Source organism: Falco rusticolus, chromosome 3 (assembly GCF_015220075.1).
Source record: "Falco rusticolus isolate bFalRus1 chromosome 3, bFalRus1.pri, whole genome shotgun sequence".
In the NCBI taxonomy this organism is placed as follows: Eukaryota; Metazoa; Chordata; class Aves; order Falconiformes; family Falconidae; genus Falco; species Falco rusticolus.
The window spans coordinates 1,357,340-1,429,428 of NC_051189.1; positions in this window are offsets into that span (position 1 = coordinate 1,357,340).

Here is a 72,089-nt window from a genome sequence, read left to right on the forward strand (position 1 = left end):
ATTGCCCCTGGGTAACTCCATCCAGAACAGCTCTGGGCCGTTAGGATTTGAGATGTGTTGCAAAGCCATTGGAGCTTGCCAAAGTCTGTGCTGACCGCGTAGAGCTTGTTCTGATCTCAGTGTCTCACTGAGCTTTGTCTCAGTAAGGAGATGTGCTTTGTTAGGAAATGTTGGCCTGTAATAATATATTTGAGTCAGATTGTGTATGAGGGGCAATCTGTATCACTCTGGGTTGAGGGAGTCACTTTGGGAATGGACTTTCCCCTGGTCTAACGCAAGCTCATACTGCTGTCCCAGACTCCTTGGCGAGGTTGCAGCTATTTGGCAGTGTGAACAGTAAGGAGTAACATTTTCTTCACAGACATTTTGGGAGCCTGTGGTTGAAAGGCCAGGTCTGCTGATCTGTTCCACTTGTCACCTTGCTTCGCACTGTACTACCAATCCATGGAGTTTCTCCATACTTGTGCCTGTGTAACACTTGCTTATCTCCCTTGCTTTCATGGCTGTGATTGTTGATGTACATACACTTCTTCAAAACATCTGTTTCAATTGCCATCGCTTGACAATTACAAGGGCATCTGTTTTCCAGAGGAAATAGCCAAACTGCCCTAAGTGTTTGCTCTGATCTTTTGCCTTCTGATAAATCTGTCAGTCATCTATCTAAAGCATAAGTTGGTTCAGCATCTTTTTCATCTTTTGTTAAAAAGTAATATTTTACTCAAATCGTTACTGCATTGTCTGTTTCTGAACATTTACATCCTTAGTGCCAGATGATGAAATTTCCAGAGCTTCCTCTATTACTTCCTTAATAAGAAAAGAAAATTTTCAAGATAGAAAATGTGACTTTTTAAGCTTTTTGAAGGATGTTTGTCTCTCCCAGGGAATTTGGGGTGGTTTCTCTGCTGCTGGAAGGCAAAACTCACTTTCTATATCTGCAGTCAGACAAATGAGGATAAATCACCCCACCAACAGGCAGTGTGAACTTGGGGAAGGAAGAAAACACACACAAAGGCCATACAGCTAAACCACAATGGAGCCAGGACTGTGTGCATGGGACAATTTCATTAGAGGTTTTTCATCTGTTGTGGCACAGGAAAAGAAAATTGGGATTCTGGAACTCTGCTACTGACTTTGCCAGAAAATCACACTGAGATGCCAGGAAAAAAACTTCAGCCCAATTGCAAAGAAGCTGTGTCTCATATAGGTTTTTTTGCTGTGTTTTTCTTCCGAGCAACTGTTACTGTGATGTACTAACATGATTGCTGCATTCAGTGTGACTACAGCTTCAACAGCTTCTCATGTGAGTAAGCGTGAGTAGGAGCAATGTTTAATTTCTCTGTGACCATACAACATCTAACAACCTTCTAGCGCAGTGAGCAGAACAGTGAGCTTTGCCTGGTGTTCTGAGATATTTTGGTGCAGGATGCTGTGCTGCAGAGGGTAGATTTCTGGTGTGCACCCTTTCTAAGAAGATGTGATTATCTACCTGCTGGTTTTAAAAAGACACCCATTAGAAATAGCATGCGGGCAACTGTAATGTCAGATTCTCATAATTTCTAGTACCTGTCGTTGTTAATCAAAAGATAAAAGATAGTTTGAGAGTCCTACAGCCACTGGAGTCTATCTCTTCTTCCCCATCCCTGCCTCTCACCCCCTTGCTTCTTTATTTACAATGCAAAGAAGGAAGTATTTGGCGACATTAGAGCAGGTATGAAGGTAGGGTGGAACTGACAGCTCTCAGCAGTGAAGTACCTCCATTGGTGGGGATTACGGGAGAGTGGGGACAGCAGGAAAGGGAAAGATGAAGCGATCCTATTTATAAATGTATTCCCCCACTCCCTGTCTGTACCATGCAGATATCTCAGCAGCGCAGATGGATCTGCATACTGATGAAGACATGGGGCATCTATGAAAAATGCTGGATCTGGCTGAGCTCCCTGCAGGCACAGGGTCTGCTTTCTCTTCTATTAGAGCCCAACACACTGGCATTTTTCAAAGCCTGGACATGCATGCCAGGTTCTGGTGTTGCTGTTGCAGCTTTGCTTCTGCCTAAAAGCAAAGCCCAGTTTCCACTCCAGCAATCAGATAAAAGAGTGCAAAGTGACTGAGCAAGAGGCTGAACCTACAAGCAAGAGGTAACTTCAACTCAGCTCATCAGTAGGCATTGTGAATAGGGGAAAATTAGTATCACTACAAAAAGGCCACATAGGATTACCATCCAGAATGCCTGGAGAAAGCCAGGTCTGTCAAATATGAGATCAGCTTGCTGAGGTGCCTGGAGGATTGTAGAGGAAAATCTGGGCAATGCCTCAAAGCCTAGGCCTGGTGCTACACCAGCACTGTGAGAACCATAGTGGAGTTTCTGCAGCTTCTTTCACAGTGTGTAATTCGCACTGAACTGTCAGCAAAGCAGAGCAATACACCTTGGAGGTAGGTATGAGGAATCACATCTTTTTGTCACAGACATTAAAGAGTCAAGATGGTCAAGATTCTTTGGTTGCAATGTACCGAACAGACAATGCTTCCTCTGGAGTCAGTGGGAGATGTGGGTGCCCAGTGTGCCCCCGCACCAGGCCCTCAGTAACTGGCCTGAGATCACACTGCAAACTGCTGACAGATCTGTTCAGAGCTCAGGACTTGTGACTGTCAGGTCACTTGCTCTTCCTCTAAGATAATCCTATCCTACAGTCTTAAGAAAAAGTGTTTGGAGAAGGAAAATGACTGGAAAGGGTAAAGTCTGTGCCACTTGAAGTTTTGGGGAACTGGGCTGAAAACTATTAGTGTCTGAAAAATGCTAACCCCTCAAAGGCCCCTCTTTAATGTGGTGGCACAGATGGAGTGGTCTTCTATAGGCCAGAGCAACTGTGATCCTTGATGAGCTCCTTGCATATGTAAGCTTCCCTTAATTCTCTTATCTCTGATGGCCTTAGTGTCCTTTCCAAAATGGGTCTCATGCCATTCCCGGTGAACAGATTTCTGTGCTGCAAGAAACGTTGTCACAGCTGTCTGCAGTGAGCCAGACAGAAGCCAAAGACCTGGAGATTCAGAAATCTCTTAGGAAATCTTCCTGGAAAGGAGAAAAAAGTTATATTAGAGCCCAAGTAGAACATCTGGTCTGCCTGGCTCATCTGCTGACCCCAGCTGTCAGAGTTGCAAGCTCCTTTCAACTCCAAATGTAAGGAAGGACAGTGGCTAGAGCAGGGGAGCACCGCGCACCTGAGGTCCCTCTTTTCCATCCCTGATGCTGGCTCACTTCCAGCCGCCCTCTCAGGGCAGACACATGGCTAACACAGCGATATTCCCATCCTGAGTGGCTCCCAGGAGCCACAAGAGCAAATCTACCTTTGTTTGTAAAGCAAGCTGCTTGAAATACCATGCAGCGAGATCTTAAGGAAGGTTTTGATCTTTCCCTCCAAGTGTGGACCAGACATTGCTGCCAGCACAGCCTGTTCAGCCTGATCAGCATGATAGATACTCCTGCAAGGAATACAATTTTAGCTGTTTTAGTATGTATCTGCCATCACCATCTGCTATTTGTTGGCACGAGTGTGTACTACAGGGCCTCACCAACCTTTTAGAGTTTCAAGTTCAGTCTAGGATTTGTTTTTTGTTTTGTTTTAAACATCACATATTCTCACACAAAGCACAGTGTGTATTGTGTGCTTATGTTCTTTTCTTTTTTTTTTTTTTTTTTTTCCTCTGAGCATTTCTATTGCTAAAGATCTTCAGACTGTCCTTTACAATAAGCACTTAGAAACTCAGTTAACGTGGTAGGATAGTCCATACAAGGTGTAAAAGACCTTCTCTAAGGTAAGTAGGAGAGTTTTCAGATGATGTGCTTCAAAGAGTCTCACTGTATTCTTGACCAGGACTTTAGATTTTCTCCTCTCACTGAGATTTTCTGTCCCAGTTAACCTGAGACAACCAAAGAGGGACCTGAACAGAAAACCATCCACAGGAATATGAGAGATATCAAATAGCCTCATCCATCCCAGAAAGTAATAACGCAGAAGTTTGGTGTGTGGTATTAGTGAGAAATATTTGTACAGTGCTTTGAAGTTAGGAAGTGCTATATAAATGCTAAGCATTATTAACTACATGAATCAGTCATCTTCAGAGAAATCTAACACCGTTAAAGACGCGAGAGCAGTCTCTTCCTTTCTTAATGATAACCAACCCTCAAAGTTATTAATAAAAAAAAATACTTTTAAAAATAGATCAAATGATTTCCCCATCCCGTGATAATCCCTCTGATTGCCCCCATGTTTCAGTTCACTGTATCATCTAAGAGATCAAAGGATGTGTCTGAAGCTGGCAAACCAATCCTACAAAGAAGAAAACCTTCTGCTGTAGATAAACAAAATACAATTTCCAGATAACATCATGGTGCTGATCAAAATAGCTGCCTTTCCAATTAGATTTCAAAGAATTCTTAATTGTTATTGATTTAATCTGGAGATGTTCAGATTTTTCCAGTCAGGAACCTGTTTCAAAGGGAGCTTATTACCCCAGGGATTTCAGTTACAGACAGGTTTTAGTAAGCAACAACAGCCTGGCTGTCAGGCAGGTGACAATAAAAAGGGAATCTGTCCAGATACAGGAGACAGTGCTATTTGTGTTTCTATTTCCTGCAAGAATTTAGAGCACGTAGCCTTCTGTGTTCTGAACTGACAGCAGCCCTTACATCTGCATAAAGGTACTTGCCTTTAAATTGTAACAGGTGGAGTACTTAAATAAAAAAACCCTATCTTATCTACCTAGTTATCACCTCAGTCTTTCTTTCTGGTTTTATACTTATTAATTCACACCACGGGGGTCTGCCCTGAAACAACTTCTTGCTATTCCCAGATCAAATGCCCATGTTCAGCAGATAGATAGATAGATAGATTTGTAGTTTGCTGTAAAAAAAAAAAAAAAAAAAAAAAAAAAGAGGATTCTATAATGTCTGCTGAGCTGCCATTTCAAAGTCAGGTAAAACATCAGGGTACGGGAGATCGGAGGAAGGGAGGGAAATGGGGACTGCTGCTCCACAGACAGGTGACATTCTGGAGGAGAACAGCATGAGATGGTTTCCTGTCAAGCAGCAATAAGAGGAGGAAGAATGAAAAATACCCCTTCAAAGAAAATTGTTCCGTCCCAAGCAAATGATGGTGGAAAGATTTCTAATCCTTTACCATAGTGACAGTGGGGTGTTTAACACTGTCAGGTAGGTATGACAGTGTCACGAAGAGTGACTCAGGAAAGGTGAGTCAGACCCAGCTGCCGTGGGTAAAATAAGTGCCTGACCCATGAGCAACATCCGTTTCTTGGTGCCTTCTTGCAAGGCAGCTGCACTACAACTTGTCAGCAAAGCACAGCTATCTGTGCATACTGTGTCCTGCATGGGCCAGGATGGGATGCTCGGCCAGGTGGGGATGAACATAGAGGGCCTGAGTGAGAGTCACTAGTGGCACTGGCAAAAAAGGTTAAGCTTGGTGCCATCGGTGAAAAAATGAAGGGCTTGAAGAAACCTGGAAAACAGTGAATGATGTGGAGAGCGATGATAGACACACCTTCTAGTATGTTTTAAAGCACTGCACTGGCCTCAGGACACGTGGGCTCCTCTGCATCTGGATTTACTGCCTCCAGGCACCATGGAGGCAAGGGGCTGATCAGCTAATCCTAAAACAAAGGACCAAAAGGAATGTAGATCTTCTCCACTGGGACAAAAGCCAGCCTTTAACTTGATGAGTTATTTCCAGTGATGCTGCGTTTCTAGGACTGACACAGGAACACGTGTGCCTGGATGGCTATACAAACAAACCTTCTACACTCTACAGTAGTATGAAAGGTGAATTTTATGTATGGGGCTGATATGAAAAACCTTGGAATAAGGGACAGCCCCATTGCTAAGAGGTTGAAAGCACTAGAAACTTGTGGGAGATCCTTTCCATTTTGGAGTTCTATTTCCCAGAGCCCCTGAGAAGCACCAGAACCGTGAGCAGAATCTATTACTTCCAGATGCTGTACATTCAGGCTGAACATTTTCAGAAAAAAGACAGTTATGAACTAATTCCCAGCTCCGTCTTCCAACCAACTCCATCTAACTACAACAGGCTTTTTCTGCAAAACCAAGGTTTCCAAACAGCGTTATTAAACATTCAGCTGTCTATTTGATGATGTAGAAAGTAACTAACAACGTAGGCAACCAAGCCAAAACCCAACCTGCTAAAGTCAAGGTTACATTTAGGTTAAGTTTAGCCTAATCTCAAGAGCGATCATTTTTTCTCCATCGTCTTACAGGGAAATGCTGTTTCATTAATAAAAAAAAAAATGTAAAGGACATTTACATTAGATGACAACATTAGGGGGCAGTACTCAGCTAGCAACCACTCCTATCAATTCATTGAACAGCTGTGTTTATATGGGGTTGTTTGTAAAATTTATGTTTGAGTTTGTTTTAACCTTACTTTATCGCTACTGGAGAAACAATAGATCTTTTTCCATTACAAGTCATCAACTACCACATTAAAATCCAGCAGGAGGGGTGAAACTTCCCATGCCCCTTCTCTCCACAAATCTCTGATTATATAGATATATATTTTTTGTAAAGAAAAAATCCCTGCACAGTCTGAAATGCCACCTTCTCAGTGAGCTGACAGAACTTTATTGCATCTGTCCAGGTTCTTATTTTGCTTTTTCCCTGTGACTGCATGCCTTTTCTTTCCAGGAGAATGGGTGCCCCATTCTCCCCTGGCTAGGTCGGGCACATCATGACCCACTTGTAACAGGCAAACAAAAGCCACATGGTTCTGTAGGGTGGGCACCTTAGGCCTTTCCTTGTATCCCTTCGGTGGGCAGGTAGATCAAACATTCTTTCAAGCATCTGCTCCCTCTTCTGGGCTTTGTCTCACCCAGTCCATCCTTCTTTTTATGACTTCTTTCTGCCTCCCTGCAAGGGATTATCACCTCCTCCTCTACAGTTTGTTTTTCTGCCACGCTCTTGAGTCCACTGCAGAAATCAAATCTGCCGTTTAGGAGAAGAACCTGGTGTGACCTTTCCCAATTCTGTTCTGGAAGCTTAATCTGAGACTGACCTGGGTTCCAGCTCTTCCATATCCTCCCAGTAATCCAAGCCTTTCTTTCCTTGGTGTTGTGGTTTAACCCCGGCTGGCAACCAAGCACCATGCGCTCGCTCGCTCGCTCCCCCTCCACCCCCAGAGGGGTGGAAAGGAGAATCGGGAAGGAATGCAAAGCTCAAGGGTTTATATAAGAACAATTTAATAATTTAAACAGAATAAAAGGAAAGAACAACAACAAGAATATCAATAACAACAACAGTTATAACAGAAAGGCGGGGGAAAGGATAAAATCCAAAGGAAAAGGGAGAAAGGAAAACAAGTGATGCTCAGTACAGCTGCTCACCACCCACTGACCGATGCCCAGCCAGTGCCCTAGCAACCATCCCCAGGTCCCACCTCACCCCCCAAATTTATATATGACATGACGTCCCATGGTATGGAATATGTCTTTGGCTGGTTCAGGTCAGCTGACCTGGCTGTGTCCCCTCCCAGTTTCCTGTGCCCCTCCAGCCCTCTGGCTGGCAAAGCCCAAGAAACCAAAAAGTCCTTGATTTAGTATAAACATCACTCAGCAACAACTAAAAACATCAGTGTGTTATCAACAATGTTCTCACATCAGAGCCAAAACAGCACTGTACTAGCTACTAAGAAGAAACTTAACTCCAACCCAGCCGAAACCAGGACACCTGGTCATTTTATGCCTGACAGAAACATCTTATGTTGCAGCAACCATGTTCTTGGGTATGGTACTGTGGGAGTCTTGCCTTGTCCTCCATGTGAAGCTCAGTGCTCTGAGCTCTTCTTGACTCTGTCACTAACATTGGACATCACAGCTGTATCTCAGCACCCTCAGCATTACTTTCTGTGGAATACCTAGCTTCCATGCTCTGATTTTCCATGTGCATCCTACCCTGAGAATCAGGAGTCCCAGCACATTTCAGATGCCCTGGCCTGCTGTCAACAGATTCACTGTTACTACACATCACCTCCTGGATCGATGCCCTCCTAAGAAATACAGCCATTCTTGGCATGAACTTTTACAGGCTGAATGCCAAGGTATAATGCTCTCAGTCCTGCCACTGTGTTATCCTTGCTTCTCCCTGGTCCTGTCCTGCACCTCTGGAAAACGGTCATCTTCACAGATGTGCTCCATTTGACCTTCCTTTAGATTCTGTTTGTTTTCCTCTGTTTACCACCATCCCAAATTGAGATTCCTTCATCCTGCCTGCCTCTCTGATACTCTGTGAGGCAGGTCACAAAGTATTGAGGATGAAAATGGGGAGAAAAAGCCAATGGAAAACAAGTGTTCTCCCTTGCCTCATGGTATGGTGGCGTGTTGTATCTATGACCCCTTGCTTGTCCATTTACATACATACATATATGACCAGGAGTTTCCATTTACAACGAGAGAAATGGAAGCCAAAAAGCTGGCTTGATCTACCAGATGTCAAAAGCATGTGTAGAAATAGGCGCGATTCCTCCAATGCTCTATCTGATCCATATACATTCCATCTTGGAGCTGGCCACTTTAATTTAATTTAATTTAAATTAATTTAATAGCTGTGTATTTTTTTCTTTTTTCTTTTTCTTTTTCTTTTTCTTTTTCTTTTTCTTTTTCTTTTTCTTTTTCTTTTTCTTTTTCTTTTTCTTTTTCTTTTTCTTTTTCTTTTTCTTTTTCTTTTTCTTTTTATTTTTATTTTTCTTTTTCTCTTTCTCTTTCTTTTTATTTTTATTTTTATTTTTATTTTTATTTTATTTTTTTTTTTTTCTTTCCAGCCACTGATGACAACTATTTCCTCACGCAGAGTGTAATCATCCTGCATCTGCCACAAGAGGTCAAAGAGTCAGACACCAGAGCTGGATTTTAAATACAAATTTTAACAACGCTGCCAGCCCCAAACCAGCTGTGATTATGCTAAAATTGCCTCAAGCCTCTAGCTACGAGCGCAGCAGCAATGGGCTGAGGAAGAGCCGTCCTCGCCCTCCCCAGCCTTGCCTTCTGCGGCAGCTATTTAGCGCTGCAGGAAGGACACCAGGCGTGATGGACTGGAGCTGGAAGCCTTTACAGCAAATTCTGTCTCCCAAATGCTTCCTCAGCTCGTTGCATCTCTGCGACCATGGCAGGTACATTGATCTAGCTGACAGACTAAGGTCCTATAGCTCACTTTTATATAGATGAACTGTAATTTTAGTAATAGGATGTTTAAATAATATTGTGTCACTTTTACATCTCACCTCCCTTTCCTTTGAATGAAAGTGCCTGTCTCCTTTTGACAGGTGGAGATTTTTTTTTCTTTGCCTTTTCCCCACAAAGACTTTGCCTGAAGGACATCAGGAGTCATAATAATGGTTGATGCTTTCATGAGATCTTTACAGATTACGGCTAAATGGAACGGCGCTGTAATGTGATTACCTCCCCACTCTTACTCCTGCTGTGCCATGTAATGGCATGGCGAGGCTCTCCGCTGGGATTAAAGCCAGTCAGACTGAAAATTGACTTGCCTTGGGGGCCATCAAGCAAATTTAAATGGCTACTTCAAGATTCTGCCTGCCAGTGAGCCATTTCTTCAGCGGATTAGGAAAATGAATGAAATACAGAGACGGGAAGGCAGTAAAAACTGTGCCATTAGGCATACACACTCTCTCTCTCCCCTTCTTTCTGATTTTGCTCTAAACACTAATTCTAGTTCCTTGTAATTTCTCTCTGTGTCCTGCTTTGTGTGAGAAATTGGAAGGTCGCTCAGCACAGAAAAAAAGCTGTGACCTAGCCTTCACTGGGCTTCAGGTGGGCTGGGGGGGCAGGGAGGAGGGTTTGTCCTTCTCTTTCATGCATTTTCTCTGGGGATAGAGGCTCTTCTAGGGAGAATTCAGAATATATAAACTTATTTTCTGCTTGGAGTCACTCTTGGGTGTAATTCTGCCTGCAAACTGAGCAGTGGGAAGGAACGACTGTCCCCTGTTGCTCTTGTGATCAGGCTTTTCTTTGCTGTCACTGCCACAGGGAACATCTGCTCCCTCCCTCCCGTGCTCACATTGCACTGGGTCAGGGGCTCAATTCCCTTTATACTGTGACCTCCTGGTTGTCACGAGACTATAAAAGTCTCAACTGTATGACGGCAGTCTGAGTAGAAACAGGTTCTCGGGCTCTACAAGCATCTTATTCAAGGTGAAGTCTCATCGCAGCAGATTCTCTCTAGTTGTCTTGTACTGGGAACAGCACTGGTGTCTGAGGAGGTTTTACATCTACGCCCAGTGCCCTTCGGTAGCTCCAGCTCTGCTTAAATCCTGGTTTTTTCAGTTTATGTGTATGGGATTTAAACATGTTTAGGTACTCCCATGAATAGGAATGTTTTCCCATCTCAGATGCCAAGAATGCTGAGAATAGGACTAGTGTGTTCTTACTCTATTTACAGAGAGGCATTCATGAGATGTGACTTTGAATACAGCAGTTACAACACCTCTTCGCTTGGCAGCTCAGCCTAGTCTTTTTTCCAGCTATTTTCTTAATATTCTGTCGAAAAATTTCCCTGATGCAGCTGAATTTTAATTGCGTCTTTCTCATCATTGCTGACTAATGATAATAATTGCTTCCTGTCCTCTGGTGCAACATTCTTTTCTTTATCTGCAGACAGTTATTGTGTCTCCCCTTGGCATTATTTCCTCTACTTTGAATTTGCCCAGAAGCACAGTCCCATTTCTTGTCTAGCTGCTAAATAAAACCCAGAAATATAGCAGCGAGAGTGAAACCTGGAGGGTGGCAGGGGACAGACAGGTGGGATGACCCAGGAAACCAGCACTGGCAGGGAGTTTTGCTCTGCAGGAGGTTGCTTTGACAGATCTTTGACAACTTACACAAAAGGAGCTGATGGTACAGCTCAGGTACTAATGGGCTAAATTCTACATCACAGGTACTGGTAGTTACGGACTATTACAGGTAGTTTTGTAACAGAAGTTCAGGCTTAACTGGCTATGGAGATTGACACACTTTCTTCTAGAAAGTCTCTTTCCAGAGATGGAAGGAATGAGCCACTGGTTCCATTTTTAAAGATGCAGAGCCAAGAGATGCAGTGAATTGCCTGAGGTCACAGAGTCAGGAGGAAGAAATACATCTAACTCCCAAGTCCCAGGCAGCATCCCTATATCATGTTGTTTAAGTATTCACAATTTCCTTCAGCATAATAAAACTCTCATTATCTTCAGAGGTGCAGGATGAGAACTCCAAGGCTTAGACAAGACTATTCACATGATTAAAGCTCCAAATGTGGTTTTAAGCATTTTGCTGGCTTGAGGTCTTCTTTTCCCAGGTAAATCTGCAGTCAAAATCAGCATCCACAGAGAAACTCATCCAGTGTGTTAAACTTCTGTCTCTGATTAGACTCTACACACTATTTTTCCCAATTCATTTTTGTGAACCAACTTTTCCAAATGCAAAGAGTTTTCTGCTTCAGGGAAAAAAAAGTATTACAGCTCCATGGGAAGAAAGAGACAGATTTTGTTATCAGCTAATAGTGTGCATGGGGCTTCTTGAAAATATCAGTAGGTAAGTCTTCATTTACCTAGCAAGGCTGGCTACAGATAAAACTCCTCAAAGATTCTTTTAAACATAGTGTCTTATTTTTCACCAAGGAGATGAACCTGAAATTTAAATGCCTCTCAAGCAGAGTTCTCCATTCTGGTGACTTATATAGAAATAGCTTCTAAATCCCTTCTCCAGACACCAAAGTCCTTTGAGAAAGAAATGTGAAAAGTGGCATCTTTGGGGAAATGTGGAGGTTGCTGCATTGCTCAGAGTAGAAGTAGCATGGTTCACTGGGTAAGGCATTGAACTGGGACTGTGGCTTTTCTGCTGGGTGACTTGCTGTGCTCACCTTTCTCCTGTTGTGTACTTAGATTAAAATTGCATTGAAGCACAGACTTTTTCTTAGTAAACATTTCTATATCACCTAGTACAACATTGTTCCTGATCTTAACAGACACTTCTGCATGCACTAAAAATAACAGGAAATAAAACAAACAAATAAAAAAGTGTAAACCATAACTCTCCTCACTATTTGTTTGTAATTTTTCTGCCACTGTCAGCTCTTTGTACTGAGTACCTTGTCTGAAGGTAAATATCTGACAAAGACAGAACTTGTCTAAAACAGCTGAGATGGTACTAATTTAAGATGAGAACTGGCAGAAAGTAAAAATGCAGAGGGGAAACAGATACAGATGTTGTCACTGTACTGGGTCTGGCTGGCCCTTTCTTCACCGCAGCTCACTGGGGGCTGTGTTTTGGATCTGTGACTAAAACAGTGCTGATAACACGGGGGTGATTTAGCTATTGCTGAGCAGCGCTGACACAGAGCCCAGGGCTTCTCTGCTCCTCACCCTACCCCACCAGTGAGCAGCCTGGGGGTGCAGAAGGAGTTGGGAGGGGACACAGCTGGGACAGCTGAATCCCAGCTGACCACAGGGATATCCCATACCATATGACATCGTGCTCAGCAATAAAAGGTGGGGAAATAAGGAGGAAGAAGAAACATTCATGGTTATGGTGTTTTTCTCCCTGAGTAATGATGCCATGTGGTGAAGCCCTGCTTTCTAGTAGGTGGTTGGACTTCCATTAATGGGAAGTAATGGATGCATTACTTACTATGCTTTGCTTGTGCACAGCTTTGATTCACTTATCAAAATGTCTATATCTCAGCCCATGAGTCTTCAGCTTTTGCTCTTCAGATTCTTTCCCCAGGGTCCCACTGGAGGGGAAGTGAGTGAGCGACTGGATGGGTGCTTGGCTCCCAGCTAGGGTCAACTCACCTCAGTAGCAAACATCAGACATTCAACCAGTTAACAGCTGTCAATGGTTTTAAAGACCTCATGGCAAACGGTTTCGACTCCCATTCAATGACCTGCCCAGTCTCTTATATTTTGACTCAAGATGATGCATTTTCTCTGGATGTTTACCAGGCTAAAAAGAGAAAGAGATAAGAATAACGGGGCTAATGCTGTGATTTGGTGCACCAACCATGAAGAGCAATCAGTTGGTGAACCACGATGCAGATTTGTCTGTGTAGGATGGAGTAGGGGAAAGGAACAGACAAAAGAAAATCCATTTCTGCTTAATGCACAAATCCAAATCATTTTCTCATGTACCAGGAGGTTCTTTGCAGCTCATTATAGCTGTGAGGATAGAGGTGGTTGCACAAATGGATGGGGTGAGACAGCAGTAGCTTACTCAGGCTAAAATTATGAAGTCACTGCCTTTGGGAAGAGAAAGTCTCTCTAGCAGGTGTCCTTGCCTGCATTGTGGATAAAAGAAAACACCCCAACCAATCCATCACTACGAAATATAAGGTGGTATTGTGTGTGTGTGTGTGAGCAATGGCAGTACATTTCAGCCAAGGTTAACTGACCTCTATCTTTTGCATTCTGTAAATATTACATATATTTTGATTTTTTCAGTTTTGTCCTTTATCTCCATTTTGGAAGTTTATCTCCCCTGCTTCTCTAAAGGTAAACCAGAGGATCAACAACCTCAGGAGATGGGAGATGGTGACCTTGAAAATACTGAGATGGCTTGGCTAAGCATGTAAATGCAATGAGGCAGCACTAATTCTTGTCCAGGTGTCTGGGTGGCAAAGAACAATATAACTCACTATAACTAAGCCATGGGAGGTGGGGTGGAGGGAGGGAGTGAGGGAGGAGAGTATTTCCACAACACACTGTTTGGCTGAGCGATGATGGTGGACATCACCACTTCCACAGCACCATGCTGTCCCTCTGGGTGTCTGTGCTGTCACCTAGCACTAATCCATGAAGGGTGGCCAAGTGCAGTTTTGCTTCACCTAGCTTTTGTGTTCATAACAATTTTGGAGGTAAGGGTTAATTTTAAAAAATGCATAGACAAATTTCCTCCCTGGAAATGAGACCCACTGCTTTAAGTAGCCTCTTACCAGGCATTATGTCTCTCCATGTTTTAGGCTCTATCATTTTATGTTGCTGTTGTTAAATCAATCCAACGTGTATGGCTGGACCAGCTGAGACTGTACCCATGTACAGCTCTTTTTAATTATGTCTGGATGAACCCCTGTGTAGGTGTCTATTCTGATTTAAGAACGACTTATTTCATGTAGCTTGAACCTATTCCTTGCTGACTTAACCTAAACCAAAATAAACCCTTTCTTAAGCCCCAAAAGGCTACTCATTATTTTATAGTTAACTTTGCTAAAGATACTTTGTCTCAAATTAAAAATAGTTAGGGTGGTTTGGAAAAATACCTTTATAGTCAAACCAGTTAATGAAAAGTATAGTGAAATCTAGCCAGAGCTGTGCTGAAATAAATTCAGTAAGCTTATATTTAAATTACATCTGCAATCTAAGCCTGGTCCAAAGCTAGCTGTTAAAATTTGTCTTCAGCATGCTGCCTTCTTCTCTGTTGTTGTCTTCACGTGCACAAACCCAATGTTTTTGCTTGACTCTAAAGGAGACTTCTTTCCCCCACACTTGCTCAGGGTCCAGCGAAGGAGCAGATGCAATTTCATCTGTTATTGAGATTACACTAGAAAAGTGCGTTACTCCAACTGCTCCTTCATTCATCCTCTTTCCTTTTTCTGCTCCTGGGCTTGATTGATATTCAGAGGGTGGAATAACCCTTGCAATTTGTTTAGGAGAAAATCACAAGTAATATAGTAGAAGACCATCTATCACTCTATACATACTGTATTCTTATCTCTTAAAATTACTGTTTTATGTCAGCATTGCATGAAACATGGAAGTTTTGATCACATGCATTCTCAAAAATGATGTTCAAATTTAACTTTCATTGTTTGGAGATACTAAGGTAAAGCAAAACAAAACCCTGGTTTTACCTTACATACTATATATGTTTACACAATAATCTTGAGTCTTATCCTTCACTCCCGTGGCACTTCATGGACAGATCTGGATGCCTTTCCCAAATTAACTCAGAAAAGGAATGCCAAAGACTGGTGCTTCACAGTCTACAGCTGGCCGGGCGGAGTTTCTGCATCATCTCTGCATGTTACTTACAAGTGTGTCGGCATTGAGCCTGCATCAGTCTGTGACCACACTAGCTGAGAGCGGAGGGGAGGCGGAGTGTTCAGCCTTCTTTGTGGGGGGAAGGAGGCTGTTGTGATCCAAAATAAGAGGCATCATAGAGGTCAAACACTGGGCAAACTTGTTCACATGGAGCACTCCTAGGCTTCCAGTCCCCAGGTTGTTTTTTCTTTTAAGTATAGAAGGTGGAAAGCTCTGTGTATGTCTATGTCTTGAAAAAAATATTTGTTGGCCATGGATTCATGCATTGCCCCACTTGGCCTTTAGTTCGATAAGTGATCTGCAGTAAAATGGTGGCCATGCCATGAGTTGCATGGAGAGTCATTGACATTTCAATCATAACACTCTAAATGTGGGAGTCCTCATTTCTGGGTGGTGGTGTGTGCAGAGCCAGATTCCTCCTTGGAGGTCTTCCTGGCAAACCTTTCCCTGACTTAGATCACGACTCAGAATAAGCTGCAAGACAAAAGGGACAAGTTGGTAGTGATGCCACTGGAATAGAATTAACAAAGTGAAGCTTGATGACAGTGAGTTAAAGAGATGGAACACCTGGGGTGTTTGCAAATGAGCTGTAGGGACAGAGCACCGCAATTAGGACCTATTAAAAGAAGATGTTTCCAATTCACTGCGTACAGTTAACATAGTTGTGGGTACTGAATCCTCCACCACTGTCAGTGTATAATACATCTTCCTTTTAGAGGAACTTGAATTACTTTCCAAATGGTTTGTCCAATTTCAGATGAAAATTGTGTTTCAGACAATAGCACAGCAGTGTCTCTAGGATTAGAGTTGTTCTCTTCTACGTAGAAAATTAATGGCTTGTTTTGTTCAAACACTCTCTGTCTTCTCCCCGTGCTGATAATCTATTCTGAATTATATTTAATGGTAAAAAAGCTGCAGCAGCTGAAGTTGGGCTCAAGGTGAACAATCTTCCCATTTAAAAAATAGAACAGCTGTCTTTCAATTGAAATACAAAATGAGAGGCCCTGACCAGTTGTGTTTGTTGAAGACTAGCTCACATTGCTACCTGAGAAAACAACGGTCCATTTGCTTCCCTTTGGCCTGAAATTCTTGTTGCAGATTCAAACGGAGAAAGTTCTTTGCTTCTTTTCCAGAGATTTTGTGTACTGTTTGCAGCTTTTTAAAGCAGCTTCTGTCTGCTGCAAAGTCAAGTACATTTTAATGGTGGATGGTGGTGAAGCTAAAATGAGAAAATGTAGAAAGACAGTGCTGTCAGAAAGGGACTACAGTGTCATTGTTTTAACATATCTCAGAAACATTAAGGTTGGTACCACAATTTTCCAGCTGCAGAAATGAGGCAGGCATGGGAGTTGTTCAAGGGAAAAGATGGATCTCCAGGAGAGGACATTTTTTCTAGTTTCAGAGGAAAACTAGATTTGTTTGCTTTGGTGATACTACGCATCCTGTTACCCAGATCATTTGGAAAGCTGAGGAAGGCCAGACTCATTATACGGACTTCTGAGGTATCCCATCTTCGAAACGAAGCCTATCAAAGCTACATTTTCAGAAAAGCACCTTTTTAGCTATTTCAATAAATGGGTAGATTTCTAGGGGAACTGCAGCTCCCTAGGACCTGAACACTGTTGAACATGCATGCTGAGCACCTTTGAAATTGGTCCCAAATACAAACCATGCCTTTTAAAATACTGTATTACTGAGAGACAAGTAACTCCGTGAATAAAGAGCTCAAGGGTTTTTGATTCTCCTTGTGCACAAAGCTATCCATCCCTCCCTGAGGAAAGGGAGGGACTAACTGTGAACTCAACCGTCTCTGAGGTACTGAGATAATTGTGGTACAATTGGTTTGATTTGGAAATGGAATTAGAGTGTTCTTTTTCGCTCTTCTAATTAATCAGGGCTGAATGTCTATATTTGTAGCTCCTGCAATTAGTTCTCTACAGATCGGCCCCCACCCAATCTATTAAATTCTGGGATTTGTTTGAAGCGAAAGCACTCTACAGATGCAGAGCTCTCAGCTAAATTACATCTCTCAAAAGTTACATTTCAGGAGTTGAGGAAAGCAAAACACAAAACTTGCCAGAGTATGATAATTGCAGTCCAACTGTTCCCTTCCTCCTTTCAAACCAAACCATGGAATGAGTCGAGCCAGCCACACACTGTCTGCAGTGTTTCTGTTTGATGTTCAAGTTCTCTTCCCCTGCCCCCCTTCCCGGGCAACAAGGAAAACCAAGGGGAGACTACAGCAGGGATTTTAAGAGCCAAAGCCTAATGAGTGTAAAATTAAAAAACAGCAACAACAGCAACATAAACCTAAACAAAACCCCCAAACCCTTCTCCCACCTGTTCAAGTAGCGGTTGTGGGACAGTGTAAACTAAGTTGAAGTCAAGTCTAGAAAATTTCAAAAGCAGTCTGTGGGGAAAAGCAGCAAGAAAAGCAAACTCTGGAGAGAGTCCTTGGTAAGGCGGTGGGCACCAAACATGTTCAGTCCGGTCACAGCTATGGAAACACAGCTGCCTGCAAGGATATTGGTGTCTCCACTTGCCCCCATCCAGCAGCAATTTTTACTTCATGTGGTTCAGGTCTTGATGGCCAGCCTCCTCAAGTGTAGCAGGTTGACTCACCCACATGCTTTTTAGCAGCAATATTATCGTCAAAGTCTGTCCTTTCTCCTTTCTTTTCTCTTTAGGTGGAGCTTTTGCATAATTCAGGTAAAGAATTTGAAATGGATTATGTATCTGACAAATCAGTCTCCCTAGCTATGAAGTCTGGGCTGGGAAAACAGAAGCAGGTTAGTCAGTTTTTAAAGCTATTATTCCACATTTTGACCAGCTTTTTCTGGTGCAGGACTATTGTCTAAAGTACCTAGAAGCGTTTATCATGTTATGTATATACTTAGCATTGTCAGTAAGAGGATATATTTATAGGAGTGGATGAGTCTTTCCAGTCTCCAGGCAATACTTCACTGTGAAGACCTTGGAACAAAAGTTTATGAACTTTCTGACTCACGGCCCTCACTTTCAGCTTCAGGAAGCCACTTTCCCTTGTGTTTTGAAACTTGTAACTCAGGTTTTGAAGTTGTTTCATTAGAAGAGCTTCTTCTTGTGCCTTCAGAAAGTGTTTGGTAAGTTAGAGAGGCTTGAAGGCAAAAGGACGTGTTCTCGTAAAACCTCAGCTAGGAGAGAAGAGGGTTTGCACAATGACAGGGTGCTGGAGGCTCCATTTTTTAACATGACCTGCTTGCTAAAGTCCATGTCCTGTAGGTTGCACTGCTGTTTTCCTGAGGATGCAGTGACAGAAGCTGTTCCACCACTAGAGCCTCAGGCGAATTGCAAGGCTTGTACAGGGCTGAGGGAAGGTTTCTGCTTGTCGCTGCACATATGATAATGCTTCCCATTCGATGCAACTCAAAGCGAGTATGCTCAGAGGAGTGTGTGCCACATCCTTTCCTGTTGGCTAAGCAGAAAAAAATTAATCAAATGTCCATATGCAGGAAACCGCTGTAGGAAGTGCCACAGCTCTGAGAAACCCAGTGCTGGTCCTGTTTGGAGTTAGACAGTTGTGATATGGGTGTTGAAAGGCATGAAAGGAGAAGAAAGAAAGGGAAATGGAAACACACTTCTTTTATTGTCCTTGGAAACTATTCTGCTATGGGAAAATGTACAAACTGCCCAACACAGTTAAGCCTTAACGAAGACACTTTGCAGTCGTCATTCACTGGAGGCTTCTGGCTGCTCTGAGGTGGATTTTGTAGTTTTCTTAAGTTCAGTACCATGGAAGAGTCTAGAAATGGGGGAGCAGGCTTGACAGCTTCCTGGGATATTTATTTTAGTGTGTCTATTTTTCAAGGAGGTGTTCTTGGTTATCAGCAGGAAATAGATTGCACAAACAGCTTTTCATTAAGGGTGCCTGACCATAGCCCTGAGCCACAATGGATGTTCAAAGAATTGAGTGAGTTTCCCAGCACATCTGTGAGCTGCAAGGGAAGTGTACAGGCTTTCATGCTGAAGACTCTGATTAAAGCAAACCCTACGCAAAGGGAAAATACAGTCTCCTTTTGTGAAGAGCAATTCCAGGCACTGTTAGGTAAATTGCTAGGTGTACGCTCACTACGGGGACAAAATGGCAAAGGAAGGGGCATGTAAGCACTGCGGCAGAAGTGAAGAAGCTTCTTGAAGGCTGGCAGTGAATAAAAGATGTTACAATGCCAGATATATTTGTGAAGTTCCTGTTGGTCATCAGGAGCCTTAATCATGGTGGTGTTATGTCACCTCTGTCCCTGCCCCTCTGCCACATCTACAGAGCAGAAGTGAGGTGAAGGGAATTGATGCACCACAATTGAGGGTAAAGGAAACTTTACTGGTAAAGATCCAGCAGGACGTAAACATAAGAGTGATCCCTGGCTCTTGTTTTCATGTCCAGGTCAGGAAGAAGTGCTGGGAATACAAAGGGCCTTTGCTTTCCCGTCTGATTTATCTAACAGGTCTCAGGGGTGAACCATAGATAGAGCTTAAATACGCTTCTCTGATGTTGCAAGAATTGTTCTGCCTCTTTAAGGGAGGTGGAAAGTGTTCAGTGAATACCTGGAAGCTCTTTCCAGGGGAAGCCTCCACTTCTCCAGTTTCAATTAAAAGAAAGGAGGTGGCAAATGTAGGCCTATTTGTGATAGAGCAGGGGAGAAAAGAAATAAGGAAACAAATGGGACCTTAGATAATTTTCTTATTTTAATTCAGGACAGCTATGAATTGCATAGCTCTTATCCCACCATCCTGCCTCACAAGAGCAAGGCATTCCCTGAGAGGATGATGATACAGAGGGTAACAGGATAAAGCGGTGGTTGGAGAGGCACCAGGCTGGGGGAGGTACCAGGCTCTCAAGGGAAGCATAAAAATAAGAGAAGGACAAGAAAAGAGGCACTGGTTTGGCTTGGTCCTGTAGTCTTCATCAACTTCTGAAGAGGGATCCTTATTAGTAGGTGAAATCTCTTATGATCTACAGTGAGAGCAGAAGGCATGAGCCTCACCCAGGGCTTTGCATCTCCGTAAGTCCAGAGGGAACTGGCTGGCACCGAGGGCAGTGTCTTGGCTTTGTTTGATCATGTAGATTGCTACTCCATGTCCTAGAAAATTGTAACATTACTGCAACTTAAATATTTTTTGGTAGGGCAGTGAAAAAGGGTTTGTGGTGAAGCTAAATGGCTCACAAAGTTGGCATGAGTAAAAAGTTCTATAAATGCCATTTTTACATCAATTTCACAGCCTTTGTAGCAGGGATCTTAACAGCACTTTGTTTGCTGTATGTAGGCCTTGTACATGTCTCCCCTTCTCCAGAGATGCACCAGGGCACTGAGTTGCATGCTGAGAAAAAAATTTCTCCAACAAGAGATTCTAAACACATTTTCCTCTGCAGAATCTACAGCAAGAAACAAGAGTAGTGCTCACTGAAAAATGTTTTGCTGCCTTATTTCTACATTTTCACACCCCTAACAATCACCTCTGTAAATAAGACCTGTGTAATTCTGTTCCTTCGGGCAGCTGTTCGGGAAGGGGGGTTCCCCTCAAAAGTACCCCAGTGGTTTCTCTTCTTTTCTGATTGCTAGGTGGAATGGTTTTCCTTTGAGGGTGATACAGTGAACTCGGGAAAGCTTTATGATCACCAAAAAAAGACAGAAGCTGTGACGAAGGAACAGAGGTGAGGAGAAAATAATAATTTGAATTATTGCCTTAGGAATGGCCAGAGAATGTCCTCCAAGTCTCAGTTCATTCTTCTCTCTCTCAAAGTATTGTGGAAGCACAAGGACCTTGTAGTCCTCAGCACAGGAGAAAATTCCTGCCCCACCATGCTAACTAGACGCATATGTGTGTGAAAGATTTGATGTGCCAAATTTGGTGCATTTTCCCTGTTCTTTTCCCCAAGGAGCATTATCTTGCTGACATTATAAACAAGCAGACACTACGTGTATACGAAGCAGGGAAGAAGCAACCGCAGGATGTTAAAAAGGATCATGTTGTAATGAGACTTTTCTGCTTTACAGTGGCATTAACTGTATCTTCCTGGCTCTGGATTTTAATCAGAGTTGAAGTGTTTTATCTTGGACTGGTGAATATTGTTTAAACAGCTGTGTGATATTTTTGTTCTTTGAAATTTCTGAAACTTGCCATATCTGGGAGTAGATCATGTGAATGGGATGAGCATCTGTTGCTCTTTCTGTAAATTCTTTAGTGGTGGTTTTTGGGGTTACCTGTTCTGACTAATGATTACTAGACAGATAAAAGGCAGTTGTTTTATCTATCCCCCCCACCTTCCACCTCCAAAAAACTACTCAAAAAAATTAAGTCACTGAGAAGGAATCAGCTAATACCTAGTGGGATGAGATAGAAAGAAACCATTTGCTTTTACAGCTTTTATATAGTTCAGAAAACTATTTTAAACATGAAACACCCTGATTTTGTCTTTCCAGATTTCATTTTGTCATAAATGAAGCCAAATATGGGAAAGAATACTCCAAACTAAAGCCTTTGTTTCCTCAAACTTTGGGTGGACCTGGTGTGGGAAGGTTTCGCTGTGCAGTGTACACACACAGGCAGGTGGGAGCTACTCATGAAAGACTTTCAAAAAGCCTGGGCTGAAGCTCACTCTGGGATGGAGGCTGTGTAGTCGTGTTGGTGGCAAAGCTCTTAGCAAAGCCGGTTATCCTGGGTACAACACCGAGCTAACACAGTTTGTGGATCAGAGCTGGCTTGTGGATGGCTGGTTTATATCACAGAGGATGCTTCTTTCTTCTCTCATACACTGTAATTGCCTCTACCTAAATAAAAACAGAAAAAGACCTCTGATGTGTTTGCTGCTGATATGAGTCACAACACCTTATTGCCTTTCCAGGAGAAAAATGTATGCTTCAGTGGAGACTTGGAGGCTGCAAGGCACCTCATCTGTTGTTTTTTTCTAAAGCTTGCATGACATCGGAAGGGCTGTACATCCAGACAGTGGGTACACTGGAAAGCACAGACCCTCTGGGCTGAGGTAAGGGGATCCAGTGCCAAAGAGGCTGCCTCGAGTTCCTGCCCAGCAGATAGGAAGGCCGTGGTTCTGACATGTTTAGCAGATGTCTGCTGATATACTGTGTTTATGCAGTTATTTCAGCTCATGCTGAAACTGGAAAATACGTTCAATTCAAAACAAAATTTGTTGTTGTCGCTGTACCTTTCTGAAAAGACCAGATCCAGGGACTCAGAAGCTTCCCCCATATTATCAGCCTACATGTTTCAGCCAGCTTCTGAAGCTACAGTATTCAGAGGATTCAAGACTTAAATATGTTGGTACACACAACCCACTAGGGAATGTCATTAAAGGGCACAAGCCACACATCAGTTGGTTAGACACGCCATGTCAATGGTGTTACCCTAATGGGGAATCTTCACAACCTGCCTCTGGAGCACAGCAACTCAGGCTTCTTCTCAAGTTGCACTGGCATTTCACAAAGGCTCCAGATTGCAACACAGTGCTTCACATTGATAGGAAGAATGGTTTTGATGGATAGATTTTTCCTCTCCCTCATCCAAAGTCATTGGAGAAAGGAAAAATGAGACCTACTGCAACTTTTCACTCTAAGGCCAGAAACTACTGTGTCAGACTCTGGAAGACTACTGCAGCACCATCTATGAAGAAGTCACCAGGCATTGCTGCAGCTTCCTCCCTGTGGCATATGCACTCGCTAGAGATTTTTTTTCAGATACATGAATTGATCAGAGTTAATTCATAAGATGCAAAATTGCTTTTTATATTCCTTGGGTGGTACAGTCTTTCATTTCTGATACCACTGCTTCTTGAATCTCTGAGCTTTCTCTTTTATGAAAGGGGAATAGGGAAAATACTCTCTCGTGGTTCCTGGGCCAATAGCCTTAATAAGAGTAGTATTTTCTGGTCACATCTCATGCTGCCACTTTTTTTGCCCTGGTGAACTCCTTACTCTCTGTCACAGGGACCATCAGCATTCCATGGCTTTGGTCAAGACATTGAGGTGCTGGAGCGTGTCCAAAGAAGGGCAGCAAAGCTGGTGAAGTGTCTGGAGCACAAGTCCGTGGGGAGTGGCTGAGGGAACTGGGGTTGTTCAGCTTGGAGAAGAGGAGGCTCAGGGGGGACCTTATTGCTTTCTAGACCTACTTGAAAGGAGGTTGTAGGCAGGTGAGTGTTGGTCTCTTGTCCCAAGTAATAAGTGATAGGATGAGAAGAAATGGTCTCAAGTTGTGCCAGGGGAGGTTTAGACTGGATATTAGGAAAAGAATTTCTTCACTGAAAGGGTGGTCAAGCATTGGAACAGGCCGCCCAGGGAGTTGGTGGAGGCACCATCCCTGGAGGCATTTGAGACATGTAGATGTGGCACTTATGGACATGGGTTAGTAATGGACTTGGCAGTGCTGGGTTAACAGTTAAACTTGATGATCTTAAAGGTTATTTCCAACCTAAACAATTCTGTGGTTCTATGATTCTATGATTATCCCCACTGTAACTGTTACATAAGGCTGTCACTCCAAGCCCCCATCCTGCAGCAACTGATGCATCTGTCTTTTCTATAGGTCTTGCTATACTCAAAGGCTCATTAAGCACGTTTCCAAACTTCCACCCACTTCTGTGCTGCATGCCAGCAATTCTACAGCTCATTTCTCTTCCCTGGTTGGCTTTGATATTGACTGCAGTCAGGTGTGTTTTCTAGGAAAAGAGGGGAGAAGAGGAGCAGGCTGAAACTTTGTGGAAAACCTTGTTTGCTTTTGCCATCTGAGGTATTTGGCAGCATCTTTTTTTGCTAACCTGAGCCCTGGCAGTAAGAGCAGAACACCTTTGTGCAGTCACCTGTTTTGCCTGTGCCTTGAGACAATTCTGGTTTAATAGTCCTCTGTGGACTTCTTGGACTTTGATTTAAGAATTGGAAGTGTACACTCACTGTGTCACATACCGGGGGACAAAGCTGTCAACTTCTTTTTACTACTAGGAAATGAGGTGCAATCCAGCAACACTAAGATCACTCTCTTCCCCTGGAATGGAAGTAGCATTCCTCCCAAGCAGAAGAAACCACTTCTCATCTTTTCCAGAGCCAGGAGTGAGAGGCATGAAATCACATATTGAATTTACATGTTACATAGGATTCTGTGTCCCCTGGGATACACACCACAATATCAAACATTGAAGTCTGAGATCGAGACCTGAACTTTACACCATTACACCATGGACTGCACTTGCCTGCTCAAGCTGTATCTGGCACACTGTTGATAAAGGCCACCTTGCCATGAACGGGGCTGCAGCCAGGTGCACTGGGGGGACTGGCACTGTCACAGCTAGATGCTACACCTCATTCTTATGCAATCTACTTACAGCAGTCTCTTTCATCCTCACCGGTAACTTCAGTTTGCTCAATGAAAGCAGCACGTAGGCAAACAACATTTTGCATTTTAAAAGAGCTTTAATTTGTAGCTGTTTTCAAAGTACACACCAAGGCTAATGAATCGTCACTCCATTCTCTAGGATACACAGGAACAACTGACTAAAATTATCATTAATTAGCTGAATTACAGTAGCACCAAGAGGCTTCAACTGAGCTCAGGGTCTTGCTGCAGTAGGTTTAGGATAAGCACGCTGTGTGAAGTTCCCTTGTTTCCATTGGTATCACATAAATGTTAATAAACTTTTGATGTGACCTGAGCATGAATGAAATGTAACATATTTGCAGTTATGAAGTTGGGTGCTCTGCTCTCCTTGAGCTGAAGGTCATAGAGGCCATCCTCCCTTCAGGCTTGTGCTTCAAGCCTACCACACAAAAAAGGGGAAAAAGACTCATTTAATTTTTCAGGTTTTCTTCCGGCCTATCAGCTATGCCTTTTATTCAGGAAAACCTTTTGCTGGATTTGATGGTTGTTTTCATGCCTTGGCACTGGTCTACTTAAATTTTGATGGAGAAAACCAATATCACTCAGACCCTCTCACTACTGATGGATGATGATTTAAATGGTGGCAACATCAGACTGACATAATACTGCAGAAACCACGTTGCATTTTGGCTTAGTCTAATGATGTAGGAATATTGAATATTGCTTCTTTTCAAACTCCTTTACTTACTGTGATCCCCAGAAGGAAGTGGTGGTCTCTTTGACCTGTGACAGATCCATTGGCGACCTTGCAAAATCATATTAAAGAATAGGAGAACTGTGGTTGCAAAACACAGAAGACGCACAGAGTCACAAGTGCTAAAATACATAAAAATCTACTGATTCATGGAAGGTGGAAGTCTAGACCCATTCAAGTAAATGGTTGTTTCAAGAAATCCCACTCTTCACCAGCCCCCAATGCTTTCGCCAGCAGATCCATTGCTGTCTATATGGACATCTCTGGAGACTAATCCATTAGTCAGGTGTACCTCCACACCAAAGTACAGACAAATGCCAGGAACGTCTGCCTGTGCTGGGACATCAGCCAACTGCGTGCTTCTGATAGCAGGGCACTGACCCTGAGCCAATGCATTCAGCCTTCACAAAGTTTCTGGCCTCTCAGCAAAGCAGAATTAACTTATTTTGCCATTACACAGCATTTGCATGTGATCTGACTCATCTTTTCCGTGCATCTGCCCACAATACACCACACAGACAACTTCTAACATCTTAGGGGCATCTCGGTGTCCCACACTTCCAGAGCAACCAAACTATAAATTTCATCTCTCCTCCATTCTGTCTGGAAGTAGGAGGGAGGAGGAGTATCCAACCTACTTCACATCTCTTAGGCCACAAAGGGTTTCTCAGGGTTTCCTTCTGAAAGAACAGTTCTCAGTCGCACTTCCTGCTGTCTTTGCAACGAATGGTGGGTTTCAAGCATTGCCATCTGTGGTGGGTTGACCTTGGCTAGGTGCCAGGTGCCCACCAAGCCGCTCTATCACTCCCCTCCTCAGCAGAACATGAAGGAGGGAGAAAATAAGGTGTAGGGGGGAAGAAAAGTTGTGGGTCAAGATAAATGCAGTTTAATGAAGCAATAGCAAAAGTTGTGCACTAACCTTTGCAGAACCAAAGGAAAACAAAAGATGTTATTCTCTACTTCCCATCAGCAGGTGATGTTTGGCCTTTTCCTGGGAAGCAGGGCTTCAGTATGCGTAGTGGTTGTTCTGGAAGACAAACATCATAAATAATGAATGCCCCCACCTTCCTTCTCTTTTCTCTTAGCTTTTATATCTAAGCAGATATCATATGGTATGGAATATTCTACTGGTCATTTTGGGTGAGCTGTCCTGGCTATGTCCCCTCCCAAGATCTTTCCCACCCCCCGCCTACTGGTGAGGGGGGAATGTTGGAGAGCCAACCTTGACTCTGTGCAAGCACTACTCAGCAGTAGCCACCCCCCTGGTGTGTTACCACCACCTTTCTAGCTACCCACACAAGCACAGCACCAGGAGGTCTGCTACGGGGCTTAGACAGACCCAATACACCATCTTTCCTCCAAGGAAAGGGGCTCCTTTCTCCTTCTATCTCCTACAAAAGGCAGTGGCAGAGGGTGACCTCTGTTCTCCTCCTTTGCTCTGTCTGTTCACCAACATTTCTTGGGAAGGTCTGGCAGACAGGCCTGTGCTGTGCCATGTCTGGTGGCCGAGGTAGCCCCAGCCCTGCTCAGAGCCCACCAGTCCCTCCCATCATGGCGCAGAGCTGAGCCAGCTGCTGCAGCGTGGCCTGCAAGATGCAGGAACACACTGATTAACAGAGATTAAATAAAATATGAATAGATGGAGAGGGGCTAGATTTTAGTCCCTTAAGTGGTTTAAACCTGAAGGTCTGTTTCAGAGTCTAGTTTTATTTCTTTGGTTTCTTCCAAACTCTGGAGGGAGGATTTTGCAGGGAAAGGGCTGTCAGAGGTGTAAGCAGGGAAGGATGCAGGTGTTTCTGCTTTGGAGATGTTGCTGCTTCTGCCTTGTATTTCCTGTAGGGATTCAGGGAAATGTTGGTGGGCCCTTACTTGTTTTCTGGAAGCAGACAGGAATTTACACAGTGCAGCCCTTGGTATTTGATTTAGCCTATGCTCCATTATACTTGAAATGGGCTTTCTTAATGTTTCCTGCATTAGTATTTTTTATGGCAGTCAGCAGAAGAGAAAAAAGCTCTGATTGCACTGACAGCCTCTAGCAAATAGTATTGCTTTGCTAAGTGTAGGAAGATGTCTTCTCTTTTTTCCTTAGGTGAACATTTCTTTTTTGGAAAGATGAAACACCTGACTCCTAAGCTAGCAGAAATGTCCAGCTGTAGATCAGAACATTACGATATGTTTGTTGACTAAAACACCTTGCGGTCTGCCAGACAGTGCTACCTTTCTCTGTGGCCTGAGGTCAGCTAATACATAATCATCAAATAGTAATGACTTGCTCAGGGCTTGCCATTTCTTATTATATAGAAATAAAGATAAAAAAGTGGCTGGTATTCAGGAAGCCAGCGAATAACATTAATTTTATAACTACATAAATACACACCTTTGTGGATGCACACTCTTCTGAGATATTTGATATTTGAGCAGGAAATTAAGAGAGTAGAAGAACTGTTAGCATGCTGGTCAACCTTTTCCCAAGACAAGATAGTGTGTTCCTATGTTCCAGGTAAGGGGGAGGAAAAGTTTCATCTCTTCTCCTGGAATCGTCTTCATCTTCCCAACAGATCTCAGACAGAAGATTTATAATCTTTAAGAATGTCACCCTTAGGTTAGAAAGTTAATTTATTTGCACTCCCTAATTACATATGAGATGTGCTCAGTTTACAAGTTAAAATCTGGGGTGGTATGTGTTTTGTATTTTTTTTTTTGTTCTGGTAGCTTTTTTTTTTTTTTTTTTTTTTTTTTTAAAGATGCTGGCTTTGCAAACTCTTCCTGGAACTGGAAAATAAACATTATTTTCTGCTTCCAATGCTGCTTCTGGCTATATCAGTTTCTCAGGGTGTAAGCGGAAGGTTATTTCAGTGGCAAAATGGAAAGCAGGATAAAGTCCTGTTTATCTTCTGTTTAGTAGAAGTGGGTTTGTAAAGACAGCTAGACAAAAGGCTGCATCATAAGATAGATCCTATGAAGATCAAAAGTACTATAGTTTATTTCAGCTGCCCAGAGACCCTTGCTGTTACCACATTATAATAACAAACATTAGAGTCCTGAAATACTTCGGTGCAAAATAGCATAACTCTGCATATTTCATTAAAAGTGATCTTGTTTTGCTGCAGCTGAGCATCTGGCCCCATGAGCTGATTTCATATTTCCAGTTGGAGTCATTATTTCTTTGGCTGTGGAAAGATACATCCCATGTTTATGCTCAAATCAAGAATGTTGGACTCAGTTGTACTATATATAAACCCTGAGCATTATTGAGCATCTTTGTGCTACATAAATATTCTGATAGACCTCAGTAAACTCCCAAAGTCCTCCCCTAGTATTCAGTGTGATTTAATTTATGGCATGTATTTCCCCCACACTTTTCAGCAGCTTAGCTGAGGTACCTGGAGAAAGCACTGCCAGGATATATGAATTTTCAGAAATTCACATCTGGGAATGGACATCCCAGATTAACATTAATAAATGGTGTGGAACATTGGCTGACCAGTGAGTTGTGACAAGGCCAACTCTTTTCCTCACCTTTCTAAAAACTGGCTTCAGTCAGCATCCTCAGTCTGCTGAGTGTGATGAGAAGAGAAAAAACCCCACAACTAATTGCTATAGAGGCTTGATTCGAACATCAGTGGAGATACAAAACACCTATTTCTCTGTCAATGCTGATTTTGTCACCAGATCTGGGCTATGAATGAGAGGGTCACAGGGTCCCTTCCAGGAGCTGAAGTTGCTCCACTGTTTGCCTGGACCTGAAGGAAGTCGGTATGTCCTTTACAACGAAAATGTTGCGATTAGTAGTGTTTTATTTGCCCCATCTGAAATTCAAAGTCCAGCCTGACCTGGGGAAATCAGGATGGTCCATTTTAAGTTTAGAGCTTGAGCAGGGGCAGAGGACATCAGGTACATAGTGACATTTTGACATTTTCACAGGGCTCCTCTCTTTATATCCAAAAAAAAGATACCGGTTTATTTGCATTTATGGCTGCTTGATAGATATTTTAAAATTGAATTGATATTCCTGCTGAAAGCTTGACACAGAGGGGCCAGTGCATGACTCCTCAATTGCGGCTCTGTCCCAGGCATGTTGCTGCTTTTTTTTTTCTTTTTTTTTTAATTTTTTTAAAGCATGTGTCTTTTAATGACTTTCAAACTTATATGGCCAGGTGTACTAGTTTTGGCTGGGATAGAGTTCATTTTCTTCATAGCAGCTTGTATGGTGCTTTGTTTGGGATTTGTGATGAAAAACCAATGTTGATAATCCAGGGGTGTTTTTGGTTTTGCTGAGCAGTGCTTACACAGAGCCAAGGGCTTTGCTGCTCCTTATGCTGCCCCACCAGTGAGCAGGCTGGGGGTGCACTTGACTTTGGGAGGTGACACAGCTGGGACAGCTGACCCCCACTGACCAAAGGGATATCCCAGACCATATAACATCATGCTCAGCATAAAAAGCTGGGGGGAGAAGAAGGAATGGGGGGATGTTTGGAATCGTGGCATTTGTCTTCCCAAGTCCCCGTTACACGTGACGGAGCCCCGCTGCCCTGGGGATGGCTGAGCACCTGCCTGCCGTGGGAAGCGGTGAATGAATCCCCTGCTTTGCTTTGCTTGTGTGTGCGGGTTTTGCTTGACCTATTAAACTGTCTTTATCTCAACCCACAAGATTTCTTACTTTTCCCCTTCCAATTCTCTCCCCCATCCCACTGGGGCAAGTAAGTGAGCAGCTGTGTGGGGCTGAGCTGCCTACTGGGGTTAAACCACCAAACCAGGTTTCTTGTAGAGGCATATCCAGGTTGTTTACAAGTCATAGGCAAGCGCAGCGTCTTCTTGTGACCAAATGCCCTTAATTTTGCCCATAACTTTTGCTTTGGCGGCATCTGGAGCAGTAAACTAGCTCTATGGACACTTCAAGTGATTGATCTGAATTAAGGAAAAGGCATGGCAGAGGGGTAGAAAGACTCATGCACTGCACCTCCCCTGATTTATGGCGGTGAAGCCAGTGCCTTCTGCAGCAGAAAGTGGAAAGATGAAGATCTACAGCCACCTGTGTTATCACCCAAGGAGTGGAGGGAGATGGCTCACATTTTATTCTAGCTGGCAGACACACGGAAGACGTCTCCTCCCTCAACTCCTCCTTTGCTTTGCCTTTTGATGCTACAACGACTGCAAAGAGGGACCAGAGAATGCAACTGATGAAGTCTGGTGGTGGTACCCTCAAGGTAGCATTTCTGCATTATCTAGGTGCTACATTTTTAAAAAGATGGTAGTGCATAACATGAAGAGAAATAATAACCCATATAAAGACAAAACCCAGCATGTTGTGAACGTTGTCACAGCAATCACGATCTGCCTCATACTTGGGGAATTAAGTATCTGACCTCCCTTGGCTTCTGTGACAGCAGAGTGGATCAATCTTTACCTTAGGGTAAGATTCTGCAGCAAAGTTTTAGATTGCTGCATCTTTATTTTTGTTTCAGGGTTTTAGGGGTTTTGAGACCCAAAGAAGGCTATTTCTGAGGAAAGGAATGTACCTCCTTTCATAATCAGATAAATGATTTTATTATTAGAGGAAAAACCTCATGAACTTTGAAGTTTACAATTCAGCTTTTTTTTATTGTTACAACTGCCGATATTTGCATGCAATCTGTAAAACCTCAGAAATGCTGAGACCTTAATCGCAGTAAAAACACAATGGCTATTTAGAAGCTAGAATGCAACTGCCCCACTCACAGCTCATTGCGGAACCAAGTGCTGCAGAAACAGCTCAGAAGTGACCAGACAGAGCTGGAGCAGGGAACTTACCCACTTGGATAAAGTCCTAATTGCACGATAAATATGGGGTGGGCTGCCCAGACAAGGAAGGTTGCTAAGGAGCACCATGAAAGTAAAAAAAAAAAATTGCAGTCTCCCTCTTTGCAGATCCTTGCAGAAGACAGACATAAGCCTATATGCAATGTCAGCTGGTAGGAACACTATTGTGTTCATGTGCATGGGAAGGTGTGTGTGCATGTGTAGGGGCTCAGATGGTGTCCAAGGATCCTTGTGCTAGCTGCCTTTGGGAAAAGATGTTGTCACAGGCCTTCTCCAACTCGGGCTCATCCAAGAAGTCTGTTTGTCACATGCTGCAGGCACCACTTCTGCTTTCCTACCCCACAGCCGAGGTGCATGGAGCATCATGGCTCAGGCTGCTTAGGTGCATGTGGCACCATGGGGTGAAAGGTCTTGACGTGCTGCCCTCTAAATCAGTGGGATACCATCCTTATGGAGGGGACTGTGGAAAAAGAGCCATTTTGACATTAACTTCAGGAGTGGCAGTGTCTGGCACAATGAACTTTATAAAATCAGTGCAATTAATTCTCCTGCAAGACTGAAACCAGTCATAGTTTTTTTAAGGGGTGAGAGAGTAAAGTCAGGGGGAAATGCATTTACTTGGTTTTAGTGGAGTAGTTTTTCAATCACTTATATCTCAGCAGGCTATAAAGGAGAAAAACAATAGTATTAAGGCATTACACGAACCTGCTGTATTACATTGACCCAAACTCTGTATCTTTATAAAGCTGCGACAAATGGGAGCTCCAACATGGAATATATTCCCCCATGTCTGCAATATTTTTCTTTTTTCTTTTTTTTGTCTGTAAGTGTAGCTCATTCAACAGCCAGTGAGGTAGTTATTATTAACGCAGAACAGAGCTGAAGTAGATTACTGGAAAGCCTGTCTTACAGCAAATGCAAAGCAAAGGTTTAGGTGAATCAATTTGCTGTTATTATTGTGTCTTTACGTGGTCTCCAGTAGAAAGTTATGTTGAATTTACAGCCCCATTTTGTATCACGTTGAAGTATTAACTACTTAATTCTACTGGTTCTGCTGCTGCTGATAAACCAGATGTTTTATCACGGGCTGCGATGTGGATTCTAAAAGGTACTTATATGCCAGCTCCTACTCGTTTCGGTAGGAGCTGGGTTTATCTGTTCAGCTGTAACCAGAAAATGTATATACAGCGCTTTGAGTACAAACTGCTGCCAAGTTTTTTTCATTTTAACCTGCATCTTGCATTAGGGGAAGTTTTTCCTTTAAAAGATTTACACCTTAGAGTCCTGGGATTATTAAAAATGTTTTTATATATATATATATGTGTGTGTGTGTGTGTATACACACACACACACACACACACATATATATCTTTCTTCCATTGCTTCCCTCACTTTTCCTTTTTTTTTTTTTTTATTATTAATTTAAATAACAAAAAGAGAAGTTAGAACTACCTTTATGGAATCATCGTGCTGCTTTTTTCTACTAACTTCCATGGAACATTAAATCAGCTGAGGATCTGAAAATTTCAAAATGTGACCAAAGGATACATTAGCAGCCAAAAACCCCAAACAAAGATTACATTCTAGATTGTCTCCACACCCCACGTCATGCTTTTTTAATGAATCTTTTAAATGGATATTATTAATTAGAAAATAAAGTTGTTTTTAATTTAAAACATTGACATTGAACTCTTTTCAATATTTGGCTTTCAATGAAGAATTTTCATTTTTAAAGTCACAAAACCACTACAAATTAAACCTTCTATATATTCCATTGTTGAAACATTTGTTACATAAAACATTACTGTTGTATTGAAAATAGACCTCCATGAGCCTTTCAGCCAAGTTTTGATAGATTCATTTTCAAATATAATATTAGATGTGAACCACGGTCCCTTAACTTATTTGAAGCAAAGAACTGTAAGAACTTTTTGGGACAAGCCTGGAGAAAGGGGATATGTTTGTTGGTTTTTTTTTCATATGCCTTACTATAAATGTATATAAATTTAGGGCTGGGGTACAGAGTAGATGGCAATTCTTTTTCCTGCTTGTTTTGCCCAGATTTGATATTCACATATGCTCTGCACAGACAGGTCAAAAAGGAATATTACAAAAAGAGAAAAATGATGGGATTTAGGAGATTTGTAAGTGGACAATACCCATGTGAATTACAGCCCTTCTGTTTCAAGACAATGCTGGACTCCTGGTGCTTGGGATAGCTTTCAGGCCAGGTCTTACTTCGAAGCTGGCCATGCTTTGCACAGCAGGTTGGAGTAGATGAATTCTAGAGCTCACTTGAGACCTAAATTATTCTTGTGGTTCTACAGTTTTGCATCACAGTGAGGAATTCTGCTTCCAAGAGGAAGACTAAGTGCACCTTATCACATACTTGTGAGACTTAGTTGGAGAAAAGAAAAATGCTGTTTTAAAATCAGGTTTTTCCCCCTCTCTTGGGTCCAAAAGCGCTGACGGTTTTGATTTTGGGTCTTAAATTATATCACAGTGGCTGTTGAAAACTGCAGACTGAAATGTCAGTGTTGCTGGAATACAACAGCAGTGTGCCAGTAAATATCTCCGGATTTAGCTCTCACGTATTCTTTTTTTATTTAGTATTCCATCAATAACATTGTTGTACATGCTTCCATACAGATAGTTTGTTTCTTTCAAGGTGGTTTAACTGCCTAGCCACCTTATAAAAATAAACTTCAGCGTTCTGTAGCAACAGCTGAAAACAGTGTAGATTAATGTGACTGCAGTGTTTGAAGAGGTAACAACTGAAATGCCCTGGTCCTTTTGTGTTTCCAGGTCACAATTAATTCTAAGGGGAGGCAATGTTCTTAAGGACGCAATGCAGCTGAGTGATAAAGAATCAAGTAAAATATGGCTGTCAAATCATTCTGCTTAAATGGTGACTTTCAAAAACGTCAGTCAGAGATGGGTGTCTGCAAATTCTTTGTGCCTTTGAAAATGCTGTTTGCTTCCCAGAAGAAGTAGTAAATCGAAGCCTTCTGGAAAAAAACCCCAACCATAAACTGCTGTGCATTTATATCACTCAGCCCCCGGAGATGTAGATGGCTGTTCTAGTGTGAATGACATAACCAGTCTTTCAAAGATTTAAGTGTGAAACTGCAAACACTTATTACCAATTTCAGGGCTTACTACTCTGAGTAGTGCCACCCAGTAGTATTTTATCTATTATTTTCAAGAAGAAGTGATGTGCCAAGCAGTTTCTAGAAGACTATGCTCAGGTGAAAATTTTGTCTTCCAGAGGTGACTGCAGACTGCATAAGAAGGTAACTCCTAAATGAGAGAATCACTGGTGTCTGATCATTTGTAAGCATGGAACAAGGCCAAATGATCTCAAAATTAAACACAAAATTTTCAAAATTTTATTGTCAGTCCTGTGATACTGAAGGCTACCAGAGGGAAATCATCTAGGTTGGAAAAGACGTTTAAGACTAAGTCCAACTGTAAACGCAGCACTGCCACGTTTATCACTAAACCATGTCCATGAGTGCCACATCAACACATCTTTTAAATACCTTCAGGGATGGTGACTCAACCACTTCCCAGGGCAGCCTGTTCCAGTGCTTGACCACCCTTTCAGTGAAGACATTTTTTCTAATATCCAATCTAAACCTCCCCTGGTGCAGCGTGAGTCCATTTCCTATTATCCTGTCACTTATTACTTGGGACAAGAGACCAACCCCCACCTCGCTACAGTTTCCTGTCAGGTAGCTGTGAGGAACAATAAGGTTCCCCCTGAGCCTCCTCTTCTCCAGGCTAAACAACCCCCATTCCCTCAGCCACTCCTCACAGGACTTGTGCTCCAGCCCCTTCACCAGCTTCGTTGCCCTGCTCTGGGCATGCTCCAGCACCAAAATGTCTTTCTTGTAGTGAGGGGCCCAAAAGTGAACACAGGATTTGAGGTGCAGCCTCACCAGTGCCCAGTACAGGGGGACAATCACTGCCCTGGTCCTGTTGGTTACACTGTTTCTAATACAAACCAGGGTGATGTTGGTGATCTTGGCCACCTGGGCACCCTGCTGGCTCATGACCAACATCCCAAGGTCTTTCCTCCCCCAGCAGCTTTCCAGCCACTCTTCTCCAAGCCTGTAGTGTTGTGTGGTGTTGTTGTGACCCAGCACTGACCCTTGTTGAACTTCATACAGTTGACCTCAGCTCATTGTCCAAATCCCTCTGCAGAGCCTTCCTACCCTCAAGCAGATCAACACTTCTGCCCAACTTGGTGTTGCCTGCAAACTTACTGAGGGTGCACTCAATGCCCCTGTCCAGATCATTGATAAAGACATTAACCAGGACTGGCCCCAGTACTGAGCCCTGGGGCACACCACTTGTGACCAACCACCAGCTGGATGTAACTCCATTCACCACCCCTCTTTGGGCTCGGCCATCTGGCCAGCTTTTGACCCAGCAAAGAGTATGCCTGTCGAAGCCATGAGTAGCCAGTTTCTCCAGGAGAATGCTGTGGGAGATGGTGTCAGTGGCTTTATTAGAACATCCACAGCCTTGCCTTCATCTGCTAAGCAGGTCACCTTGTCATAGAAGGACATCAGGTTGGCCAAGCAGGACTTGCCTTTCAGAAACCCATGCTGACTGAGCCTGATCACCTGCTTGTCCTGTACATGCTGTGTGATGGCACTCAAGATGACCTGCTCCATAACTTTCCCTGGCCTCAAGGCCAGGCTGACAGGCTTGTAGTTGCCTAGATCCTCCTTCCAGCCTTTCTTGTAGAAAACCATCACATTTGTTAACCTCCAGTCAACTGAGACCTCCTCAGTTAGCCAGGGCCTATGATCAACAATAAGTAGCAACTGTAATTTACAATGTTTTATTCTCTCTCTTATGCTTGTGGAAACAAACCTCACAACTGTGACCTGAAAAAAGTGATCAAGGAGCCAAGAAGCAAAATAAGCCTCATAATCTGACCCACCATTTCAGTTTAGAGAACAGATGGTTGACAAATGGGACTTTCAACCTATGACTCAGAAACTGAAGTATGCACACTTTTCTTGCACCAACTGCATATTTGTATAGTAATAATTTAATAAAAGTTTTCACGATCAGGGGAAAGTAGCAGCCTCTTTGGCAGCTGCTTTCTTCCACCAGGGCTGCAGCCTTTTACCCATGACCGTTGCCAAGCAGCCAGTGAGTTAGATTTTGGAAGAGAACAGCTCCACCCATACACTCCTGAGGCACTGTCACAGAGCAAGCTGTGCATCAAATTGTATGCTTATTTTCCAAAAAAGTGTCAATGAGGGGTTTGTAGGCACCTGTCAGCACAGTTGCTTCACCATGTATTTGCAATCCAAAAGTCAGAAAGCAGTTATGTGCTTTTTTCTTATTAAAAAATGAGACATCTTCAGACCCCGACAGACCCCTCTCAGACCATTGTTTATGGGATCTCTTTGTATGAAAAAATAACTGATCCTGTTCATTACTGTAGTGGGGCTTTTGGTTTTATTTGTATATGGTATCAAAATAAAGAACTACTGTCCCACAAACTGGGTGAGCCCTACCATCTCTGGCAAATCTACAAGAGTTGAAAAATTACAAAAAAGCTGTTCTTACATTGTCAAAAGCAAGAAACAACAGCTTAGTTTAATAATTACATGTCAATAATCAAATGTAGCAAAGGTGAAGTCAGCAGTGCAGTATTCTACAGGTACGCAAATTTTGCTTTTTGTAGTGTATATAATCAATCGGGCATATAAAAGTCGTAGCATTAACAGTATTTCACAAGGAAAAAAATACACCAAGAACCAGAGTTTGATCATAACAGAATGCACCAAGAACTAAGAAAAACAAAGAATTTGATCACAACTTGAAAAAAAGAACACGTGAAAATAGGCACAAAGAATCAGGAAGTGACCAGCTTAAATTAGACTCAAATGTGTATAGGTTTACATTAGCACTTTAATTAGGATCTGAAATGCAGGTTTGAAGCAATTCTTCCAACCATCCCCATTTACCACCCTGTATTTTGAATCCTAGAGCAGTCCTCAAGTGTGCAAACTAGATTAATTTCAGGTGAAACTGAACCAGAAGACAGTCTCTGGAAGATGCCCCCATGCCCTCCTACCGTTACTGAGCTTTCAGCCCTCAGGACCAGACCACAGCTGGACCAGAGTAAGGCCTTCCCCCCGCAGAAGTGGTGTTGTGCCAGGAGAGGTTTAGATTGGATATTAGGAAAATTAGAAGTGGGAGCTCTTTCTTCAGTGCAGGCTGAGCACTGCAATGCTTCGTAAGGTGGCATGGCATGCAGCTCCCACCAGCCAAGGCACACCGTGACACACAAACCTGTGTGAATCAAGAATAGAGAACTTGGGAGTACATCTATGCTAGCAAATTAAACGGAGCCAGGAAATGTCCCTTGGCACTGAAACTCAATCACCTACCTTTCTAAATCGTTGGAATTGCTCCTGATAACTTTTCAGTCAACCAACACTGTCCCAAACCATTCCTCAGTAATCAGCACAGGCAAGCAACCATTCCCAATAAGCAGTTTCCATGCAGCTACACTGGCCTAGAGAGTCAGCAAGTGAGGTAGTTTGGACACTTTGGAGTGGTCCTTCCAATGCCCAGCTGCCTCAGTGCCAGAGAATGGTCCTAAGCACATGTGATTTGTTAGTATATATCTAGTTTATGTATCCTGATTCCTAGATGTTTATTCTAAGCAAAATATCATCTGAATATTCAGTTCCAAGCTTGGCTGCTGATACCCAACAAACATGTGAGGAAAAATCGATGTGAGACTGGAACGAGTTAAGTGATGAGATGAACCCTGATTCTGGAAGCAGGAGCTTCACTTGCACAAATGAAGTATGGTCTCATGACTGGAGAGAACGCACTGCTGACCTAACGATTACTCTTTCACCAATGCAGCTTTCTTTTCTCTATTTTTAAATTACTTTTTTTTTTTTGCGTTGTTTCAAAAGGAAGGTGCTGCTCATGCTAGAGCTTTGCACTGGTATTAGCAGCTGGCCACCATCTGCTCATTAAACTGTACCACTCCAAAACGCTAGTAAAGCGGCAATGGCTCAAGCCACTGCAGCTGAGATGATGTGAGCTCTGCTACTTGCTGCAATGGGAGCAGCTGCAAACTTCGTACGAGCAGTTGTTGTGCCTGTCTGGGCTGATGGTTTGTACGGGGACAGCTGTGCCAGGGATTGTAATGTGGGAAAACCAGCAGTACAATGAAACCTCAAATATGTCATTCTCATTGTGTTGGACAGACTGCAGACAAATGTTATTCCTTCTGTCCTGGTGCACTGGCTCAGATCTTGGTATTTGTCTCTCACTTTTGATGATATGAGTCCACTACGCAGACATGCAGCAGGTAAGGAAGAATGAGGAAAACGAGCTGTTATGCTGATACTGTTTCAGGCATCAATGGGACCTTCTGGGATCCCTTACACTTCAGAGGGCATTTTCACTAGGTGGTACTTAAAATTATGTTTCCAGTGCAAATGAATTGGCGTGTTGTTTTTTTTTTTTTTTTTTTTCCCTTTCTTCAGGTTTTCTGAAATCCTGAAGTACTGTTTCTAAGCTGAAAAATGTCCAGTTGGGCTGAAAGCTCTCTGTTCCTTTCATCTCTTCTTCAGTATTATGTGTTTCATCCTTCATAGGGCTTATCTGTTGTCCCAGCACTTCTATCTCCTAGTGAGGTCTTTTCTTAGATGTCTTATATCCATAGAAGTATTTGTAACCATTGATCTCAGAGACTGGATTTCCTTTATGTGTGGAGTAATCAGAAACTGCAGATCTCCTGCTTGAATTAACTTAGCTGGTAACAAATTTCACTCTTTCCTTTCTCCGCCTGCTCCCTCTAAGTGCAGTAAGTCCAGACTCACAGACTTGCTTGGAACAAGTCCTGCTTAAATACCACAGATAATAATAAATCAAAATGAAATTACTACATAAACAGGCCAGAACAAAGCTGGCTTTGCAAGCTGCCAGCCTACCTGAGGGAGGCCTGGAAGTTGTCCTTAACAATAATATTAATTTAACTTATAATAACAAGTCTACATATTAAGAAGAGAGATATACAAGTAGGCAAACAGCAAAGAAGATCAGAAAAAGCTTGATGAAAACTTCTGTCAGAACACACTATGATTTGAAATGCTTTGCAGATCAATTTTTTCAGATTTCTTTTCAGGAATTCACTTTTAGAAGAAAACCCAGGAGGAAATTTCTGACCTTTTGACAATTGCAGAATCAAATATTTAGATTTTTCATTTTGTGAGGAAGTTTCCTTTCAATATTTTCATTGAGCACATCTAAGTGGAGCACCAGGTCACTGTTTCCTCCTGGACTGTGGGAATTTTACTCTGTCTTCCAGCTCAGGGGGCTGAGTACCCTGAAGATAACTGGTCTTGCTGTTAAAGGCTGAGGCAAGGAAAGCATTGAGTACCTCAGCCTTTTCCTCATCCTTCGTGGCAGCGTTCCCCACCGCATCCAATAAAGGATGCAGACTGTCCTTGGCCCTCCTTTTGTTTCTAATGCATTTGTAAAAAACATTTTTTGTTATCTTTTATGGCAGTGGCCACCCTGAGTTCTGTCTGGGCTTTCGCCTGTCTCATCTTCACCCCGCCCAACCTTGTGACATCCGTATAGTCCCCCAGAGTTGCCTGCCCCTTCTTCCAAAGGTGGTAAACTCTCCTTTTTCCCTGAGTTCCACCCAAAGCTCTGTTCAGACAGGCCAGTCTTCTTCCCCACTGACTCATCTTTTACCACATGGGGACAGCCTGCTCCTGTGTTTTTAAGACTACCTTCTTGAGGAATGTCCAGCCTTCCTGGATCCCTTGGCCCTTCAGGACTGCCTCTCAAGGGACTGTCAAGGAGGCTTCTAAACAGGCCAAAGTCTACCTTCCAGAAGTCCAAGGTGGCTGTTCTGCTGACCCCCCTCCTTACTTCTCTGAGAATCAAAAACTCTATCATCTCATGGTTGCTATGCCCAAGAGGGCCTCCAACCACCACATCACCCACCAGCCCTTCCCTGTTTGTAAGCAGCGGGTCCAGCGGGGCACCTCCCCTGGCTGGTCACTGGCCAGCTGTGTCGGGAAGGTCCCTTCCACACGCTCCAGGAACCTGCCAGCCTGTTTCCTCTCCGCTACTGAATGTTCCAGCGGACATTCAGTAGGTTCAAATCCCCCACAACAACAAGGTTAGTGATCTTGAGACTTCTCCCAGCTGCTTGTAGAATGTTTCACCTGCCTCTTCATCTTGGTTGGGTGGTCTAGAACAGATTCCCACCAGGATATCAGCCTTGCTGGCCTCCTCCCTGATCCTTACCTATAAACATTAAAACTTGTTGTTACCCTCATTAAGCTCTGGACAGTCAAAATTATGGAAAGGATTCAAATTATTCAGATTGAATACATAGAGCAAAATAAATAGATCTAGGTGACTCATCTACCTCCTCTCTGGTCTGTTCAAAGCACACGGGAGTGAAAACCTTCCTTGGGTGAGATGAGCCAGGCTGGATGGGGCTTTGAGCAACCTGGTCTAGTGGAAAGTGTCCCTGCCCATGGCAGGGGGGTTGGAACTAGGTGATCTGTAAGGTTCCTTCCAACCCAAACCATTCTACGATTCTATAATTCTATGATAGTGTTCATGGAGGGGAACTGAGGAGAAACAACATCAGGGTTCAGGCAACTTCAGTGTATCTCCTGCTTCACTGTTCTGTGGGTATGACACCATGTCTCTGACAAACTCGGAGGGAGCCCTGGCTTTGACTTCAGTAAAGCATGGATTTCATCCCAGAAGTGTAAAACCAAAAACTTACACAGCATTGAGCTGAGGGATTACAAAATCCGTAACACTAGCACTTGGAGTCTGCAGTTGAGATCTAACTTTTGGGATGAAATTAGACTACATATAGACGATCTGCTAAAACTAAATGAGCAGAATATCTATAGATATGTATACTATATAATATATATATACTGTAGTATATAGTATATATACTATATACTATATATAATAGTGACAATTTTCCCCCCACATAATCTCTTTTGTAACCTGCAATAAAAAAAGTCAGCAGTTGCCCAAAGAGTTAATCATGTCCTGGGCATCAGAAAACTCTGGATGGAACAAAATTTTACTAAGGCTAAATAATTATTTAATGTATAAAGTTACTAGTAAGACTTACCAGGGCATTACTAATAAAGGAATAACTAGACTTTGAAAACAAAATGCAATAAAAGAAATAAAAAATATTCTACCTTGAATATGAAAGTGTCTGGAAAATCATTAATAATTCTTCAGAGTAAGGAAAAACATTACCCTTCAATATGTTCTGGATGTGGCCTCTAGATGTTACTGAAAGCAGCATGCTAACAAATTTTCAAGAGGAACCTATGTCAGGGCTTGGAAGAGTACACTGGAGATATTGGTTATATTGTATGTGTCATATTTCTCCTTTCTGATTAGTTTAAAAGAAACATCTGCAATGCCCCTCCTGGCACTGCAGATTTAATGCCAACACAGTACAGTCTAATCATATGCTACAGCAGGTGTTTAGCCGACTATTCAGGACATTAGCAGAGAATAAGACTGGAGTAGTTGTCTAGGGAATGAACAATGTGATACGAGAAACTGTTCAGTTGTTCCAGCAATGGTATGAATACCTTGATACCCTCCGCACATGCACATAATGCTGCAAGAATATAATGAGGTATTCTGTGCTGGGAGGACACATCTGGGAATTCCTGAAGAAATCTGCAAATATTCCTTTTGCCTTTGTATGTCCTGTCCTCTCGTAGTGACCTAGAAAAAGACTTCTAGGACACATGAATCTCCATTTTCATTGCTGACTCATCTTTCTTTTTTCCTTTTTGGAAAGTAACCTATTATCTTGCACATAACAATATTTCAGAAAGGTTGCTTAAAAAATTAACCCTAATTATACATTTCATTGTCTTCCAGGGAATAAACCAGAAGCTTGAAAGACATTTCATTATGTGGCTGTAAATGAGCCTCTCTAGGCTGTATAGATGTGATCAATATATTACATATATATTATGAACTGCTTTTATTAAATATTCCTACTGTAAAGAAAGGAAGAGTATAAGCTATTTTTCACGCATCGGATGGATTGCCTAGGGAAAGGAGAATGCTACCAAGGTGTGGGAAAAGTATGTCGACATATCTGACAGAGTGCTGACAAGGGCAAAGAGCAATCCAAAGGGAAAGTAATTCCTTGCTTATAAACTGAAAGAGGCTGAGTATTTTAATCCCTTCCTTATATTAATTATTATCTTTGGATATAAGGCTAGAGATACTGTTTCCTGTATTTTACAGTGTACATTTCACTTAGATGGAGCCATCTGTAGAGCTATTATCTGCTCATGGAGAAAGACAAACCCCTTTATTTCTGTTTAGATTTCCCCTATAGGGTGAATTTTCGGCTACAGATACCTAGAAGACTCAATTATAGGATTACAATTAGGTGTGCTGAGCCTTATTCACAGTTCTTTGCTGGTGAATATTTATCACTGATTTCTATAGCATATGTTGGGACACTGTCTCTGTAAAGCATGAGAAATGAAGTTGCTCCATTGAGAAGAGCAAAGAGAGATTCTTTGATTAGCCTAAAGTCAGCTGACTAGAGATGGATAAATGGGTTCAAATCATCAGTCTAAATGTGCCGGAGAGTGGGTTTACATTCGGGTTTAGTTTCAGCCCAACTCAAAGCCTATTTTCCAGGGATCAAAATATTTGACGAAACACAAATAAATTCTGGCTTCCTCAGAAATGTCTCACATTAAACCACCTGTCAAGAAAATCGTGCAAGGAATGGAGATCAGCTCCAAGATGTGAGCAAAACTGCCCTCTGCAGCAACAGACACATGACAGAGAGGAGCCTGAGGTGGGTCTCCACAGGCTGCTTGCTGTCCTGAAAGGTGAGGGACTGCTGTGCGGCTTCATGATGCTGTCCTCAAGGACCAGATGCTAGCTGAGATTTGTTGAGGAGGGTCTTCATCTTCTCAGAGTTCCTCCCAGCCTGGATACTTTTCCCCTCCCTCTTGAGAGTGTTCCCAGAGGTGCTGATCAGCTTTACTGAAGCATTTCCCCATTCCTTTAGACCCCATTCCTTTAAAACTCCCTGATGATTTTGTTACACCTGTGCCTTGCAAGATAGGCTTATTCCCTTATAAAAAAAAAAAACAAAAAACCAAACAAAAACCCAAAGCAACTGTTTTTTTGTTTGGTTGGTTTTGTTCATCCAGAAGTTTTGCAGAACTATCTTCTCACAATAAAAAAGCACACGTTATAACTTAAAAGGATGGTGGGTTTCTCTCGGTTCTACCTGGAAGCAGGTTCTGAGGTGCATTGGCAGCACTGTGAAGGAGAAGCTTATGCAGCTCTGGTCCAGCCTTTGTGTTTCTGATGACTGCACCTGTGCTGTGATTTATAGACTTAGTAAGGATGTTCTTAGCAGTTTCACAATTAGGATGAGACAGATTGCTGCATCTGAAAATATGATGTATTAAAGCTGTTAGGCAACTGAATCTTATACTTGGTGTGATTTCTATAGACACGTGTAGCTAGTTACTGAAAGCAAATGCGTCATTAACATGCAAAAACATTTCTTCAGAGAATGTTTGCTCCTGAACACAATATGGAGCGTGGACCCTTTGGATGAACTCCAAGTTGTCAGTAGTAGAGTTGAGTGAATGATTCAGAGCAAATAATGTGACTGATTAATTTTTCTTTCTGCTTGTAAAGTGTCTTCAGACACAATACACATTTCCTGAGACTGATTTGTCTCCCAACAGTTTGTGGAAAGGGAGAAAAAAAACCCACCACAGAACCAAACAAACCTTAACTCTATAGACTGTTCTTGAGAAATTTCCTTGAGAACACACACTACTCAACATCAATGGTCTAGTGCAAAAGGAGACTTTTTTTTTTTTTTTTTAATTGAGGAAACCAAAAAGTAGATGTCTTTTCTTATCAGGAAGCTGCTATGGGGATAAGTCATGGTGTTCAGAAGGGTGTGTGGTGGACAAAATTCTGGTGAGTCTGTCTTTATTTGTTAAGAGGTGTTGGGTTCAAATCTGCAGAGGAAAGTAAGGTGAGAACCACTGCTGAAAAATTACCTTTACAGATTTTTTTGGAGGTGTTTTATATTTGTCCGTAGCAATGGGGCAGTTATCATTCTGAAGCAGTTCTTTGAGACTGGTGGAAAAGCTAGGTCTTGTGGAGGCCCTTGTGAAGGACCTCTACGTATTTGGATCCATTGATCCATATAATACCAAGTCAGGAAGACAAACCCAAGGAGCTTTGCAAAGGGTGTTCTGAGATGGTTGAGTTTGATTTCGTTCATTTGCCTACAACTCATCTGGAAAATGAGAGATGTTTAGATGAAGATCTCAAGCCTCCATTCATATTTTTTAATGAGGAGTTTGATATGGGCAGTTACTTACCATTTGTAACCAGCTGTGGTGAGAACAGAACTAGTGCCCATACGCAGATAGCCCCACTGTGCTCAGGACTTTCCTGGAGATGGGTTGTTGGAAAAGGGCATAATAAATCTTGATGATGGGAAGTAATGAAGTCAATGAGGTATACTGGCAAGCCCCTTGAAGATTTGCTGTCTTTTGGATGCTGTCTTGATCTACTTTTCTGGTCTTCCTTCTCTCACACATTGTCATTTCAGACTCTTAGCTCTCTGCATGCAAGATTCCCATTGCAATGAATATTCTGGTCTCAGAGAAAGCCTCCAAGTGTCTGCACCCCAGCAGTAATACAGCTGTAAAACCTTCTGAGCTATTTCCACGCTAATATCCATGTATTTCTTCCAGAAGATTTGTGGGCCATTATTCAGTGCTTCATGTGCCAGCTCAAAAACAGGACTATTTTGGGGTACACAGTGATCTTTAAAGATGTAGGAGTGGTTTAGGTTTTACTCTTTGGGACAGACTTTTCAGTAGGCGCTGTAGTGATAGGACAAGGGGGAGCGGTTTTAAACTGAAAGATGGTAGATTTAGATTAGATAGTAGGAAGAAATTCTTCACTATGAGAGAGGTGAGACACTGGCCCAGGCTGCCCAGAGCAGCTGTGGGTGCCCCATCCCTGGCAGTGCTCAAGGCCAGGCTGGACGGGGCTTGGAGCAACCTGGTCTGGTGAGAGGTGGCCTTGCCCATGGCAGGGGGCTGGAACTAGATGATCTTTAAGGTCTCTTCCAACCCAAACTATTCTGTGATTCTGTGTGTGATTCTGTGAAATCCCTTTTCTTTAAGAGCCCAAGAAGAAAACAGCGGTGGAAACACAAAGATTATTTTTTATTTAACGTTAGAAGCACTGCTGTGAGTACAATGAAGGAAGAACTTGCCTCTTACTAAGATGATTTTTAACCATCAATTCCTGTTTAGTTAGTAGTGTTTAAACTGCATCATTATAACCTTTTCCTCTAATAAATGCTTCAGCCTTTCTACTAAAGCAAGGGTTTTTTTGTGTGTGTACACTGTAGAGGCAGCCTGCACTGCCTTGTGGCACTGTTTGCAGAGGATGTAGTAGGAGTTTAGTGCCACCTCTGGGGAATTGGACCACTATTATTTACAGTCATGTGAGTGTAACTCCTTTGCATATAATTTCTGAAATGTCACCCTGATACAGTATATATCTAAGTGTGAAATTCTCTGCATTTTCGTGCCATCAAATTTTGGCATGGATTTGGAACTTGAAAAGCAGAAACTGGTCCCACTAAATAAAATTAACCTCATGGAATCGTGCCAGCTGCTTCCTGATAATGTGACCTTTTCTTCCATGTTTGTCTTTCCTTGTCTTGCTGATGGATAGGATGATTTTAAGAGACTTTAGTACATGATAGGGCTGCCAGGTTTGGATCCATATCCAATTATTTCCAAAGGTCATAGGTACTTGCACTGGGCATTCTAGTTTGCGTTCCTTCTCTTGATTTCCAGGAACACTGGTGACAAAAATAAGGCAGGGGATAATCTACTGAATATACAGACCTTTGGCTAGATATCACTGATAACCTTCTTATTATAACATGTATTTAAAAAGAAGGCAATTTATTCCATAGCTTCCTGCTGTAGGAGTTTTTGTACCTTCCTATTCTGGGATTGGGCTTCCCTGGAGACAGAGCTGAATTAGAGAGATTGCTGGGCTGATTCAGCCTGGCAGTTCCTGTGTTAATATTGGTCTTCTGAGGTTGTCAAACAATAAATAAATGAATGCCAAAATGAAACATGCTAGTTTTTTCATTTTTGACATGGCAGAAGAAAGAAAAATCTGCAACACATGGCCTCTGCAGTTCATTACAGTTCACAAGTCTAAATTCAGGGATACTTGCCCCTTCTTGGGTAAAATGGTAGGTTTGCAATTCTAAGAAAACATGAGTCACTAAACACAGCACTGAAACAACTTAGGTCTCCTACTCTGCTATATCTGTCCTGAGGTAGAAAGATACCCGTTTAAACCTTTCTAGAACAATGTCAATGAAAATCTTATGACTAAATAAATCAAAATAAGAAAATCATAATCTGAAGTAATATTCTGGATACCTGGAAATTAAATCTCAAGGTTATGTTGTGTCAGCCACTCTTTTTTTGAGCCTTATATGCTGACTTCAAATTTAAAGATTCTGTAGCTTCTCTGAATTGGTTTTACATTTTATCTTTCTGTAGATCCAGATCTTTGCTTTTGGTTAGAGGAAACAAAATTCCTGAGGACTACAATGTTTCAGATTCTGTGCAAGCTGTAAAGTTCCCCTGAAACCACTTTCATTAGTTTTGCAGAAGTTGCAGCCTCAAGGCTTTAAAAAGTGCTAAGCAATCAGCAGTCACTCATTTGGGAGCCTAATTATGGAGTTAGGAAACAAATATGTCTTGGTGTATCACTTGCCTTGCATAATATGTATAATGCGATTTAACCCCACACCTGCTTGTACAGATGTGTAAATACTTGTGACTGCTGGGTGCCAACACAGGTATCTCTTTCCAAGTATGTCACTAAGTGATACGGGAAAGCATCAGGATGCTCCAACCCATAAACACAGTCTCCCAGTGGCTGAAATGGGTGTTTTATGATTTCAAATTACATCTGAAGTATTTGAAGTATCCTTGAGGAGACAATGATGACCTCCAGGACATGACTTGGTGTATATTCTCACATACGTTATTTAACATTGTGGAGACAAAGTGCAAACGTCCTTTCAGATGTGGAATAAACAGAATTAAGCAAGGATACACTGTTCTCTGAATCGTTTCCTTTTAAGGGATATTTCTTAAGTTGTGCCCAACCAACTCACCTCTATTTTAGCAACAGTTTGGGGATTTTTTCTGCTATCTTTCATTGGCAATAGCAACAGGCACTTTGGCTTTTGAGGGTAAAGCAGAATTACTGAATGGGTTGGCACTGATATTCTGACAGAGGGTTTGGAAGAGGAACTAAGCCCTCTTGGATGAATCAGGCAAGCCATCACCTTGGACACATTTGCTTTACCCTGCATTTGCTCATCACAGCTAGACTGCCCCCTCAGTTCCTCATTTTCCCATTTTTCATAGCCTGGGGTGATGCTTGCTGCCTAGTTTGAGACTATAAGGCTTTTGGAGGAAGGTAAATAAATTTTTTTTCTGCTCCTAAGTATGAGATGAGTAACACTGTGTTGGGTTAGCCCTGGGTAAGGACCAAACTCCCACCCAGCTGCTCTCCCACTCCCTCTTCTCAACCGAAGAGGGGTGGGAAAATAGGATGGAAAAGCTCATGGGTTCAGGTAAAGACAGGGACATCTCTTACCAGTTACCACCGCAGGCAAAACAGACTTGACTTGGGGAAAAGTAATTTATTTTATTGTCAGTTAAAATAGATTGTAGCAGTCAAAAACAAAGGCAAAATAAAAACACTTCCCCTCCACTCCCTTCTTGTCCCCAGCTGCCTCCAGGCTCCCGGCCCTTCTCCCCCCACGGGCAGGGGCTGGCCTCACAGAGGCCACCCCCAGCCCCACTGCCAGCGCCTGGGCACGGACACCCCATATATCAAAGCAAAGCTGAGGAGTTTCTGTCAACCGAGTACAGTGAAAGTTTATTTTTGCTGTCAGTCAGCACTTCCAAAGAGACGATGAGCTGGTGTTGGTCACTAGGTGCCCCCCCAGGGTGAGGCATTCCCACCGATGGCCCTGACATGCTGCTGCTCCTTGGGTAGACTTGGTGGAGATGTGCTGCCTCCAGGCCTCCTACCTTCACACTGCTACATACCTGCTCCTCTCTGCTCTCCAGGACAGTCATCATTGTATATGAATGAGCTCTACTTCCATATTCCTTTTAGATACTGAATTTCTTTTTGCTTTCATGCCCCTTAACTCCTTCCAGTGTGACACCCCCACCCACCCCCCATACATGCCTCCTGCCATCATCTCGCTTCCTAGGTGTATCCATTGCCAACTCTTTCCTCTGACAAGGACTAAAAAGCAAGCTGTAAATGCCACATTTCATGAACACAATGCAATGTTTACTGAAAGACTCAAGCAGAGGGTTTCCTCTGAGGCTGTCAAACACATCTGTCTCTGAACTCTTACTAAGAATTGGTAAAGAAGGGTAAAGACCAAAGTTATGAGTTTAGGTAAACTGTCCCATTACAGCAGTGGAGCAAATGGTCTTGGTCCCCACTGTATGATTCAGAAACTGAGAAAAGGCACCCTAATGAAATCTGAAGGTGTTGTTAAGTGGGGAGGAAACATGGACACCAGAGAGGACAAGAGAATAATGCAAGGAGCTTGAGGGAATAGAAACATGTGAAGGCAAACAATTAAACGATATTGAGGAAAATACAAAAACTGATCTGGGCGTGTTAAGGGTAAACTCATCCCCAACATCCTCCCATTAACAGAAAGGGAAAGACTGAGAAAGAACTAGGCTGAACCTACAAAATGTACAAAACTCTAGAAGCAGGTACTCTCAACCATGCTAATCTGGGAGTTTGAGGGGGCATGGGTCTGCTTGTGAGGTGGTGAGGAAGGATGGGGTAATGGAGAAAGCCCCTGCCTCCAGCATCTGCAGGTGGTGTGTGCACACACTCCTGTATCACTCAATGCAATTTCAACAACATTGTTTTCTCCCCATCACACAGGAGTTGTGTTTCCCTGGAGAGCCTCTCCCAGGTGACTCCCTGCTAAATTTGCTATATTGTAAGGGCCAGAAAATAATTATAGAGAAATACCGTGAGAGGCACAGACTTAAAGAAACAACAAGGAAAATATGTGAAGATTCTTCTGGCAATGAAATTGTGAAGAATAGCTCAAAGATGAAGACAACAAAAAGATACCAAAACTGGAAACTCAAGCTTTCAAGGAGAGAAGTCAGAACTGCTAAAGCTGTTTTTTAGATTAAAACAGTTTACAGAACAGATTCTGCTCTGAACACAACTGAGATTTGCAATTAGAACTGGTCAGAAGATAAGGCAGCTTAACTTTTTAAAAAATACAAGTCTTGCAAAGAATTGATCTGAAATACTATTCAGGGTCAGACATATCATCCCTCTTCTCTGTTGCTTTATATCTGGGACCACCAGCCCTCCAGGCGTCAAGGAAGAAAACTTCACCTCAGCCAGAATCCAATCACATAGTCGTTTTTCTCCTGATATCTGATATGAACTAACATCCCCACTAGAAATTGCCAGTTTAAATCATCAATTGCTAATGATTAAATTAGCCTAGGTCTAGTTAGCTAACCAAATGTTTAGTCCCTTTTGGAATTACATTTGTGATCTGTCCAATTAGGGAATTACGGGAAAATGCTCTACATCATCTTGTGTTGATGAGTGAAACTAAACATTTGTGAAAAAATAAAAGCTTTTCATGTTGCAGAGATTAAACAAAAAAGTCTGTGTTGAGGAGAGGTTGCTTTTAGTTTTGTTTGAGAGAGCATGGTGAAATAAAACCCAAACAAATCAAAACATCAACAGGGCTAGAATATTGTGGAAAAACCTGAAAGGCCATTTTTTTTATTGACAAGCAATGTGAATAAAAAATGTCAACCATTTCCATTTATAACAGGGGATGGGCAAAGAAGATGCATTTAAATGTGGATGTGGAAAATGTTCTCATTTGTGTAGTCTGTGAAGGCTCTGTCTGATTTCTTTGAGATGAAAAACTAGGCAAGCAGGTAGGGTCTAATTCTTTTCTAGCGTAATCATTTTAGCAATTCTGAAGTCACTGGAGCTATGACAGCTTATGCTGACTGAGATTTGCTTCCTGATACTCTAGAGATCCTATCCTTTGGCATGTGATAGGAACTGCATATTTTAGCTAGTTTATTGCAAACAGCCAGCTACTGTGTCGGCCCATGCATGTCCTTTTGTTACACCCATTCCCCAGCACTGATCGTTGTATTTAAGTCAGTTATTATTAAGCCCGCTCTCATTGGTTGCAGCTCAGTTCTATTTATCCTTCACCCAGATTTACAGTTTCTCTTATTCTTAGCTTTCAGTATATACAGTCATTTAATGCCAAAGAAGTTTACAGATAAAATATATATATTCAGATGTTTGGTTGAACTAAGCATTATTCTGGCACTAAATGCAAGATATTAATTTGCAAGATTTGAGCCTGCTTTCTTTTATATTATTTTGAGGGTCATTCCACAGCTCCATACATGTAAGAGAAAGAAGATGCAGACAAACAATACCTGGCTGCAGAAAATGTGAAATCATCTTTCAACTGAATTATTATTTCTAATTAGATTTCAGTGACCTCTTCCTGCCCGTGGAATACTCTGGATACTTCTTATTTTATTTTATTTCAAGCTTCCAAATGGAACCCATTCCTTAATAGATGGTACCTACCGTATTCACGCTGAGAAACTGTGAGTGACATCCCAGAAAAGACACAGTAGTACATGCCAGTTCATATGACCTTATGTTGTGGTGTGACATCATTTGATAATTCTAAATTTTTATGTTAACGTGACCTACTCAGGTACTAAGCTCTTGTGTTTCATTAATAATCAGTCATTCACTACACGGGACAGCTTTTACTGACAAGTAATTAATTAATTTATTGGATCAGTTACTAATCTGACAGCATTTGGGGCAGAATCATATCTTGAAGTACCTAAACACAGCTAAAGCTGCTTCCAACTTGGTTGTGAGTTAACCTTTCCCCTTACCAAGTCTGCCCTCCCCAGCTGCATGATTTTTGGAACACCCACAGCTGCAACTGAAGTGAGTAGATGAAATCCTGGCTTCCAGCTGTAAAGCTCTTACTGACCTCAGTTAACAAGAAAAGAATTTTATCTAGTGGCAGTCATTCAGCACGCTTGAAATTTGTGGATTTAACAACTGGCCAAAGGTCAGAGCAGAAATCCATGCCAGAAAAAGGACTAGACCTCTGTAGGGTCTAACTCCCAGTGCAGCCCTGGAAGCACAGGGTGCTTTCTTCCCATGTACCATGTCACAGATTTTTCTGTAATTTCTAAGCTTTTTTTTCCTAGTGCATGCTGGACAGGGGAAGAAGCATGACAATATACTGATAAAGTTGCAAACATGCATCAGATTCTTTGCCCTGCAGTGTGAGGGAATTTAAACATTCTGGGGAGAAAAATGTCTCCAGGCAGGAGGGGAAAAAAAAGTAGATTTTCAAAAACTGAAGCTGTAAAAGAGAAGTGAAAAACACAAGCTGTTGCGTATGAAAGGTTCAAGAGGGTAGGAACACTGATGCCTTGAGATTTTAAGAAGGGCTGTGTTGGCTTAATAGGAACTTACCCCAGCTTTTTTCCTACTTGGAGAACAGGGAGCATTACCTACAAAAAGAAAGAAAGCAAGAAGCCTGGCTGCTTTGAAGGCTGTTAAGTGTGCTAACCTACTGGGGAAAGAGAGACCCAGCTCATGAGAGTTGACAGGGCATCAGAAAGTGAGCTGCTGTTAGCTCTGTGAGGCCAGCAGGATTTTCTTGATCTGGTTTAACAAGTCATCTTGCTAATCCAAAGGTTATATCCTTGTCTTTTGGGCAAATATTAGGATCCAGAAACTGTTCCTTGGGTTTTGGGGCAAGATTGTTAATACAGCAGCACAAAGAACAGATCTTTGATTAGCAGGATGAGAAAGACTGAAAGCTGTAGAGAAAACACACCTAATCCAGATCTTGTTCATATCAATAAACACTGGTTTCTTTTGGGTTAATACTGGCACGAAGGAGACTAGCTTCAGTCTCGATATTTGTCACTGCCTTCTGCTAACCAATCTCTCTCCTCCCTGAGAACTCAAACAAAAATGCAGTCCATACTTGCATTTGTGTAATCAAGCATGTGTTTAGAAGATGAGGGGCTTTGCTTTTTTTGCTTTTTTTTTTTTTTTTTTTTTTTTGCTTGCCTTAAATAAGAAAACTTCTTTTCTCAGTTTGAGTACAGAATGTCCAAAGTCAGGCTGGTACATTGCAGGTGTATTATAGGATCTTTGCACACAAACTGAGGGACTGATAAGATGGTGGGTAAAGAAGTTCCCTATTACCTTCCGGGGAAAAAGTGTACAGTAACAGTGTGGCAGGTTGGTATCCGAGGTGCTCCAACATAATGACTACTGGAAGGATTGCAAGAAGCTTTGTTTTACTACATCATCTGTCCTTCAGCACTTCAAACTCTACAGTAGTGAAGGATGATGAAAACTGAGCTCCTGTAAAACTTTATGCTTTGATCACAAGTCCTCTCATAAACATTGTGTTCTGCATCTGTGAAGGAACTTGTGCTGTATGGTTCCTTCTATGGTGTGCACAGACATCTGAGGTACATGCAGAATCAGAAAAATGTGACTGTGGGCTTGAGCTCTCCACACCACACACTATGCATTGGACCATCAAAGAGACAGAAATGTGCCTTGGCCATTTGCATGACCTTGGAGACTGGCACTACCTTAGTACAAATAGCAAATAACGAGTTCTGTAAGATCTACTTACAAATCTGTAACTACTACAACAGAAACCAGTTTTTTTTCTCTCCTGACAAGCTGGATGTGTGCAGCTTATCTGCACTTTGTGCCTACAGTTAATCTAACTATGATTTAACTCACATGGTGGGAAGGAATTTTTGGCATTTGCTCTGTGGGCTGGCAGGCTGTCAAGTAACTGTAGGATTCACTGAGTCTGGAAGAGGCTCTGGGCTGACCTGCCACAAATAAATGATGTTGTTTTCCTTAATCAGTCCACCAGAACTGGTATCTTGAATGTCCTTCATCTAATTTTCTTGCATGCTGGAATCTGACAAATATAATAAGGGTATTTTTCACTCATTTGCAGTAGTGCTTTTCTTTCAATGGTATTGAAATACCCCTCAAATGCCAAACTTCTTTGGGAAAATACTCACGTATCAGTTTTAGTAATATAAAACTATTATTACTGCCTATCTCCCAGGGGTTTTGTGAAGCTTGTTTAATTGAGGTTTGAACTGTCATTATTTGTGAGATGAGATTATCTATCATTCATGAGCTTTCAAATGAACACCAGTTTGTCTGGGAGAAAAAATGCTAGCAAATCCTAAAAGTTTCATGATTTTCAGCACAAATAATTATTCCTCCAAATATTCATTCTGTATAGTTTGTTATTTGTTACTTGCTATTCATTATCCACAGCTTGTCATTTGTTATATTCCTGTCTAGAAAATTCAGTCACCCAGTCAGGTACCAGAAGTAATAGTATGTGACTTTTATGACTGTTCACCGACCATAAGTAACACATAGAGGAAACTTGCACAATCAAAACAAACAGTGCGTGAATAACGTGTAGACAAAATTTGTTTACATGAGCTATTCCGTGAATATTTATGAACTAGAAACACGTTTGTAGAAATTAGGATCAGAGTGAAAAGAGAAAAGCAGGGCCAAATTTGCTGTAATTCAGGTTCTACCCATAATTTATTACTATGTCGGTGTTACAGATGGGTAAACTCCAACTTTAAGTTCAGATGAATTGCTCAAAGTCATATAGCAAATTGGTGGGGCTAGAAGGGCAATGGTAACATGGCAATGCTTCGACCCTGTATGGCAACACCTTCACTGCCTCCCAGCCTGTCCTGCTGTGCTGCGACCCCTGCCAGACTGTCACATTGTGGATGAGCAGCCATCACCAGTATGTCATTACATTCATCTACACTCGGCACTGGCAATTTCCTCCAAGTTTCCCATCACAGGATGGGAGATGCTCCTCATACACCAAAGGCAGGAGAAACTGTGGAAGGAAACCATGATATGGACTGCAAGCCCTTGAAATCTTCCTCAAGATCAGGAAAGGCTTATGGCTCAAATACCATCTGTGCTTCTAGCTAGCAGAGGTCTAAAATACACACCATTTCATACAACATGGCTGTAATAAGTTCTCAGAGCCTTGAAATGGATGGGTGTGGAACTGGAGATTCCCTCATCACCAACGCATATCTTTTTTTATGCACACTTTTTTTTTTTTTGTGTGTGTGTGAAACGTACAAACCCACAGCTTTCACAATTACAGATTTCCTATGCATTTTTACACAGTCAGAGGATCACAGGGGATAAAGCTGCTATGTATTACTTCCTAGTTGAAAAGCCATCTTCTTACCCACAAAATCGAGCAGGGACTTAGATTAAAGGCAGAAAAGAGCCTGAGTACATAAGCAATGAATTAAAATCTCCTTTTGTCTTTCATCTGGCAATAAAATCCTGCCTCATGCTTAAAGACGCAAATGTTGCATATTTAAAAAAAAAGATTGTATGTGTTACACCAACCAGCTGTATTAATCCTAGTGGCCTTGGAAAATTAATGTTTTGTTTTAAGTAAAGCTGAAGTTACTCATGTTATTTCACTCTATCAATAGCAAGTACATTAACATTATCTAGTGTCTGCAAGCACACTATTAATTTACCTTGTACTGTCCCAGTAGAGGGAAAAGAATTGTTCAAGGCAATGAGGCGTATCCACTTCCACTCCTTGGGACTCCTTACTTCCAAATAATCAATATTAATGTGGTGAAGGGAGGGCAGAGAGGAAAAGGATCCTCTGACTGATTTATCAGCTAAAGCCACATCACAGTGCAATGAGAGTCTGAAGACTCTTTACTAGACTGAAGAGTCTAAAATGGTTTATCAAGGGTGTGGAGGCACTGTCACAGTACCCACCTGAAGTCAGGATTAATATGCTACTTGGCAGCCAGGAAGCTGACAGATATAAATTATCTTTTCTGAAATGATACATTCTTCATCATAGAAAAAAATCAAATGTTTTCTTGAAAACACCTGCTCACTTCATTGTTAGCTTTTTTCCCCATTGGGGAAAATATTTTTCACAGGAAAGCAGTTTTTTCTTCTCTGATGAGAACTACTTTTTGCCTACAGGTCAGATGGACAGAAAAACACAGTTGTTAACGATACCTGAGGCAACTTCAGCAAAGTATGATTGGCAGGAAGTAAAAACTAAAACATTAGGGGGGTAAATTTTTAAGTAACATGACCTGAATTTTCCTTTTTAAGCCACAGAAAAAGTAATTGCCATGGAACAGCCTTTCGTCCTTTTAACCTTCAGCAAGCAAAAAGTTATTTTTTAAATTGCATTATGACAGCAAATGCTCTAATCTTTACAAAGGCTGAAGTCAGAGAGGGATGGCAAGCACACTGCAGCAATACTAAAACATTTGGTTCTGGCTGTCCACAATAATACACGCTTCCACTTGAAGATATAGATAAAATTCACCAAAAAAGCTCAGCTAGGGGGAAAAAAAAGATGACTCAGTGTCAGGAAACCAGTTTATTTTCCCCATATGGCTAGTAAGAGTAGACTACAGTTAAGAGTAGACTACAGTTCTGTGTAGTTAACTTGCTACTGTAAGATACACAGGTGCTTAGCTTTCTTCTTTCCCTTACTAATCATTATATCAAATTAAGCTGTAAGGTTAGGAATACCTAAACTCATGCCTGTACATGTAGACATATATATATATACACACATAGACTTAGTGCTTGTCAGATCTGCACTTAGGGCTTTCTAAAGAAGGATGTCCCAAAGGTAGACCAGGCAAGTTGTTCATATTGTCCCTTAAACGCTGTGAGCCCAGGGTACATGTCAGTGCCCACGGGCGGACACTTTCAGGCTAGAATTAGAGCACTTGACACCGTGTAGAATCAGGACACAATTATGCAATAACTGATGATCAAGCTCTGCAGTGGTGACAATGAGGAGGGTTGAGGCGCTGTTGACCCCTTCCCTGTGCTCGACTTTTCTTAGTGCTGGAGAGGACCCAACCCCTGAGATATCTGCCATTTTGTGGGGTGGCTCATCACAGTGATCAAAAGTGGAATACATCTCACCTAGGTTTAGGTGTCTGCAGTGTGGAGTTTTACACAAGCTAAGTAGAGAAGACTTCCTTTATACACAGCACCTTGGGGATATAACATATCAACTTTCTTCAGATATGTATGTTGGGGTCAGAAGAAGTGCACCCTGGGCTCCACACATTGCACCCACGTGTAGTCAAATGCAGTCTGTTAAGGTTTATTCTCTACTTTTCTTCACAACCTGAAGTGAGGACACTCTCCACTGCAAAGTGTGTGCTGCGCTTTTTCTGTGTTGGATAACACAACATGAATCTGCCTGTAAATGTATGGCAGGTTTATGCAGCCAAAATGTGAGGATTTAAAAAAGTGAATCAAGTGAGCTGTAACTAAGAGTAATGGGATGATATTAAGTGAGGCAAGTGGTACAGTGAGTTTCAGGAAGTGCTCCTGGGTGCTGCAGGGCCTTGGGACTGTGGAGGATGCTCTCGGGGGATGAACGCTAAATAACGTGCACTTAACTATATCTAAAAGCCACAACACTGCGCTCACTGGTGCCCAGACTAGATGGTATCGTGGGTTTTTACTGCCCTTTATTCTAGGTACTAGGCTCTAAATCATTGTTTAAAACCTATATGACCTAATTCTTCTCTAGGGTAACTTATCTGAAGTGCTCAAGGGTAAAAATGAGCTTCAAAAAAGTTGGAGACAGTACTGTAACACCTAGAGGCAGCACCAGGAAACAACTGATATTTTAGTAAGAGATAAATTCAGTTTACCTTGAGGTAAGAAATAATACCATTTCTCCTAGTTTCATGGAAATTACTCCCTAGAAACCTCCCATGCAAAGGATATCCGGTTGCAAATACTGTTAACAGAAAAAAATATCATTTGCTGAGGGTGTATTACAAACTTTTCCTACTTGAGTCTAAACATAAAGAAAACAGGAAAAGCAAAAATCTCAGGAATATATCATAAACTAAATACCTATTTAAAGTGTCTGATTTTAAAATGTTTGAAGAAGAGTATCTGCTTACAACAGCTGCTGGCAGCCCATTACTTTACATAGAACCATAGAATTGTTTAGGCTGGAAAAGACCTTTAAGATCATCGAGTCCAACCATTAACCCAGCATATTTCTATCAATTCCATTTGTTTCAGTACTTAGAAAGATTGATTAGATTTTCAAATCATGTTTTCTTGATATGCCTTGTACTTATACTGAAAACTTTATGTTTTTATCCTTGTCCTTAATTGTCAAAAATTGTCTTAGACTCTGATGGGTGCATTCAGTCTAGGTTTAAGAATTCACAACTTCAGTACTAACCAGATGAGTGGTAGAGAAGGGTCAGTGTTCCTTGGAAACAAACAGGAAAAGGCATAAAAGTTAGGTGAATAGAGGTGACTCACTAAAGAGTTACAATGATTTCTCATGAAACACCAATATATTGGTTTTTAACCTTGCTTTCTGGGAAGTTCTGAAGAAGACATCAGACAATATGTGATTTTATTCTCATATTCCCATTTAGAAACATCAAAACAAGAACAGCAATCTACTCATTACCTTTCCATCCTGGGAGGAAGTTCAAAGCTTCTGAAACCTTTTGAGAAAATCTTATGAGGTTTCTGGAGAAATTTTGTGTCTTTGGAACATTCAGGGATTCCAAAGATGTTCCTAAAATATGTATGATACTAGCTGAACTGCACTGAGATGAAGATGTGTGAAGATAACTATAGGCACCGGTTCTTCAGCTCTTCAGAGGTCAACAGCAACAGAATGAAGTCCTAGCTGACTAGAAACCATTTCTTGTTAGTCATTGTGAGTCTTAATTGGACAGTACTAAGAAGAATCGTCTTCTCTTACCCTTGGATGAACAGTAATTCAAGTTGTACTAGAATGTATTTAGCACAAATATGGAAGAGAGGACAAGAGAGAGGTAGTCTGTGGTTGCCCTGCTTGAAGGAAACACCCAAACACTGCCTTCTGGTTAACATGATGAGTATATTGTGGACCTAGTCTTACAGAAGAGCAGCCATACATGTTCGTAGTCTTTTTCACTCAACGGCCAGCATGGGGACACCTACCAAGAACCATTCTACGCTCCCTGCCTGAACACGACAGGAAGCACTGCCCTACAGACCTGGTGCTGTGACTGCATCTCCAGCTCTACATTTTGACTCTGCTCTTCCATCTTCTGTGCTTGCGGATTTTATCATTGCTTTTACTCTAAAAGAGCTGACACTTGCTAAATAACTTGGCCTTGGTGTGACACAGTGAACAGGATAGATTTCTCCAGCAGCAGCACTAGAAAGGGAAGATCCTATAATCTTTCCACTTCCTCCCTGCATTTGCAAAGCCAAGAGAGAAGTCAGAGCAAGTAACCTACTGCCCTTAGTGCAGCAGCAACTGCCTCATTAGCCCAAGCATGCTCCATCCCTCTTCTTTAAGTGCAAAGCTGCACTTGCATCCTCCTCTCAGTTTCTTACCTCCTATTCACATGTATTATTGATATCACCTATCAATAATGCTTTTTGCTGCTTCAAGAGTTTGGCCTGTCTGCCAGATCCTGACTTTGAAGTGCCCTTTCCTTCACCTCGTTACATTTTTAATGATATATACTTTGTTTCTTTCTTTTTCCTCCTATGCCTGTCCCCTTCCTCACACACGGAGGGACAGAAAGAAGTTGGTTGAGAAAGTGGCAAAGATACCAATCTCAAAGCTTTAAGCAGTTGCTCCCACACTGCCCCTCAGCCTACTATCCTGCTTAGCAGCATCTAATCTCCTGGAAGGGCAGGAAATGCACTTGTTTGATGCCCTGCTGTAGCATGGATGCTTTCTCAGAACCACCACACAAGAGAAGAATACCTACTTGTTTCCTATAGTTTTGCTGCAAATAGCTGTATTTGATCTTTGAAAAGATAGTCCTTTTTGTCAGTTTTCCCAGCTTTATAATTTTCAATCTTCAGCTCATTTTACCTTCTATGTGTTTTCCAAATCAGATCATATCTTTTTCTTTTATAATGGAACAGGTAACATCCTGTTACTCTGAAGACACAGCATCATTAGTATAGTTGTACCTGAGAGCATGATTACAGCATCTACCCAGAGATCGCCTGAGTGCCAAACAGAAGCAGGATTAGTAAATTATTCTAATATTTGAACTGACAATTTTGTATAATTGAGGAACCTGAACACAAAGGATTTGTCAATGATAGCTGAATAATTTAAGCATACATATTTTGAGGCCATGAAGGAAGTTTCTTTCCCCTTTACCTTTTTAACAACTCTGTCCTGACTCCAGTCTAATACAGGATTCTGTCTCTTGCTGCTATATCCACCATCCGCTTGCTCTGTGAGTCTGTTTGGGTCAAAAGCCATATGTGTTATGTTTCCAGAAACCAAATCAATTATGTCATTTCCCATTATTACAGTTATTTAATTGGATAAGAATAGCAAGAGAAGAAAAGCAACAGCCAAACAAGATCCAACTTTAATGCTGAGTGGAGTGACCCTGATATACTGCTTCTGCCCATTGCTGCCTGTTCAGGGACTTAGTGTAACTGCCAAACCTTTCAAGCTATTCAGTCACATGCAGCCATTGCTCCTCCAAGCTCTACCACCTTTGTGACTCCATCCAGAAATATGAATTTCAGAGTATTTGATGGCTGTTGTAATGCAAAAAGATGGCTTTGCATGTTGTCTACATCCTGGTCTACCACCAGAAGAATTTCTGGGACTTAGGCAGGCAGGGCAAGGTGTATGTTTTGCTGCAGCAGCTCTGTGGCAGAGCTGCCCCTTTCTTTACCTCTAAACAAAGGGACGGGTAATTTACTGGGTGGTCTTAGGTATCACAATTCCATGGTTTCAGGACACCAAGTAATCCTGCTCTCTTACTTGCATAAGTAAGACATGGCATGAATGTGACTTGATTTGCTGCCTCTGGGTGTATTATAGAATTTATAGATATGGGAACACAAATACAAGGATTTTTGTCTTATCAGATTGATGTCCTCTATGCTCATACCTTCGGAAGAGCTGTGATAATTGAGATAATCCCAATCCCTTAAAGCAGCTTCTAAAGCTGTGATTATTTTGGCAGCACAGCTCAAGTTTTATCACTCACAGAATGCAGAGGAGGAAAAGGAGGACAAAACATTTCTTCTTTTTGTTCAGCTTTAACCCAAATAAGCCCAGACCACTGCAAACAAGAAACATCTCCCCCTGTGCAGCCCTCCTCTGATGACTGTCCAGACATCCAGACTTCCTAGAAAGTACCTCTAGGGTTGTTTTATCACTTTTATATGCTCTGAATATGCTCACAAACAAAAGGACTTCTAAAATGCATAGTCCTGTTCTCTGCAGAAGCAACAGCCTGTAGCTATGAAGGCATAAATCCAGAGCATCAGCAGAACATGGGAACTTGAAAACCAAATCCAGGAGTTTGGTAAGTCTTCAGAACAAGGAATTTGTCCCCTAACCTTCTCTTAGATAAATCATAACTGAGGTTCTCTTTCCTGTACTGAATCACCTTACTAACTCAGATGTACATGAGATCTAAGACTTGCTACTTTCTTTAAATTTCCTATTTGCTATTTTAAAATCTCTCCTGTCTCCATTTGCTGCTCTTTAGATGTATTCTCTGCTCTGGCAATGGGTGGGAAGTCTGAGGGTCTAACTCAAGGTGGCAAATTTACGCAGTCAGGTCTTCCTGACTCCAGCCTCAAACTCTACTCCTGTCATTATTAAAATAAATGTTTATATCACCTTCAATTCTGCCTGCTATATGAGTACCATTGAAGCATATAGTACATTACTTAAGTATCAATGCGGTACACAAATGAAGTTAAAGATAAAGTGAGGAATTTATGCACTATAATATCCAGACATGTTAGAGGAATTATAGTCCTAATGTCCATGTCAGTGCACAGTCAGTTCAATATCTAAAATCAGGATTCACAAAAATCAATGATCAAGGCAAGGATGTGTCTTAAATTACACCCTTCTTCTTGTAGGTGCTGAACTGTGGAGTATAGAAATCGTTGAAAAACTGCAAGTCAAACGGCAGGCTGTCCTGCAGTTTGCCCCTTGGAAGGATTCTACTTATATGAAATCCTTATCCCTGCCATGGTGAAGAGTGAAATCTTCTTGTAGCTGGAGCACACCGCTGAAAGGTGCACCCCAGAGCTTGCCTCACTAGCTACTTTTCAGGGCTTCTTGATAAAAAGGTATTATACACAGAAGCTATTTCCAGGCACATGAGGGACAAAGGTGATTGGGAATACAGAGTCTGGATAAATCATGGGTAATATATCAGGGTAAATCATGCTTGACCAGTCTGATTGCTTTTCACAGTGAAATGGCAGTCTCTGTGGACGTGGGAAGAGTGGGGGTTAAATAACTTCCGTTGACTTTATGAAAGCTTTTAACACAATTTCTTCAGTATCCTTGCAGCCATAATGAGGATATATGCACTGGATAGGTACACTACATGGTGAGCATTAGACTAACTGGATTGTCAGGCTCAAAGGTAGTGGTCAACAGCACAAAGTTTACCCATAAATAATTATGAGTGGTGATCCTTGGTGATTGATGCTGGGGTTGCTTAAGCTGGGCAGTATGAGCACGCCCTTGACAAGTTTGCAGGTGACACTAAATTGGGGGATTATTTGATACATCGTACTAGCTCCCTCTGTGTCAGGTTTGTCTTGGCAAGATCTAGTTCTCATTATTGAGACCAAAATGGAGTAAGAGATAAGCTAAGAGGCTTTCTGGGCTGCGTGCACACCTGTGTCCAGCTTTTCATCCAGCAGTACCCTCAAGTCCTTCCTGGCTGGGCTGCTCTGGATCCCTTCATCTCTCAGCCTGCATTGATACTGGGGGTTACCCCAACCCAGGTCCAGAATCTTACACTTGGCCTTGTTGAACCTCAAGAGCTTCATTTTGGCCCACTTCTCAAACTTGTCCAGGTCCCTGTGGATGACATCCCACCCCTCAGGTGCACCAACAGCATCACTCAGCTTGGTGTCATCTGCAAACTTGCTGAGGGTGCACACAATTTCACTATGTCATTGATGAAGATATTAAACAGTACCAGTCCCAGTACAGACCCTGGAGGGACACCACTCTCACTAGTCTCAATCTGGACATTGAGTTGTTGACCACTACCCTCTGGATGTGACCATCCAACCAATTCCTCATCCACCCAACAGTCCAACCATCAAATCCATATCTCTCCAATTTAGAGACAAGGATGTTGTGGGAAACCGTGTTGAAGGCCTTACAGAAGTCCAGATGGATGGTATGCATAGCTCTTCCCTTGTCCACTGATGTAGTCACTCCATCACAGAAGGCCACGAGGTTGGTCAAGTGGAACTTGCCTTGCTGAAACCATGCTGGCTGTCTCAACTCACTTTCCTGTCCTCCACGTTCCTCAGCATAGCTTCTAGGAGGATCTGTTCCATGTTCAGTACTTAAAGGCAGCTTATAAGAAAGATGGGAACAAACTTTTTAATAGGCCCTGTTACGATAGGACAACGGACAATGGTTTTAAACTAAAAAAAAGATTTAGGCTAGATAGAAAGAACAAATTTTTTATGATAAAGGTGTTGAAACAGTGGACCAGATTGCTCAGAGAGATGGTAGATGCCCCATCCCTGGAAACATTCAAGGTCAGGTTGGATGGGGCTCTGAGCAACCTGATGTAGTTGAGGATGTCTATGCTTATTGGAGGGGGGTTGGATTAGATGACCTTTAAACGTCCCTTCCAACCGAAACTATTCTACGATTGTGTGATTCCATGAGAGACTTCTAATAAAATTATGAAGACTCAGCAGGTCACACAACGTGGTTCCTCTGGAATAGAGACTGCAGGGAGTTCTTGCTGTTCTTACAGAAACATGAAAGAAGGTACACGAGGGCCAGAAATATTGCTTCTTTGGGGTAGATACTCATATTTGTTTTGTCTCCTCTCTGCCATTAACTTAAAGCACTAATAGGTGGAGTGAGAAAAGGTATTGGTACCTAAACCTGAGGAGCAGAAAAAGGAGTTTATGGCAAGCACGTCATCTTCAGTGACAACAGCTGCACTCACCTTCCAGCTGCTGTTAGCAGCCTCCCTCCCATTACCTTGCTCTTCTGCCATGTGCTGGTTTCAGGCAACCACCTGTAGCTCTGCACATACATATGCCAGAAAGTGTCAGGTGGAAGAAACCACATTTTATGAGGACTCTGGTTTCAGGATTACTGAGAGTATTCCTAATGCTTCTTAGGGAACATAAGATGAGAAAAAGCGTAGTTTCTGGATCCCAAACAGGCATCGCATTAGTTAGGCGCCAGCTCACTCAGCTCTTGCAAGACTTACATTTCACGGGAGACTTCAGGCTTTTGAGAAAGTTTCAGAAATAAAAAATCCTCTGGAGTTTTAGGCCAGGATAGCAAAATCCTTCTCTTTTAGACCTGAAGCACCTTGTTCATTCTCTTCCTAACATAGTACTACTGTATTTATTTATCCAGAGAGCTTTGTTTCTCTTTATTACGCTGTAGTGAATATAAACAGTATGTAATTGGCTGGTGAGATACGATATGATATTCTGCACTGAGTCACTTTGGCTTGAGATAACCAGCAAGCAAATAACAGAAACCAGAATCCCTGTCGTACTGTAAGACTGCATCTCTGTGGGCATTTATAAGAGAAGTCTTAATTGGTATTTTTACCTCTTTATCCTATTGGCTTTTTTTCATATGACCTTTTTCTTCCACTGCCTCTATGTAATGGTTGGGTTCTTTTGTTGGGTTCCCCCCCCAGCCCCCACCCTCCCACCTCACCATATCTTATCGTTCCACCACTCAGCTTGTCACATGAATTATTAATACTGTTTTTATGCTAAATGTCCCTGCCTTGCACATAATTTGACCTTACTGAGCAAGTAACTGTGCTAACCCCTCAGGACATATTACTCACACTGTTTTTGTGAAACACATTTCTTCCTTGTGTTTGACTTAGCCAAAATTCAAAACACTTTGAACACAGTCACATGACTTTTTTTTTTTTTTTTTTATTAGCTCTTTTACATTAGGGAATAAGAAAGAAAAAATGAAACACTAACCTTTCTGGAAGCTAATTACATTTTTGGTTGCCAGTGATTGTCCCTGGTTTTTTATATTGTCATCTATCCTTGAACACACTGAGAGAGTGAAAAAATTAAAACTTGCCTCCTACGACATTTAAAAAATGACTTCATCATCAGGAAATATTCAGTGCAGCCTTTAGATGTGGTTTAGGAAGGAGCTGTAGCTTGTATTCACTTCAGGATAATTGGAAAGTGTCTCAGTTTATCATATTGGCTCTCTATTCAGCAAAATATGTTCTTATACCTCTCCCAACCTAGTAAAATTTTAGTCCTGCATTGTGCTCAGCAGGAACAATTTTAAACACCTGCTGTCTCAATCATAATGGCCACCATCTTTCCCTTAGGGAGTTTAGTTTCATTTCCATGGAAAACTTAAAAGGTAATTCCAAAGTCTTTACCGAAAAAATGTATGTCTACCAATGATTTTGTTCACTTCCAGCAAGAATAACAAATTTCAGACATTTTGAAAGGCCAATGTTTGCTACCAATAATCCCTTATAGAATAAGTAGTTAACAAGCATCACAAAAATATTCGTCGAGTTAATATTTAGCAGGATGGTTATTCTGATGACCATTGAAATATCTTTTTGCTTTCTGAACCCCGATATACTCTTGCTTCAACAGTATTCTATGGCAAGGAGTTTCACAGTGCAATTAGGAGTGCATTTCCTTTTTTGAGTAGTATTCTTCCCTCTAATTTCAACTCTTCTGTCTGTTCCCAAACTATTTGTTGTGCCTCCCTTGATTCCTTGCCAAAAAAAGAGTAATTCCAGTCTTTTACAGTTTTCATTACTTGAGATATTCCTTCCTCACTGCACTTATTTCCATTGATACCTGGATACCCACAGAACTGTTTTATGAAACAGTGAGCAGTGCTGCAGATAGGACGAGTCCATCATTCCAGGTGAGTTTACAGCCACTAGCTTGTAGTTCTTTGTCTTTCAACCATTTTTGATTGAAGAGTGTGCACATAGCTCACTTTCAATAAAATCCATTCACTGTTGTTTCAGAAGAGAAATAGCAGACAGACTACATCTCAATCCCTTCTGTCTGAATGTAAGTTTGGAGGTACTTCTCCTTGAAATCTGCCTTGTCATGGTTAGAGGAACTCTGTCAATATGAGTTGCCATCAGAATTATTACTTTTTTCTTGAGGAACTCTGCTTAACAGAATGTGGTTTCTTATTGTCTGATCTCATTCAGTCCCTCTGAAATATGTCCTACACCCCTTGCAACCCAGGTAATATACACCTGTGTATGCTTTTTTTGGATGTTGCATGAGCACTTAAAGAAGGGAATCATTGTACCCTCGATATGGCTCACCTTTTGCCTATGTTATAATATGCTTTATTTATACATAAGAAAGTAGTTGTATTCTCACAGTCATACCCTTTGGTGAAAAACCTAGTCTTAACTGTGAAAATACAAACAGCAATAATATTTATACTAACTAGATTACCCAAATTGTAAATATTGGGTAATTATCATTAGGACTAATTTTAAAAATTCAGTCTCATTTATAATTAGTCAGAATGTCATTTGTGTGCTACTATTTTGAAGAAATTAACTTTCCCTTTTTTCTTATTATCCGTTTGAAAAATCTGCTAGTTAGCATTTAATTGAACCCTTACCAATTTTCAGGTTTTCATTGGTAATCAAAGATTGTTTAGACTCTGTTATCTGGCTCTGACACTTGCTTTACATTGCTTTCACATGAGTGCTGCATACTGCAGTCTTATCAGAATACATTCATGGCAAGAAATATAATAGACTTTTTCTTAATAGACACCTTCAGTGTGTAAACGACTTCTGAATGCCTTGAAACTTTGCAAATTAAATCTTCCATTTCTGCCTTTGCACAAGCAAAATCAGAAGGAAATAGATAGTACAAGACAAATGATTACCATCACAACTTTTACAGTAGATGCTTAAAAGAAATGAAGACAATTCATTTAAATGTCAGTGTCAGCTTATTGTCAGGTTACATTCTTAAGAATTTTATTTTATTTTTTTCCCCTTCATATGCCAATCTTGAAATAAAATTCATGTAAAATATTAAATTATGTACCCAAATCTTTTTTACAAGATAAGCCTCTGGTGAGGAGTGCATTGGCACTGCTTCACCAAATAAACATGTATTTGAGAGCTTTTCCTTCCTCTGATATTGGCATTTGATGCATACAGGTGGGCACTCTAAGTTCTTCCAGGTTGAAAAATGTTTGGGCGTAAGTATTTGCATGGCTGGATCGTCAGTATGTGTTGGAGATGGGCCATATGTTTTAAATTTCCTTCTGTCTTTATTTCTCTAAAAAGAAGGAGAAAATACCAGGACACAAACCAGTTGGCCTGAAAATCAGTAGTGCCTTTTTAGTCATCTCAATGTCTGTTAATGTTCATAAGGAAAAATATGTCCCTTTCAACATACTGCAGTGAAATGGGCAAGTCCATACCATGCACTATTCATTGACACTGGTAGAGCTGCACCCACTGACATGAGGGGTAGGTTTTAGATGTTAGGACTAGATGTTACTATTATTGATAGGAGGAGGAGGAGGAGGAGGAGGAGTATTACTGCTGTTATTGTATTACATTTATATCAAATATCACTGATATGTGATTGCCAGTTCCCCATGGATGTAGAGCTCCTGTATTAATGCAGGAGACAGAAAAGGTCTAGTTTATAATGTTCCTCTTTGCTCTGTTTACCTTAATTGCAAGATTTTTTTGGCTTGCCTGTTTCCAAATTACTAAATTCCTGTTGTTCCTATACATTCATGTCACAATTAATAAACTTTGGCATTACCATTCCTACATTATTTAATAGAGTTTTTACAGTAAATTAATATACTTTTGTGCTACTAAGATTATTCAATTTAGAGTCCAGATTCTGCTGTGAACTTTAATGAGCTTAGTAGGCATGATCCTGCAGGGGAAGTTGGCAAGGCACTGTGTGGAGCCCTCTGTTTGTTTGACTCTGGCAAGTCCCTTCTCCATCTCTCACCCAACATCTGCCCATCTTGCGTAGTCAGCTAGCAAATTCTTTGCCTGTCATGGCCAGTGCCAGCAGTGCAGTGTTGTAGCCGGCAATTATTGGAAGGCTGAATTGAGGCTTAGAATTGTGCTAAGACTTTGCTTTAAAAACAGGCAGTTTAGCAATGATAAAGGAGTATGTGGGGGAAGGAGGCAATGCTATATGTTGTTGATCTTATCAGAGTGCCTCCCCCCAGTCTGAGTGGATCAGTGGTCAATATTACAGGATGTTTAAAGATAAGTTTCTCTTTCAGGGGGCGGCCCTGAAAGCATGCATGAACCCAGCAGGTCCTTTCACATGCTTTTGGTTCACATTGCTACCTTAAACTTGGGTAGAATATCCTCTCAAAATTAGACAAACATATCCAGTCAGTCTCTGTGAACCATCTTTGTTTCACCGTGTTTGCTCCACTGAAGTTGTTCATCATTGCTGGTGCTATTGGTTTTGTCTTGAAATGATAGTTTCAGTGCATGCATCTGTATTCCAGACAGAAAGGGAGACTAAGAAATAGGCAGAAGATTTTACTCTGTGTACATAAATGTTCTAAACACCTCAGTACAGTGCCTACGTTGCTGAACAATGTATTATTTAAGCTGTGATTTGATAGCAATCATTGTCTGTTACACAAATCCAATATAAACTCATTTTCTGTTCTTTCTTCCCTTTCCCCCCTTCTCTTTCTAGCACCCCTGGCATAGAAGACATATTAGAAGTGAAATATTAACAGGAATCTTGTGCCAGAAAAGCTCAACTCAAGAGAGTGTGCTGGGTAATCCAATTTTAATTTCCCTAGTTGCTAATGTGTCATATGATACTAGGTCAATCAGCAGCATTCAACCCAGTAGTCTGCTTTGCATTAACAAGGAAATTTAAACTGCCCCTTTAATCTTAAAAGAAGAAATAATTTGCCTGATTTAACTGACAAGTGGCAAGTTTATCAATATGCAGTGGACAAAGATGACTGTGATTTGTAGATCCCCAATGAAACGTGCTTTTCCTACAAGCTTTAGGGAAGTTGTTGATGTGGTAAAAAGCTCCAGTTTTTGATTTCATTACAGTCTCTAGTTAAGTCTTATTCTAGGTATGCCCGAGTTTATTGTGGCTTTATCATCCAGAGAGGATGTTTCCATATCACAATGCACTTAGACCATCCAGTAATAAATTAACTCCTTGCAGTACTGATGTAGGACTGAAGTTTAAATTTTTGTGAAAAATTCTGTTACGCTAAACTGCAATTGGTTAAACTAAACCTGGAGACCACTTTGGCTCTACAAAAATAACCATGAAGTTCTGTACCTCCTAAACACTTTCCATTCAGGTTATGAAACTGAAAAGGACATACATCAAATATATATATATATAAAATAAAATTTTAAAAAGTTACTGATTCCCAGTTAATACAATTTAAACAGAGCACCAGCTTTGGTGATGGTGTTTGTCACTGGAGACTGGATAGGCAAGCTACCATGGAGGTCTGCCATCATGTTCTTGAAAACCCCATTCTTTCTCTCCTATTTTCCCAACTGAAGCACTTGCATCTTTCCTTCCATTTGGCGGTAGGCTAATTCTGTTCTACAAAATAGAGTGGTATACTATAAAGTGTCCTAAAAGTGACTGGGACCTTCAGGAATAATCAGAACAATGATATAGGAAAGAATGTCAGTGGAATATTGCTTACACTTACTATAGTGTTGCACAGATGTTACCCAGACGGCAATCTGCTTATCCTTTTACTATCTGCTTGGAAGAATGGTGTACCAAACCCCAAAATGGGTTTGGCTGGGATGAAGTTACAGAGTTAAATTCCTTCATAGCAGCCTGTACGGAGCAGCATGTTGGGAGTGAACAAAAGGCTGGGAGCGAATGCATCCAGGAGAACTGACTCAAACTGATCAAATAGTTATTCCATACCATATGACATCATACACAGCAATAAAACTCAGGGAAAGGCGGAGGAAGCCAGAATTTCAGAGTTATGGCATTTGTCTTTCCAAGCAGCTGTTATGGATACGGAGGCCCTTCTTTCAGGAAATGGCTGGACATCTGCCTGCTGACGGGAAGTAGTGAATTAATTCCTATTTTTGCTTTGCTTGCACACACAGCTTTCATTTTTCTTATTAAATTGTCATTATATTGATCCATAAGTCCTTTTGCCTTCCTTCAATTTCCACCCCCCAGCCCCCTCAGAGAGGGGAGTGAGGGACAGTCAGTGTCAGTATGTGGCTGCTGGCTGGGGTCATCCCCCCCGAAATGGTTTTATAGAATAGAAAAGAAAGTTATGGCTGTTATTGTTCTAGAGGGAGAATACATGAGGCAAGAGCAGAGAACCTTGCATGTTTTTTTTACCTTACACACCTTGCATCATGCTATCAATATTAACCTTGTTTCCAAACATCGTGGGTAGAGTTGGGACCCAATTTAAGACAACCACATTTAGACGTCTACTTCTTGAAGTCCACTGGGTTCTTACTGTAACTGATGGTGATCTGTGGGATCTGTTTAACCACCTAAACATGGGCATCCATTCCCATCTCAGATACACTGGGGTATCTTAAGTCATCTCTAACTGCTGGTCCAGAAGAGTTTGGATATCTCATAGGTCCTATATTGCATCTGCTAGCCCTATATGCCAATGCTATACCTAAGAGTGCCTGAGTATTGTCACTACACAATATAAGCAGAGGGGGAGATCATATTAGCTCACCCTAGGTTGGCTGACCAGCTGAATTGCTCTCTAGGCTCCACTGACTGTGCTGACCAGATGAGCCATGCAAGTGGATGCCTATAGGTAAGCATCTGATGGCACCCAAGACACTCAAAGGTATCCCAGACAATCCAAGAACTGAACGACATAGCACTTCTAGGAGTCACATGACCCTTAGGAGTGCAGCCAGAGGAAAAGCAGGGTGCACTAGGTGTCTTGTGCCATTGAAGAAGACATTCAAGCAACAGAACTGAGACTCTTAGATCCTGACAGATTTTGATAGAAACTTAGACACCAAAAGCAGAGGTAAACCTTTGTTTGTAGACACTTATAAATAGGAGTCTTAAACTGTGTCTCACCTGGTAAGGGCAGAATAAAAGTGCCCAGGATAGATAGGTGGCCAGTGCCATTTCATGTACAATTCTGCTCAGTTTCCAGCTGCTGCTCCAGAACCCCACAGAACTGAAAAGGACATACATCAAATATATATGTATATATATAAAATAAAATTTTAAAAAGTTACTGATTCCCAGTTAATACAATTTAAACAGAGCACCATTGTCACTGGAGACTGGATAGGCAAGCTACCATGGAGGTCTGCCATCATGTTCTTGAAAACCCCATTCCTTCTCTCCTGTGTAATAGCTGCCAGCCCCATAAAGGTGTCTCAGCTACCTGTGGGCGTTATAAATAACACTTGACACCTCTGTATAGGCAACTGACTCAAGCCTCGAGATTCATTCAAACAGTCTATCAAACAAAATAGGAGATTCCAACATTCTGATATCTTATGAAATGCTAAGCTTGGAATCTACATAATTGGAAATAATAGACCTAAAATGTCATTTGCCTATACTTACTGTGATTACCTAAAAGGAAGTCATCACTTAATCATCAATAACTGACTGAAAGGAAATACCTGTTGTCCAAAACCTGAGAGCTATAGGTAATGCTAAAAGAGCCTTGAAATAATTTAATGGGAACAAATGTCTTTCTTAAAAAAACAACAAAACAACAAAAAACTTCACCCCAAACCCCCCAGTCTTACTGTGAACCTCATAAAAAACCCAAGAAACAAACAGATCAAATGAAGGGGATAAACTATGTGTGCGATGAAGGAATGTTAGTTTGATGTTATAAGAAAACAGACTGGCAGCTCCCTGGCTGAGTCTCTGAACTCTTCAACTAGGAAGACTTCAGAGTTCAGGTTCAGTTTTCAAGAACTTGCCTAACTTTATTAGAACAGGTAACGTTGGCGGCATTAGCTGGTCTCCACTGATACTCTTTTTTAACAAAGCTTTCTCTGTGGAAATTTTCACTATGACCTTGCCAGGGCCTTATTTGGTGCAAATGGATATTAAGTTCTTTTTTCAGAGTAGGGCACACTGATCAGCTGCACCTCTCCAGGTGCATTTCCTCCTTGCACTATCAAAACATTGGTTACATCTTCACATTTGCATTTACATGACGCATACATGCTGTTCTTTTTTATGCATTCTGTTCACTGTGTAAACATAACCATTATACCTTTCCTAAGTGCATAGTCATCACGTTTTTTCCCTGGACCATTTGTAATGGTTTCTGGAGTTGATGACCCTTGGATGTTCGTTACATCCTCTCAGCTAACACATGGAAATGGTCATGTGAACTCTCCAGATTCATTTAAGGGCAAACTGAGACTGACTCATGGAAATCAACTTCAATTGTTCCACTTTAAGCTGCCTCTGCAAAGGGGAGGATGGATCTCTTTTACTTTGCTCCAAAGAAAAATAGGAACCAAACATATTCAGCTGCTATGTCTTGGCAGGCACGGTTATGAAGAGGTGAGCAGTGCTAGCAAGATGCTACAGTCACTGTAGGAGTCTGTCAGTATTTCACTCCATCTTAAGACTCTTTGTTAACAATTTGTATATTTCCTGAAATAACTTCATTTTTT